At 36.8% G+C, this 72,089-nt stretch overlaps 3 protein-coding genes and 2 pseudogenes across 4 annotated transcripts; 1 reads left to right on the forward strand and 4 right to left on the reverse strand.

The window, feature by feature from the left end:
- Nucleotides 1-5,538: 5,538 nt before the first annotated feature.
- On the reverse strand, nucleotides 5,539-8,678 carry LOC118039192 (disease resistance protein RPM1). Its single transcript, XM_035045810.2, has one exon. It carries the CDS (start codon nucleotides 8,656-8,658, stop codon nucleotides 5,785-5,787), a length of 2,874 nt encoding a protein of 957 aa, XP_034901701.1. The 5' UTR covers nucleotides 8,659-8,678; the 3' UTR covers nucleotides 5,539-5,784.
- Nucleotides 8,679-17,544: 8,866 nt separating this feature from the next.
- Nucleotides 17,545-25,383, reverse strand: LOC118039175 (disease resistance protein RPM1-like; annotated as a pseudogene).
- Nucleotides 25,384-42,845: 17,462 nt separating this feature from the next.
- On the reverse strand, nucleotides 42,846-46,049 carry LOC118039196 (disease resistance protein RPM1-like; annotated as a pseudogene).
- Nucleotides 46,050-60,759: 14,710 nt separating this feature from the next.
- On the forward strand, nucleotides 60,760-62,175 carry LOC140956051 (uncharacterized). Its single transcript, XM_073412096.1, has one exon. The coding sequence runs from the start codon at nucleotides 60,760-60,762 to the stop codon at nucleotides 62,173-62,175; it is 1,416 nt and encodes a 471-aa protein (XP_073268197.1).
- Nucleotides 62,176-65,391: 3,216 nt separating this feature from the next.
- On the reverse strand, nucleotides 65,392-68,539 carry LOC118039195 (disease resistance protein RPM1). 2 transcript variants are annotated; one of them, XM_035045814.2, is made up of 2 exons: nucleotides 66,853-68,539; nucleotides 65,392-66,768 (listed from the first exon to the last, which is right to left on the reverse strand). In XM_035045814.2, the coding sequence occupies exons 1-2, from the start codon at nucleotides 68,481-68,483 to the stop codon at nucleotides 65,649-65,651; spliced, it is 2,751 nt and encodes a 916-aa protein (XP_034901705.1). In that variant the 5' UTR covers nucleotides 68,484-68,539; the 3' UTR covers nucleotides 65,392-65,648. The 2 variants fall into 2 exon arrangements, with proteins under 2 accessions (XP_034901705.1, XP_034901704.1); XM_035045813.2 differs by having other exon boundaries at nucleotides 65,392-68,539.
- Nucleotides 68,540-72,089: the final 3,550 nt, after the last annotated feature.

The raw sequence follows: 72,089 nt of genomic DNA on the forward strand, positions 1-72,089 counted from the left end.
TAGGTGGCGACTCCCATATTCACAATAAAACAAAAGACCCTAAAATTCAATCGAAAAAGTCGCCGTGATGTCGCGCTCCGCCGCTAGGGTGCAACAGGTATGATGGGTGCAGGTGGGGGTGCTAGCATAGGAGTGACAACATTAGCCATACCTTCCTTTACTGCTTTAACTATCTGGGCTAGGAGCATTGGATCAACATAAGAAATAGATGGCCCTGCAGGTGTAGTCTAAGGGGGCACCTCCATTTGTTCCCGTGGGGCTGACATGGTTGGTCGAACATCCCCAGTTTGCCTTGGTGCCTGTCTAATTTGAGGCCCTGTCAATTCTTCATGCCCTGATTGAGTCGATACTACTGGTGTATGTGAAGCAGTATCTTCCAAAGGGCTCTCTTCTTACCCCTTGGCAAAGTCTACATCTTTATTTCCCCTCCCCACAGAGGATAAATATGTTCTAATCTGTTGATAGGTATGTACCATCTTGCAATAAATTAATGAACATCAACAACCTCTTTTGATTTCTTTCCAGAATCGATACCAGGGCTCTGATACCAACTATAACAGTCCGACTGTACGACTCGATCAATGTTAAAAGATCCCAACATATCCTCTTTATTTGAAGGCAAATTTTTTTTATCCAAAAATTTGCCAGAGTTTCGTTTGCATTTAGGACATCCCAAGTTATCGACTACTATTCAATTTATTCAATCAACCCATTATCACAAGGTCCTATAATTCTGGACCTTATATCAAACCTCATAATTCCACACCTCATACAATCCACACAATATATATATATATATATATATATATATATATATATATATATATATATATATGCTCATGTAATGAATATGAATGAAGTATTAACTTTTTATCGGATCCATATGAATTCTAACAGAGAAAATATATTTTGCTTGTAAATCTTTTAAACCCAATTAACACTCATTAGAAAGCTATGACACGAGGCTACAAAATCTTTGAAGGGAGGAGAACCCAGTTTTGCCTCCAAAATAGTCAAAATTGCTCATTAACTAATTAGTCCTACTGCCCTACATAATCAGTCATGACTCAGTCTCAGCTAGTAACCCATAACTGGAGTTCTACATCTCCAAATTGAGCAAGACTAGTTTCCCTAGTTAGCTAACATTCAAATCTACAATTCCTATAAGGAACCCAATCCTAATTCCCTCATCCTCCTACTTGAAATCTCACTAAAAGTCAGGAAACAAGTCTGTCTATAGTTGTCTCCCCCCCTCCCTTTCACACAATACTTTCATAAACTATATACCACACACATGAATTAACTTAATCTTAACAATAAGTACTTTTTCCCCAATTTATGTCTAAAAACCCTAACCTATGATTCAATATCAAGGCATCAATTCTTTATCGAATTTAAAAATGAATTTTTTTACGATCATGTTTAGAATACCTTACCCAGTACAAATTAAGATTTTGATCTTCAACCAGTTAAAGACTTTCAACTCCCTCCTTTCTTTTCTTCTTGTTCAATTTCTTGGCAATCCTTTGCTTTCAAGTGTTTATCCCACCTATAAGCTCTTAATCTTGGATGGATTCTTGAAATCTTAGTGTTTCTCTCTTGATTTCTCAAGAATGGGTATAAAACTCCATATCTTCTCTCCTTATGGTTCCTAAAGATTTTTGGTGAGGAGAGAGTATTTATACTCCATATTTTCCCTTATTTGCATTTAGGCCCCTGTTTTCCTTTAAGTGTATTATTCTCTTCAATTAAATCCAACCCTCAACAGTACTGGGTTTATTATAATGTCTCGAATTATTTCACCCGGAAATTTATACTAAAACATTTCTGAATTTCTGTTTTTATTTAACCATATGCATGAATTTCTTCACTTTTATTTAATTATTTTATTTTATTTATTATTTTTTTTTCCTGAGGTTTACAATAAAGAGCCTTTTTGAGCTTGCACACATGTGATGGGTATTGTGGATTAGTTATTCCAGGGGGTTGTTCCATATATATGTCTTCTGAAACAAAACCATGCAGGAAAGCATTTTTAATGTCAAGTTGGCGTATGGACCATTTGTGGACTAGTGCTATGGAGAGGACCATACGAATAGTTCCTGCTTTGATAACAAGAGAGTAAGTCTCAATATAGTCCAATCCATCAACTTGTGATACCCCTTTGCTACTAACCGAGCTTTTAAGTGGTCTAGTGAACCATCAGGTTTGAGTTTTGTTTTTAGAACCCATTTAGAGCCAATAACATGCATGGCAGGTGTGCGAGGGACAAGTTCCCAAGTCTGATTTCTATGGAGAGCTTCAAGTTCCTCTTCCATTGCAGCTTCCAACCAAGGTGAGCTAAATAGACCGAAAGTTAGAAGGCTCACATGGAATGGTTGCTGAAGTCTTAGAGGATATCAAGGCATATTTTGGATTAGGCTTAAGGATGCCTCTTTGTGATCTAGTAACCATGGTATGTGAGGGAGGGTGTGCACACGGAGAATAAACAAGTTGCGAGTCTGATTCCAGAGAAGCAGGATTGGATTGTGAATGAGAGAGGTGCTACAGTTGCATTTCATCTTCATGGTCAGATTCTACCAGTTGTATTTCAGTTACGTTATCAGTTCTAAGGTGCTGCTCTGCCATTTCAATAGCATTGTTGTGTTCTTCCTGTTGTGTATTGTCCACTGCATCAGCAATTGTATTAGTAATAACATAATCATCATGCAAATTAAGAGAACATGGTACAATGACTTGTTTTGCCATTCCAACAACATTGTTGTGTTCTTCCTATTGTGTTTTGGCCACTGCATCAGCACTAACTTGCTGCTCTGCAACTGTATTAGTAATAACATCATCATGTAAATTCAAAGAAGATGGTATAGTGACTTGTTCTGTCATTCTATCGGCATTGTTGTGTTCTGCAATTCCAACGACATTATTGGTGTTGTGTTCTGCCATTCCAACGGCAGTAACATGCTATTCTGCATAAACATCAGGTAAATTAAGAGAAAATGGTAGAGTGTTTAGTGATGAGCTTAAGCATGGTGGAGTGGACATTGTGGGTTGTATGTCTGCAGTAGAGTTAGAGATAGTAGGTGGCAGCCATGAATAAAAAATGCTCATAACATGTGTAGGGGACAGAGTGATGTAGTTCTGAATTATTTGTTTATGAATTATCCTCCTCCATCAAAGTGAAAGACCTTGATATGTTTGTTAAATTGTCTAGTAACATGATGCTCAAAGGCAAAATAAGCATCAACAAAGTCAGACTTTTGTAGTAATGGGATTATCCAAGTGTATTTAGAAAAATCATCTACTAAACACGTATAATATCTTAACTTTCCTATTGATAAAACAGGAGTAGGTCCCTATAAATCACAATAAATTTTTTCAAAAATACCAGAACTAGAGTGTTTAGAACGGAAAAAAGGTAATTGACTAAGATTTCCAAATTGATAAATGTCACAAACATGTTCACATTTTATGGTTCCTTTAACATCTATCAAACTTTTATTGCAATAATTGTAAAGTAGAAAAATGCGGATATCCTAGGCGTTGATGCCAGATATCTACTGGTCCTGATCTGAAACGATTAGAAAAGTAGAGCTCAGGCATGGTTGATAGAGCATAGAGGTCACCCTTGCACCATCTTGTGATCATGGGTTGTCCTATCTGTCGTTCCATAATATAGAAATCAATGTCAGAGAATTCATAACTAATATGAAATTGGGATGTTAATTGACTTACAGAGAGTAAATTTTTTTTCAAGTCTGGAACTAACAGTAAATCATGAAGTGGTAGGATTTTATTTTTTTGTATGATGGAGGAATCTCCAATACCATGTATTGATATAAAAGAACCATCACCAATAGAACAGAGTCTGAACCATAATGATTACGAATATTTTTTAACATACCTGGATTACCAGTCATGTGGTTGGAAGCTCCTGTATCCGAGATCCATTCTGTTTCAGTGACAGTGTTGTCCAAGGTGAGAGCAACCAAAGCTTGTGGTAGGTCTCCATGTTGATTTGGTCGTTTAGGCACCCATAAGCATATCTTTGCAACATGACCTGCTACACCACAGTACTGGCAAGCTCTTCTCGGTATAGCTCATGTTCTGCAGGAGTTATGTGATGTTCTTTAGATGGAGGAGGTCATTTCTGTTTTGGATCTGAGGTAGGTCTAATAGTGTAAGTACGAGTTTTATCTTTAGGTTGTTGTGTATGGAATCCTATCCTAGTAGATATGAAGCTTTGTCTGCTGACATAGTTTCCTGAAAAATGATGTTGAGGGCCTTGGTGTTTTTGCCCATAGAATGCTAGCTGAGGAGTGAATGAATTATTTATCTGATTGGTGAGCCAATTTCTTCTTTGGTCTATGCTCTACAATTGAGAGACCAACTTAGGGTAAGAAGGCCTTGGTGGTTTTAGCATTGTGGTAGTGAAGGTTTCATATTGAGGGCCAAGACTTGTGAGGAGGCAAAATACTTTTTCTTTATCTGAAATTGGTTTCCTAATAGCTGCAAGTTTGTCGCATAATCCTTTGAAAATTTGAATGTGTTCTCCAATGGTTCTGTCATCTTCTTTGTGAATATAGGTCAATTGTTGTTTGAGGGTGAATTATCATTCTTGGGATTCTTCTGCATATTCATTTTTTAGAGCACTCTAGACAGCAAATGCTGTATGTAGGCCTACTGTAAGGCTTAATGTATGTTCTAAAAGAGTACCAATCAACCAGCCATGAAGAAGTCGATCTACCTTCATCCAGACAATGTATTCTTCTATTAGTTTTGGTGAAGAATCTGTGGTGGTAGTAAATTCTGGTACAATATATTTGTTTGGGATTGAGTCTTCATTGGTGAGATGATCAACCAAGTCTTTACTTTCTACAAGAGCTAAGGCTTGTTTTCTCCATAGTGGATAATTTGTGGGGCTGAGCTTGAGGGTAATGAAATTACCAACATTGAGTGACAGAGTTGACATGTTGTGTGGTTTTACTAAGATTGTTGTATATTCACACAAGCTCTAAATACCAAGTGGAAATTTAGAGAAAAAAAAAGGATGTTTCAGTGGAAGAAAGGTTTCTCTATTTCTTTTAACATTAACGTGAATATACAACATACTATTCTGTATGAGCTGCTGGTTTTTATAACATTACAAGTTGCTTAATTTGGATAAATTGAATCGCCTAATTCTTAGCTGATCTGTTTCCATAATCAACCAACATCTATTTCTATTTCTGGTTTCTGTCATAACCTTCCTTGCTGCTGCTGTTGATTTGTTTCCATAATAAGCCAATATCTCTTTCTTTTTGTGTTTTGTTACCATGAGAGTTGGCCTGCATTACTCCCATCTCCTTAGACGGTGGACTGGAGACCACCTAGTTCTAGCCATATCATGGTGAACAAGATGATTTCTTGGGCCGAAAGGTTTACAAAGCGAGCCAATCATGGGATTAAAGAAATTGCTCTCTCCAACGAATTGGATACTTGGAAACGAGTTTCAGAGAGGTTGGTGATGCATACTAGACAGAGCAGGCAACAGGGGATATATATTCAAATAAACAGTTTGATATTGATCAAGAAATTATGTACAGACAGAGACTGTATATCAGCGTCTTCCTTTTATGAATATTTCAAAGGCACAGGCTTTTTAATAACACCCAGCCCAAATACTATACACATCACTACCTGAACCAGTTCTTGATGTTCTACGCTGAAGCTATACAATTATCTACAGACAGCATATTTACAAATCCTTCAACTACAGGTCCTAAAAATCAACTTGTAGCAGAAATATCATTTCCAGCGAGTATGAAGCTCCTGGCTCCTTATGACGGGACTTGGCCGGGAAGAGTCGTTGAAACTCTCCAGAGAATAGACCTCCCATCCCCCATCTCTCCAGTAGGTTGAGTATACTTCTGGGATGTGCGCGACTCTCCAATAATCTCCCCCTTGTTCATCTGAAAGAAGTGTCTTGATTAGTTCTTGAGGCATGTCGAAAAACTCTAGCACTTTCAGCTTTGTTAGATGCTCAATGCCTAATGGTGCCTTCTCCAGCAATTTACAGCGCTGAATGCTCAACTTTTCCACGCGAGGCAGCGCACCCACCTCCACTTCCACGCATCTTAGCTCGTCAAATTTATCAATACCTAAAAGCTTGAGTTTCTTAAACCCTCCCACCTTGAAACACAAGGTATCTCCTTCATAAACTTGAAGTAATTCAAGATGCACAAGATTGGGAAGAACCTGAAGAGATTCCAGGGGATCACACTTTAAGCGGCTCCATTTCAAATGAACTCTGACAAGGCTTTCTAGATTAGGTATCCAGTGTGGCAGTGTCTCTAAGCGTCCTGTCAAGTACAACCGCTGAAGTAGCGGAGGAGGAGAGAAAAGGTGCTCAAGATCAAGAATCTCATCCTCTTCTACTGAAAGTAGAGACAAGGCGCGGAGGTTTCTAAGATTTTCGATAGATGAACATAAAGACTTGCCATCTTCCCTTCTCAACTTTACAACACCTAACCTTCTCAGTTTAGTTAGCTTCCCAAGTTCAATCATTATATTACCATTGCCGTGGTTTGCCTGAACGAAACATAGTTTTTGTAGGGATTGCAGTTGTCCTATTTTCTCAAGAGCCTTGAAGCCATTCTTCGAGTGGAAGTGTGCGTAAGACTCAAATTTATAGCGATAAACCAAGAGATGACGAAGTCGTTGTAGCTTCAAGATCTCATCGGGCAATTCAGTGACATACGTGTGTTTGAGATTCAAGGTCTCTAGATGTTGAAGTTTCCCTATATAGGATGGGACTCTACTTACCTTAGTTTCCTTCAAACTTAGATACCTAAGGTAATACAGGTTCATAACTTGAACCGGAAACATTTTTATTGGAGCACCTTGCAAATCCAGCACATGAAGCAGCCTAAAACCATTAGGAAACAAGGTTCGTAGGGGCGACTTCTCTACCACCCCAAACATGAACAAAGAACGCAACTGAGAGACGCACCTGTTCAGTTGTACGTTTCGCACTGTGTAGTGTATTGATAGACGCCGAATTTTGTCTGGCCACGTTGCATTTTGATCCTTGGCTATAACTGCAAAGTTCTGGTCTCTTGACTTTGAAATGATAATCTCTCGCAGGAGGTCATGGGGGCGACATGTTTTGACCCTTCCGTCACTAGCTGTCTCCGCCACTTGCAACAGGCTTCTGTTCAGGAGTTCATTGAAATAGTCCTCTGCAACATCTTCCAACTCCTTTCCATTTTTTGCTTCCACAAATCCTTCCGCAACCCATAGACGAATAAGTTTCATGTGTTCAATTAGATGATCCTCTGGAAAGATGCTAACATACAAGAAACAAGACTTTAGATAGTACGGCAGATCATTGAAACTGAGAGAAAGCACCTTTTTCAAATTGAGAAGCTTATTATTGTCCTCGATTTCAGCACCAAGACTACGTCGAACCATTTCCCATTCATCTATCCTTCGCTTGTCCTTTGTAGCAAGAACGCCACTGATTGCCACAATTGCAAGTGGAAGCCCCTCGCATTTTCTCAAGATATTCTTACAAATATCCTCCAAATGATGAGGACATGAATTCCCCCGGAATGTCTTCCTGCAGAAAAGAGTCCACGACTCTTCTGGAAGCAAGGGCTCCAAGTTGTAGACCTTGCCTTCTGATTCTATGCGAGAGGTGAAGGCTAGATCAGCATTGCGTGTAGTGAGCATGACCCGGCTGCCGCAGTTGTTGGTTGGCAAGGCATACTTGACAGCATCCCACTCATTTACGTGCCATACATCATCCAGGACTATTAGGTACCTTCTTTTCTGCAGGACCTCTTTGATTTTTGATTTTAGCTGACTGCTGTTCCGGCTCTCTAAATTTTTGGGGACTGGCTTCCTCTCTGCAGCAAAGAGTTGTTGAACAATGTCTTTAAGTAGTTCTTCCATCTTGTAAGATCGAGACACTGTAATCCAGGCATGGACACTAAAATGTTTCTTCACTTCTGCATCATCATAGACTTGCTTTGCCAAGGTGGTTTTACCCAGCCCTCCCATCCCAGCAAGCGAAACTACTTCACGTCCTGAACGACCATCGACAAGCCAGTCAACAAGCTTGCTTTTGCGCTCCTCGATTCCCACTAGATCAGTCATGTCTAGAAGAAGGGCATCTTCTCTTCGGTCCTGCCAGCCTGTGCTAGTCGAACTGGAACCTTGTTCAGCTACGCAGAACTTTTGACTGAGTCTGCGATGGCCATCCGAGATATTTCTGATTCTTGAGTTGATGGCTTTTATTTGCGAAGCAATTCGATACCGAGCCTTCATATTTTTTATGCAGCATGAAAACTTATGGATCAAACCATAGAGTCCACTCGCATGATCATGTGCCAGGAGAATTGTGAACTCATCCAGAATATCTTCAGTTTCATGAGCAACGTCTCTTATTTGCTTAACCCACACCTTGACTTCCTCATCTCTCTCTTCTAATGTGTCTGCAACGCGTAGGAAGGCTCTTATCCGCTCCAACTCTCCTCTCACATATACAATTTCTTCACCCCCACCTCTTAATGACTGCAGCTCATTTTCAAAAAGAGGTGCAAGCTTCTCAAGTAGAAAGGTCACTGCACTCTCCGCCATTTTTCTCTCAAACTTTCTTGGATCATTTTTTTTTTCCATCTGCAGGAGTTCCTCTATGTTGAGGACGACTTTTTATAACCAAATTCTTGGTCTTTGTCATATTGTTTATTAATGGTATGCAAATTACGTCATTACTGATGCTTATCTCAACGAATCTTATTCAAGTTGGGCAGTCAAATATCCTTTTCTGGGGTAAGGCTCTCCGCCAACGTCGTCCTTTACTCCTCTATCCTTCTCGAATCACATGACCATAAAACAAACTGTGCGATAAGGTATTTAAGATTATTAAAAATAAATATGAAACTGATTGATAAGATTATTTATTTATTTTGTAAATTCAATGAATTAATTTTGCTTGATTGAATTAGATTTATTGATTTTACAAATTTTATGAATTATCAATAATTAATTAACATGGATAGAGGGATTTCATTCTTCGTAAAAATACAAGTAGAAAAGTAGAAAACTCTTGAATGAAATTATCGTTAATTAATTAATTTAGTTTGCAAGCTTTGAATGAAAATGTATTTGTTGTTGAAATGCGCTATTGACAGGTATCTTTCGACAACTTTTTTTCTTGTCTTGTTTTTTATTTGAGAATATTCTACGATTATATATATTCTTTATATATTTGTAGCTGTCTTTTGTTTCATATTTACATATTATCTTACAAATATATAATTGATTTTTATTAGCCACAGATATTTGAAAGGATATGCAACACCCAGACTTTTGTCTATCCTTACCTTCATCGTATGTCTGTGTAATCAAGAAGGAAGAAAAACAAAAGGCTGAGTCAGCTAAGATAAAGAAAATGCTAGGAAATGTCCAAGCAACGTATAGTTAGATTCAACAGATTACAGTATCTTAACTCGGTGTACTTTCATGCTTTTCAATGGTGATTTTCTTCCTCCTTTTTCTTTTTGGAAACAGCCTTTCATGTGTTTGCCGAAACAATTTGCTGAGAGGATCATTAAGCCAATATTGTTACTTAATTATTTAATGAGTAGCACAAACATTTGACAACGTAGACAGGCAGATGCTGATGTTGTTGAAGTAAAGATTACGCGCCTGTTTGGAAAAGTAGTAGAGACTACTTTTTAAAACACTTATGGTTCAACTGCAATTTCAAACACCGTATGACGCGACAGACAGGGACACCATCTCTACATATATATTAGCAACTTGCATCAATTGAGTGTTTTACGGGGCACTGAAATAGCCAGGATAGTTCTTGCCTGTTTCCGTGCTTTTACACTGTTGTGCTTGTGATAGCTGAAGTCAACAGTTGTGACATAAACATCTGCAATCAAGTTTATCCAAACTTATCCCAGCATCATCTTTGATTCAACCGTCCAAACTACTCCTTGTAAACCTCTTTGCAAGCAACCGCCCCTCTTCCTTGAAAAAGACAGTGCCGCCTGCCTTCATCTTCAACGTTTCGGATGCTTTAATAGCTGCATAAGCTAGTATTGGTCGTTTTCATTGCATCTATGGCCTTGGAAATCTGCATGCTCTATATATCCGAATCTGATCGCTCTTGTAACTTCATCAATATATCTACTAATAATTCATACGTTGACATGTCTCTGTTGCACCAAGTAAATTGCAAAGAGATTTCTCATGAGTGCATTTCTTGCCTGAGACCCAAGTTAGGAAAGGTTTAATTTCGTTGCGTGAAAGATGGCTCATGAATACTTTGACCGGTAGAACCAAAATGAAGATTATAACAACCGAGAACTGTACTTCTTTATTCATTGCTGATATATTGACCGAAAGAAAGAAAAGTAGCATAATTTATATGCTGAAAATTATCTATCCCTTTGATTGATCAGCACTCCTGTACTGCTCTACGATCTTGTTTCTGGTGTTAAAAAGGAAACCAAATTAGGGTAAACCAAATTAGCTAGTATCTCTCGTATCATTTAAAAGAATAAAAAAAATCAGAATAAATTTCATTTCATTCCGAATATCAGTACATTCTGAATTTCTCAGCCAAGTTCCACTCGAGATGTTCCAATTACATTTTGCCCGTTTTGTTCAATGAATTTTTTTTTCTTTTTGTTTTTTTAATGTATTTTTTTTATTATCTAATTTCATCCTCATCAACACTTGTTTTATTGGAAATTAGATTTTATAATTTGTTGTGGTTTTTTTATTTTGTTATCTTAGTCTCATAACCCATGTCATGACTTTATAATTTCATCCTCATAACCCATGTCATTAGTTTGACGGGTTAACATAGTAGTCTCGAGTTTTTTTTGTTTGTTTTTTTTTTAATTAATATTTTTTTCAGTTTCATCATTTAATATTTTGGTTGATTATGAATTATATTTTGTCATTTGTTTTGATTTATTTTCTATGATATTATCTCAGTTTCATAACTAGAGTTACTGGTTTTGCAAGTTAATATGGGTAGACTTAAGTCATTTTATTATGTTTTTTTAGATCATTTTTTTTATTTCATCATTCAACAATGAAATTATTGAGAATTAAGTTTCATAATTTGTTTTGATTTGTTTTATTTAGAGTGATCATAGTCTCATAATTTGAGTAGCAGGTTTGAATGGTTAACCTGAATCGATTCAATATGTTATCATCTTAATATTTTTTTTTTTTAAAAAAATGTCTTGAATTTGTTTTAGTCAAATATGTTTTTATTAGTCTTCCAGGTTATCTTTGAACTTGTTGAGTTGATTGAGTCATTTTAGGTCAGCTCCAACATGGGTTAATTTTTTTTACTAAAAACAATTAGCTATGTCTGGATGTTTAAGGTTGTCAATTTTGTTTTATTTTGCCTGGGATGACAAGTATATCTCATACCATTTTAAAAAACAAAAAACCCAGAACAAATTTCATCTCACTTCGAATATCTATCCATTTTGGATTTCTCAACCAAGTTCCAGTCGAGATATTCCAATTTCATTATGCCTATTTTATTCTATGAATAGTGTTTTTTTTATATATATATAAAATGTATGTTTTTTTCTCTGATATCATCCTTATATCATCCTTAGACTCTGGTCTTCTTAGGACAACCTGCTTGCAATATCAATGGTCAAAATAGCCATATCTCTTCTAGCTGTTAATATTCACAAGACTATCGACGAGTAGCTGTTCATAATCACAACACAACTCGCCGAGTGTGTTTGATATTGTAGTAACTTTTATGGTTATGGTTTCAAAAAAATTGTTTTATAAAACTCACTTTTGGTTGAGGCTGGTTTGATATTTATATATGTTTGGTTAAAACTGTGGTTGAAATTGAGATTGAACAAAAAGTTGTTTAATATGTCTGGTTAAGAATGCTTTTCAAATTAAGGTTATAAAATAATTAAAAAAGATATATATTAATTTTGATGGTTTTTAATTTAAATATTATGGATTTAACTACTGCTATTACATCATGAAATACATAATACTTTATATAAATTTATCTGACAAAGACTATAGTTTTCATGGTTTTTAGAGTGTGCAACAAAATTAGGCAAATATCATCAGGAACAAAATTGGGATTACAATCAAATTCTGTAAATGTTACGCCATCATGCGATCTCTTTCTAATTTATATAGTGTCATTAAATGATGTTAAATGCTAGTTTTTCAAATAAAACACAATTAAAAAAAATTAGTTTTTTTTTACTAGGTCGAACCCGATCCAATATATTTAGGTTTGGGCTAGACCCAGTCTGGTCATGAACAGTGGATTCAGCCAAACTGTGCAAAGTGAATTAAATTCAATTTGCACTTGTAAAGTGAACAGTGCAGAGTTAATTAATTCACTCTGAACATACGAAAATGGGGACCAAGCGATGTGGAACACAGGCAATGAAAAGCAACAATTTTTTGCTTTAGCAAAATCGGTGGTATGACCTCACCCATCTCTAAATCAAAGTTCAAATTTTTAACTAAACGGTTATAAGGTTGCATTTGTTTTGCACCAGTTTTTGTGTTTGCGGTGAAACAAATGTAGCAAGGTGTTTGGTAACAAACCAAAGTGTATTGCAGGGCCCACTAAAAATTAAGTTTGAAGCGCAGTTTCTGTGAAGCAGTTTTTACATGTTTTTTTAACTGAGTTTCGTAAAACTTTGTTTGTTTTTGTGTTTTAAAAGCACTTTTGAAAAAAATTAAATTTTTATTTTTATTTTTTCTTTGCTTTAAATTGATATATTTTTGGTGTTTTCAGATTATTTTGATACATTGATATCAAATATAATTTTTTAAAAATAAATAAAAATATTATTTTTGATACATTTCCAAGTAAAAAGCACTTTGAAAAGCAACCGTAACCACACTTCAACCAAACATTTTAGTTTACATGTTTTTTGCTATACATAAACTTCAACCATAATTTTTACCAAACACGTATCTAAATACAACTAATCATAGCTAACTGAATTTTTTAAAACTTATTTTTTTTAAATCTTAACCACAAAAACTACCTTAAAAACAAACACACTCTAAATTGTGGTTGGGACAAAAAAGTATGTTTAGTATTGTGGTAGTTGTTGTGGTTGTGGTTTGAAAACATTTGTTTTATAAAAAGTACTTTTAGTTGAGATTGTTTTGGAAAAATATATGTTTGGTTAAAACTGTGGTTGAAATTAAGGTTGAACAAAAAGTAGTTTAATGTGTTTGGTTGAAAGAATACTTTTCAAATTAAGGTTATAAAATAATATATATATATATATATATATATATATATATATATGATGTTTTTAATTTAAATATTGTAGATTTAACTGTTGCTATTATATCATGAAATAAATAATATTGATATCAAATATTTTTTATTGTTCCATTAAACTATGTGCAATTTCATCACGTAAGAAATTTATTCAACAAGGATTATATTTTCCATGGTTTCTTAAGCGTGCAACAAAATCAGGTAAAATATCATCTGAAATAAAATTGAAATTACAATCAAATTCTATAAATGCTACGCCATCATGTGATATCCTTTGAATTTATGTAATGTCATTAAATAATATTAAACACTAATTTTTTTAAAATAAAATAAAATTAAAAATTAAAAAAATTAAATTTTGTAGCTGATCATTTTTTTTTTTGTGCACAATTCACTCTGCGCTATTCACTTTACAAAAGTGAACAGTGGAGAGTGAATTAATTCACTCTCCACACATACAAGGAGAGCACATAAATAAGACTAGGAGAAGAACAAAGGGAAAACATAAGAGAAGAAAATGGTTTCAATAGGCCAGCCCTCCTTCACTGTCATCATCATCTTTAAGTACAACAATAGTTAGGAAGACTAGGGGAAGAACAAAAGGAAAAGTGTTTATTAAGAACAGCCCTCGTGGTCGAACAAAAGGAAAATGGATTTGACACGACCAAAAGATTGATGTCTTCTCTCAAGTGTAAGAGTGTCAAAGTAATAGATAACTCAGTAAGATCGGGGTCGAACCACATGGAGGTTAATTGTATAAATTATAGATAACAATAATAAAAACAACAATAACAACAACAACAACAACAATAATAATAAAGAAGAAGAAGTTGATGAGAACTTTGAGATGGAAGATTAATATAAGGATTAAACAATTATAAAAAAAAATGTCAAGGTTAGAGGATCCACTAATGGTATTTCAAACAAGTATAGTATAAACTCTTATTATTCAACTGGAAACCACACACAAAAGAGGTTCCGATCGGATGATTTGTCATTAATAGCTTATTATAAATTGTTAACATGATCATATTAATTATCTTATTTAAGTAACACCAAACTTTTAAATATTGTTAGGAATTCGTGATGCTAACTTATGTTAACAACAAATCAAGTTCCTTTCATAGCACAGGTGTAGGTATACCATACGGTTGGGCTATGAGAGTGCCAAGCATTTGTTGTACCAAGTGTTATACAACACAAATCTAGATTAATCATTTAACAAGCAAGGTATTAAGAATTAGTAAGATAAAAAGATTAGACATGTTAATATTAAACACTAAGGTCCATGTTGAGTTTACACTATACTTATTCTTACACCATTAGTGTAACCTTTTCACCTTGACATAATGAAGAAGAGAAACATAAATAAACAAAATAAGAACATAAATAAGATACAAGTTAACTAAGTAAGGGAAAGGAAATGAAAAGCATAAACAAGATATTAATGAAAGCAAAACTTAAGAATTACAAAAAAAAAAATATAAAGAGAGAGAGCAAGAGCAAGTTCTTGATTTGAACAATTAAGCCCCTAAATGCATGGCAAATGCCTCCTTTTATAGGCCAAAATTTAGAACTATTGATTTGATGACCAATTGTTAAGTGGGTAGCCAACTCTTGACTTGGTGAAAATCCTCATCTTCTTGTCTAAATAAAACATCATTACTAGCATCAGAACTGGAACCACCTATACTCATGAAAGTTATAGGTCTATGTTGGCCTCCCACAAGCTTATCTTTCCTGCATAGGAGCTGATTAACCCAAAAGTAGTGAGAATGAGAGTTAGGATGCAAGTTTAATTCTTGGATGAGAGTTTGAACATCCTTATCAATCTGCTAAGATTGTTTGATCTCTTCCAAAAGTGTAGTCAAAAGAGAAGAGAATGCGAGGGTACTTAGAGCTCCACAGGACACCCTTAAGAGGGCATCAACAACCACATTATCTTTCCCTTTCTTGAACTCAATCTCATAATCTAACCCAAGGAGTTTGGTGAGCCACACATGTTGTGATGGGCAAGTCACCTTTTGTTCCAACAAATATTTGAGGCTAAGATGATCAGTACGTATAATGAAATGTCTGCCCTATAAAGTTAGTGTCGCCATTTTAGTAACTACAAGTAAAATAGCAAGTAGTTCCCTTTCATATGTGGAAAGTGCTTGTTGTTTAACCCTAAATGATTTGCTAATGAATCAAATCAAGTGGCCTTCTTGCATGAGGACTACCCATATTCCTCTACTACTAGCATTTGTCTTGATGATGAATTGTTTAGTCAAGTTTGGCAATGCAAGTACTGGAGGTTGAGTCATCACATGTGTCAATTGGTTAAAGGCTAAGGTGGCTTCTTCATTCCATTTGTAGGCATCCTTCTTCAGTAGCTCGGTTAAGGGTTTGCAAATAATACCATAACCCTTGACAAATCTTTTATAATATCCAGTAAGACCCAAAAAACCTCGTAGTTGTTTAATGTTGCATGGAAGAGGCCAATCAAGGATGGCCGATCTTATGGGATTAGTCGACACCCCTGCTACCGATATAACATGGCCTAGATACTCGATTTAGGTACTATAAAAAACACACTTGCTGGACTTGGCATACAACAGGTTAGTCTATAGGATCGTGAAGACAGTCCCGAGATGGCCTAGGTACTCTATCATGGAGTTACTATAAATAAGAATGTCATAAAAATAGACAAGAATAAACTTCCTTAGCTGGCCTCTAAATAACTCATTCATGAGACTTTGAAATGTGGTCAGGGCGTTAGTCAAGCCAAAAGGCATGACCAAGAATTCATAATGCCCATTGTGTGTCTTGAATGCAGTCTTGTAGATGTCTTCAGGACCCATTTTGATTTGGTGGTAATTAGATCAGAGATCAATCTTAGAAAAAAAATTAAGGCACCCACCAATTCTTCTAGGAGTTCATCTATTAAGGGAATAGGGAACTTATCTTTGATTGTGAATTTGTTTAAGGCCATGTAGTCAATGCATAATATCCATGATCCGTCTTTCTTCTTGACTAGGATGACTGGTGGAAGAAAAAAGGGCTTATAGCTATGTTGAATGTTCTTAAAGCCCAACATTTCTTTAACCATATGTTCTACCACATTCTTTTATAGACTGGAGTGTCGATAGGGTCTAAGATTGACTGGATTAGAGCCTTCCTTGAGAGGTATATTGTGATCATGGTTGCGAGGAGGAGGCAAGCCTTTTGGTTCCTCAAACAGCTACTGGTATTCTGCCTGTAGATTTGTGAAAGCTGTATTTTCAGTAAGGCAAGGTTGTAACCAAGTGGATGTTGGATTTTCCTTCTACTCCTGACTGTCAATATAGCGTAGGCTACACAAGTTAATTTCAGAAACCAGACTTGTGCTACATAACAAACCATTAAGTTGCTTCAATCTAACAGTTTCCATGGTCACTGGATCATTTCCCTTGATAAAAACCTCCTGGCCTTGCCACCTAAATGCCATCCACATTTCTTCATAGTTGCAAACGATGGTTTTTAATGTGGCCAACCACCGAATGCCTAAGATCATATCATAATTTTTTAGATCTAAGGTAAAAACACCAGTCACAAAATCAACTCCTTGGATAAACCATTGGAAGTTGCTACATACTGAGGTGCAAGTCATGGTTCCACCATCGGCTACCTACACTGTTGGAGCCTTTATATCTGTAAGATTACAATGCAATCTGTCTGCTACATAATTGTTGATGAAATTTTATGTACTGCCAGAATCTACCAAGATAAATAGAGGCTGTTTTTCGACCTTGCCTGTGACTCGCAGTGTGTTTAGGCCAGTTACTCCTTTTAAGGCATTGAGGGATATATAGGGGTTATAGGTGTTAGGGTAAAAGTTAATGGCTCCCTCTTTCTCACTACCCTCCCCATTTTCTTCCTCAACACATAGGGAATAAAGCTTCTTGTTCTGGCATTTGTGCCTAGGTATAAACTTCTCATCACACCAAAAATAAAGGCCATTAGCTCTCATCTCATCTAAGTCCCTGTTTCTGATAGGTCTAGTGGTTCTATAGGTAGTGTTTGGGTTGTAAGGTGGGGGGTTTGGTAAGATACCTGTGTTTGGTGGTTTAAAGCTGTTACTTGGGGGTTCGGTAGGATTTTTATTGTAGCTGGAAAGGGTGGCAGGTTTGTTTTGGTAAGCAAAAATGGTTGGATGATAAGTCTATTTGTTAGTATTAGAGCCATAATGTTTATGGGTGAGGGTGTTATCCTGCAATCTAGCTAAAGTATATGCTTGCTTCAAGGACTTTTGGTTCAAACATCTTGATCATATTCTTAACTTCTACATCTAGCCCTCCTATAAAGAATATCAAAGTATTTTTCTCAGAAATTTCGGATCGATTCCAGAGGATATCAAAATCCTTGATATAGGTTTCCAAGTCATTTTTCTGTTTAAGTTCAATAAGTTCCTCTAAACGGTTTTTCTCTCCCCCAAACCTGTAGCATAGATCCTCTACATATTCTGACCAGGATACTGCCTGCCCTCCCAAGCTTCTCATGTAATTTTGATGCCAGCATAGGGCCATGTCATCTAGATAATAGGAAGCTAGTTTGAGCTTGTCTTGCTCAACAATTTTTTCCACATCAAAGTACTGGTTACACTTATAAATCCATTTAAAGACATTCACTCCCTCAAAAATAGGAAACTCTTATTTTGGTCTACGTAAGTGATATTGAGGAGGTGTACCTTCATTAACCCAGTTGAATCGAGCAGGGGAATCGCTTGTGGTGGGAAACTGAGGAGCCTTGGGTAAGCTGCACTCCTCTGAAGAAAGCTAGGTCTTCTGCAATGTTGCGTCCACACAAGAAACAAGGGCATCCATAACTTCTTTAAGTTCTTTGAAGCGTATATTAGCATCGGCCTTGGTATCATTAAGCTGTTGTTGGAAGAGATCATATGCCTGGGGTTGCTCCGGATTGGTGGTTTCATCCACCCTTCTAGCATCTTAGGATCTCATTTCAGGAGGCATTGAAGTTTGAAGATGTAGCTCTGATACCACTTGGAGGAATGACTTGGTCAACAAGAGATAGAGTAGAAGATGAAGAAGAAGAAGAAGAAGAAGAAGAAGAAGAAGAGAAGAAGAAGATGGAAAGAAGGAGAAGAAGATGATGAAAACACAGAGAAGGTATAAGGGAAGAATCACCGAAAGAAAAGGAATTAGTTCAATGTTATTTCATGCATGGCTCTGTTGCAACAGAATGCCATATATATATATACAATCGTGCCTAACAACCAGCTTGTGCCTTCTTTCCTTTTCACGTGACTTATAATAGAATTATAAAAGAAATATAAACTCTATTAACACACCATTTCTGACTTAATGACTTACTCTAAAACGCACCGTTCAATCAACTACTTCCCTTAATTTGAATTTCCCCCCGTCTAAACCCAGTAGTTAGTTGTTGTCCTACAACAGACACACGACAAAATTTTTCTGGCCATATCGTGCCTTCTTCCTTGGCAATCACTACAAAGTCTTGATCCTTTGCTTTTGTAATCATAATCTTGCGCAGGAGGTCACGGACGCGGCACATTTTGACCCGTCCATCACTGGTTAGAGAAGAAAATGAACAGGGGATGCAGTAGATGAAGAATATGTGTTTTACTGCAATACACTTAAGCATACAAACGTAAGCACAACTATTTTACAATTTGTACAGGATACTCTTTATATATAGAGTAGTAATTAGCTATTGCCTTTTCATTACTTATTTCTTTCTATGAATACAATATTCCTTATTTATATATATTGATTTGTTTCCTTCAACGTGAGGTGTGCCATAGCTGTAGTTTCCTTCTTTGAGATGTAGCCGTTGGTTGAGGTAGCCACAACTATGATTTCCATGTATGGTTAATTTCCATTTTGAATAGTAGCCATTGGAGATGTTATTTCAGAATGGTTGGTGACGAGAGTGAGGATCTTGTGGTGCTGCTGCTGTTGTCTCTGGCTGCTGCTGCAGTTGCTGGCTAAGGTGAGGATCCTGTGCTGCTGCTGCTGCTGAGTTGTTTTGTTGCTGTTAATACCCTCCCTCAAACGTTGTTGAGGTTGGAGGCAAAGTTTGTGTTGAAAACGAAGAAGAGTAGCTTTGGACACCGGCTTAGTAAACAGATCAGCAAGCTGATGTGTAGTGGGAATATGATGTGTAATAAGTTTCCCAAGAGCTACGCGTTCGCGTACAAAATGATAATCAAATTCAATGTGCTTGCTACGAGCATGGAAAACAGGATTGACCGTCATATGGAGTGCACTGAGATTATCACAATAGAGTACCGGTGGAGATATCAAGGGAATGTGTAAGTCATATAGAATGTAGGTCAACCAGGTAAGTTCTGCAACTGTGTTTGCCATAGCACGATATTCAGCTTCAGTGCTAGAGCGTGAAATAGTATGTTGTTTCTTAGCACACCAGGAGATGAGATTACATCCAAGGAAGACATAATAGCCAGTGGTAAAACGTCGTGTTGTAAGACAGCCAGCCGAATCAGCATCTGAAAAAGCAGAGAAATTAAGATTAGTTTTAGAAGTGAAGTGTAGACCATTATGAATAGTACCTTTGATATATCGTAAGATACGGCGAACCATTTTTAAGTGAACAGTTGTAGGAGCATGCATGAATTGAGAGACATAATTAACACTAAAAGAGAGATCTGGTCGAGTAAGGGTGAGGTACTGGAGGGAGCCAACAAGCCCCTGGAAGAAACTGGCATCCACTAAAAAGGGAGCATTTGAGGAAGCTTTTGTGCGGGCTTCAAGTGGTGTAGTCATGGGTTTACAGTCAACCATATCAGCACGTTCTAGAATTGTAAGGGCATAATGTGATTGTGATAAGTGAAGTCCAGTTGGTGTAGGCAAAATTTCTATGCCAAGAAAATGATGAGCAGGGCCTAAGTCCTTCATGGAAAATTCTTGACTGAGTAGAGTAATGAAGTCTGCAACAAGTGTATCTATAGTTCCTGTAAGAAGTATATCATCAACATAAAGTAGGAGAATAAGAGAACCATGATCAGAATGAAAAATAAATAGAGAAGGGTCTGCTAAGCTGCAAAGAAAACCGTATTTGAGAAGAAAGGAACTAAAACAATCAAACCAAGCACGAGGTGCTTGTTTAAGGCCATAGAGGGCACGTTGGAGCTTGCAGACATGCTGTGGACGATGAGGATCTAACATTCCTGGTGGCTGATCCATGTAGAGATTTTCATAAATCAAACCATGCAAAAACGCGTTTTTGACATCAAGCTGCCGTAGGGACCAATTATGAACAAGAGCTATAGTGATAATTAGCTGAATGGTGCCGGGCTTCACAACTGGAGAGAATGTTTCAGTGTAGTCGAGGCCATCAATTTGGTGGTATCCTTTGGCAACAACACAAGCTTTGAGATGCTCCAAGCTGCCATCAGATTTGAGTTTGGTTTTAAACACCCATTTGGAACCTATGATATGCATGTCGGTGGTACGAGGTACCAACTTCCATGTCTGATTTTGGTGTAGGGATGTAAGTTCATCCTCCATTGCTGCTTTCCATCCTGGATGAGCAAGTGCAGCTCGCACAGATCTTGGTTCACGTGGTATCCCAGTAAAGATGACAAAGGTTAATGCATACTTGGGATTTGGCTTTATGATGCCATGTTGAGACCGAGTGGTCATGGTGCGAGGAGCTGAAGTAGAGGAATTTGGAACAAACTCATCTGCGGAGGCATCACTACAGGGAGGTTATGCTGCTTGGTGTAGAGCATGTTGTGAACGAGTAACCATAGGGTGAGGAGCTATATTTGAGTGGTCCTGCTGCTGCTGAGGAGTTAAGTTGAGTGGTTGCTGGTGATCGGAGGGAAGAGGAATAGAATGTTGTGATTCAGGATTGGAAATATCAGGGTAGAGATTATGGGCAATCGCCTGCTATGTGGAAGCTGCCATCTGTTGAATATCATTCTTCAGACTATGGTAGTGTTCAGCCGCAGAGTTAGAGATATCAGTGCAAGAAGTGTGCACTGTCTCCTGCTAGAGTGTCTCCAGCTGAGTAATTGAAGTGTCATACTGCTGCGGAAGCTGCTGGCGGGCTGGAGTACTGTCACCATGGAGTGGCAGATCAATAGAAGTTGGAGGAATATTTGTAAAGCATGCTGGCGTATCTGAGATCACGATAGGAAGCAAGGGTATGGGCAATGAGCTGAGGTATGGCGGGGCTGCTGGTGTGTCAGAGATATCTGCAGGAGAACATGAAGCAGGAATAGTTAGCCAAGAGTCAAATATGCTAATGACATGATTAGAGTGATCAATATTTGCGGTGGTATTAGTTTGTTTATATGGAAGGAGAGATTCACTAAAAACCACATGTCGTGAGACAAAAAAATTTTTGCTTGTTGGATGAAAGCATTTATATCTCTTATGTTGATCACTATATCCTACAAAAATACATGGAACACTTTTTGGATCAAATTTATTCCGTCTTGTGTCCCAAGTGTAAGGGAGACATCGGGAGCCAAAAATATAAAGAGATGAATAAATAGGATGTTTACCATGTAATCGAAAGTACGAAGTGTCAGAGTTAAGAGCAGAAGAGGGTAGTCTATTAATGAGATAAATAGCAGTTGAAAAAGCTTCAACCCATAAAAATAAAGGAGTACCACTATGAAATAACATTGTCATACCTAGTTCTCTTATAATTCTGTGTCGCCTTTCAACCATACCTGTTTGTTAGGAGTGTAAGGACAAGATACCTGGTGAACAATTTCTGTGGAGCGAAAATGACTTGATAATTTTGCGTTAATAAATTCTCCTCCTCCATCTGAGTGAAAGACTTTGATCTGTTTATTGAATTGCCTACTAACATACTTTTCGAATGATATAAACACTGTTAGAAAATCAGATTTGTTATGAAGAGGAATTATCCATGTATATTTAGAGAAATCATCTACTAAGCAAGCATAATATTTGAATTTTCCAATTGATAAAACAGGGGCAGGTCCCCATAAATCACAATGTATTTTTTCAAAAACATCAGTACTGGAGTGTTCAGAATGCGAAAAAGGTAATTTGCTAAGTTTTCCTAATTGACAACTATCACAAAGTTGCTCAGTCTTCATAGCTGTGGCGTCAATCAATCCTTTATTTTTTAATAGCTGCACTGCAGAAGCTTGAGGATGTCCTAGGCGTTGATGCCAAACTTCTGCTGATCCAGTTTTAAAACGATAAGAAAAATGTAATTCTGGCGAGTTGTGCAAGACATAAAGGTCACCCTTACGTCTACCTGTGATCAGAGGTTGTCCTGTTTTCCGTTCCTTAACACAAAAATCGACGTCAAAAAACTCACAGTTCATAGGAAATTGTTTGGTAAGCTGACTTATTGAAAGTAAATTTTTAGTTAATTCAGGAACAAGGAGAACATCATTAATAGGTAATTTAGTATTGTTTTGTTTAATAAATGAATCTCCAATACCAACAATCGGTAGAGAAGATCCATTTCCAATAACAACAGAGTCATTTCCAAAATACTTACGAACATCAGTTAACATACCTGGCTTACTTGTCATGTGATTTGATGCACCAGTATTTGATGTCCATTCTGTGTCAACTACAGTGTTGTCTAGCGTAAGAGCTGCTAGTGCTTGTGGGATTTCAGTGTCCTGAGTAGTATTTTGTTTAGGTATCCACCAGCATATTTTAGCAATATGACCCATTGTGCCACAATATTGGCATTTGTCTTCACGATACAAATCTCGTTCTGTTTGAGTCATGCGGCATTCTCCTGGTGGTGGAGGACGGCGTTGTTGAGTGGGATTAACATACCTTCTGTTTTGATCTCTAGATTGCTGGGCTTGAAATCCTTTTCCATTAGATGTGAACTGATATGTGTTGCGTGCTGAGGAAGGCTGCCGTGTTCTCTGCTGATTGCGGTGCTGTTGTTGTCCATAAAACGCAAATTGTTGTGGAACCTGTGTGTTTGTTATGTCTGTATGGGAGGAGAACCAATTTCGGTGTTGATCAAAATTTTGAAGCTGTGAAACCAGCTCTGAATAGGATGGTCTTGGAGGCTTCAGCATGGTTGTTGTGAAGTTTTCATATTGTGGACCAAGGCTAGTGAGAAGACAAAAAACCTTTTCATTGTCTGAAACTGGTTTTCCAATTGCTCCAAGGCTGTCACAAAATCTTTTGAAGGTGCGGATATGCTCTTCCATGGACTGATTTTCATGTTTACGGAAGTAAGTAACCTGCTGCCGAAGTGTGAATTCACGTTCTTGTGAATCCTTAGCATATGCATTCTTCAATTCTTCCCAAACAGCAGATGTTGTTTCTAGTCCAACAACAAGACTAAGTGCTTCTTCAGACAAGGTTCCAATAATCCAACCTCGAAGGAGTCGGTTAGATTTTCTCCAAGTGATGAAGGCTTCTGTTAGGACTGGTGCTGTATTTTCTGTGTGCAGGTTGTTGATTGAATCTTGTGTGTTGTATTTTGCTGGTGCAAGAACTTCATTGGTGAGATGCTCAACAAGCTCCTGACTTTCTGCAAGAGCCAAAGCTTGTTCTCCCCATAACGGGTAGTTTATTTGGTTAAGTTTGAGGGTAATGAAGTTACCAACATTGAGAGACAACGAAGTCATTGTGAAGGATGTGATTGTGTTTGATACGTGTGTGCTCACTCAAGCTCTGATACCAAGAGAAGAAACTGAACAGGGGATGCAGTAGATGAAGAATATGTGTTTTACTGCAATACACTTAAGCATACAAACGTGAGCACAACTATTTTACAATTTGTACAGGATACTCTTTATATATAGAGTAGTAATTAGCTATTGCCTTTTCATTACTTATTTCTTTCTATGAATACAATATTCCTTATTTATATATATTGATTTGTTTCCTTCAACGTGAGGTGTGCCATAGCTGTAGTTTCCTTCTTTGAGATGTAGCCGTTGGTTGAGGTAGCCACAGCTATGATTTCCATGTATGGTTAATTTCCATTCTGAATAGTAGCCGTTGGAGATGTTATTTCAGAATGGTTGGTGACGAGAGTGAGGATCTTGTGGTGCTGCTGCTGTTGTCTCCTGCTGCTGCTGCGGTTGCTGGCTAAGGTGAGGATCCTGTGCTGCTGCTGCTGAGTTGTTTTGTTGCTGTTAATATGGTTGCCTTAACCACTTGAACCAAGCTTCTCTTCATGAGCTCATTCAGGTAGTCCTGTGCAACTTCCTCTACTGTCATTCCTTCTTTGCCTTTCACAAATCCTTCAGCTATCCACAATCGATTACCCACAGGGAAGATGCTGAGATACAACAAACAAGATTTAAGATAGGAAGGCAAATCATTGTAACTGAGTGACAGTATTTTTCTTGCACTCATCAGCATGTCATTTTCTTCTAATCCAGCACCGAGGCTAAGATGTACCATTTCCCATTCCTCTGTTTTACTCTTGTCCTTTGTTGCCAGAACACCACTAATTGCTACAATTGCAAGCGGCAATCCCGCGCATCTACCCAAAATTGTTTCTGAAACATTCTTCAAATGTGGAGGGCAAGGGTTATCCTGAAATATATTTTTTGCAGAACAAAGTCCAAGATTGTTCTTGAGACAACGGATTTAAAGGGTAGACTTTGTCAGGGGAATCCATGCATGAAGTAGAGGCAACTTCAGTGTTACGTGTTGTGACCAATATCCGACTGCCACAGATGCTGTTCGGCAACGCATGCTGGAAAGCACGCCAATCACTTGTGTGCCACACATCGTCCAGGACAATCAGGTATTTCTTCTGTCGGAGGAATTCATGGATGACACTCCTTAGCTTATTGTAGTTCATGTTGTCCACACCTTTTGGATCTGGTTTCCTGTGAACACGGAAGAGCTGTTGAATCATGTCTTTTAAGAGGTCCTCTCTCTTAAAAGATTGAGATACAGTTATCCTAGCACGGAACTTGAAGTGTTTCTTTACGTCTGAGATACTGATCACTCGAGACTTGATGATTTGAATTTTTGAATCAATTCTGTTGAAATTATGTCACCAAAGCTGAAATTAATGTCTTAGCCATATGTTATCTTTCATTAATGTTTATCTATTACTAACATCATTATCTTAATGTTGTTTAGTCAGTTTTTACTTCTTTATATATGAAACTTATTTAGGATAAGTTACATAGCTTCATAAATCAAGGAGTTTATGTTAGTTATGTTTCTTAATTATGTTGTGATAGATTTCATCTATAAATAAAAGCTAAGGGATGGCGGTAACCTACATGAAAAACATTCTGCTCTTTGTTCTTTGTTCTTTGTTTTTCTGGTTATCATCAACATTCATTTCTTTATATACCTATTATCAACAATTGGTATCAGAGCATTCTTTGATCTTTTAAGGGATTGTGAGTGAAACACGAGAGATTAGTGAGGTTAAATCAAAGCATTTTTCTTTGAAAGGAATGTGAGTGAAACACGAGAGATTAAGTGAGTTTTTTTTTTTTTTAAGAAATGGATTCTGCAAATTTTCCAGCAAAAACACCAGTGTTCATAGAGCAGAATTTTGGTGTGTGGGCTGTGAAAATGGAAACTTATCTCAAAGCTTTTGACTTGTGGGAGATAGTGGAGAGCGATAAGCCACCAACTCCACTAGGAAACAATCATACGATCGCACGTATAAAGTTTTTTAATGAAGAAAAGACAAAGCGATTCAAAGCTCTTACTTGTCTTCATAATGCTGTGAGTGAAGAAATCTTCACCAGAATTATGGCTTGTAAATCTGTCAAAGAAACATGGGATAAATTAAAAGCAGAATTTCATGGTGATGAGAAGTAAGGAAGATGCATATTTTAAATCTTAGAAGACAATTTGAAGGTTTGAAGATGAAAGAAACTGAAACCATCAAAGACTTCTCTTCTCAAATTTTAAAACTTGTGAATCAAGTGAGACTTTTGGGAGAAGATTTTCTAGATTCAAGAATAGTAGAGAAAGTTCTAGTAAGTCTACCAGAAAAATTTGAACATAAAATTTGCTCTTTAGAAGATTCTAAAGATTTCTCTGAAATGAGCCTGCAAGAACTGGTAAATGCATTGCAAGCTGTGGAGAAAAGGCAAGCTTATAGACAAGAAGGATCAAGTGAAGGAGCTCTTGTTATAGTTTACAAGGATAAGAACCGGGCTAAGAATTTTTACAGAAACAATCAAGAAGGAAAAAGAGAAAAAGGGAAAGGCTGGTAATCCAATAATTGGCAACAAAACAACAACAACAACAACAACAACTTCACTAGAGGGAAAGAGAAGAAAGAACAGTTTCTTGCTTGCAAATTCTGTCAGAAAACAAATCATCTTGAAGCCTGGTGTTGGCTCAAGAATGCACAATGCCAAAACTGCAAGCAATTTGGTCACATTCAAAGATTCTGCAAAAATAAAGCAGAAACAATAAAACAAGCTCAAGTAGCTGATTATTCAGAAGTCAAGGAAGATATTTTATTCATGGCTACATTAGAACAGATATGCAACACAACAAAGGTAAACAATTCATCATGGCTTATTGATAATGGTTGCATTAATCATATGACTGCAAATTTGAGTTTATTCAAGGATTTGGATAAAAGCTACATGTCTAATGTAAGAATTGGCAATAGAGAGTATGTGAAGGTTGAAGGCAAAGGGGTTATTGAAGTTGCAACAATGTCAGGTACAAAAACTCTAAAAAATGTGCTTTATATACCTAATTAATCAAAATCTAGGACAATTACTGGAATTTGGTTACTCAATATTCTTTAATGATGGAGTATGTGATATTAATGATAAAAATGGAGTGCTACTGCTTTCTACAAAAATAATGAACATAAGTTTTGATGTTGATTGGAGAGAAGTATGTTTGAGTGCTAACACTTATGAGAACAATGAATCTGTTCTCTGGCACAAACGGTTGGGGCACTTCAATTATGAAACTTTAAAGAGAATGGTTGACCTGCAGATGACTCACGGTTTACCAGATATACAAGAACAAAAGAGTATTTGTGAAGCCTATCAGTTAGGAAACAAACTAGAGTTGTTTTTCCTAACAATGCATATAGAGCACTATCAAAACTCCAGCTTGTACACACAGATGTGTGTGGGCCGATGCATAATGAATCATTGAATGGTTCAAAGTATTTTCTTCTGTTTGTTGATGATTATAGTAGGTATTGCTGGGTTTACTTTCTGAAATCAAAATTTGATGTGTTTGCTGAGTTTGTCAAGTTCAAAGCAGCAGTTGAACTAGAAACAGGAAACAAATTGAAGATATTAAGATATGACAATGGAGGGGAGTATAGCTCTCGATAATTTGCGGCATACTTGGCAAAAGAAGGGATCAAACACCAACTGACAGTTCCCTACACTCCACAACAGAATGGAGTAAGTGAGAGGAAAAACCGAACATTGATAGAAATGGCAAGATGTTTGCTATATGAGAAGAAAATGCCATTAAAATTCTGGGAAGAGGCAGTAAACACAACATCTTACCTTCTAAATTGTATGACCACAAGAGTGTTAGGAGATAAGACTCCTTATGAAATCTGGTATGGCTTTAAACCCAATGTTGATCATTTAAAAGTTTTTGGCAGCCTTTGATATGTCTTGCAACCTAAAGTTAAGAGAAGAAAACTTGATCAAAAGGCTAATATGGGAATTCTTATAAGCTATAGCACAAAATCTAAGGCTTATAAAATCTATGATCTGAAATCTAATAAAGTTGTGATTGCTAGAGATGTAAAAGTTGCAGAGAATGGTATATGAAATTGGGAAGCTGCATCAACTGAAGGGACAAAATAGGAGTATCAAATTGAACTGGATGCTACAGAGGATGATGATATTGTCGATGACAAACCAGTAAGGGGGACAAGGTTCTTAGCTGACATTTACAGCAGGTGCAATGTTGCTGAAACAGAACCAATAGATTTTGAAGAAGCTATCAACTCACAAGTATGGATAGCTGCAATGAAGGAGGAGCTCACGATGATAGAAAAGAATGAAACATGGATATTGGTTGACAGACCCATTCACAAGAAGGTAATTGGTGTGAAATGGATTTTCAAAACCAAGTTGAATGCAGATGGGAGTATCAGCAAGCACAAAGCAAGACTTATAGTGAAGATTCACAAGAGCCAAGTATTGACTTCACTAAGACATTTTCTCCAGTATCTAGGCTTGATACAATAAAGCTTTTACTTGCTTTAGCAGCACAAAATGGTTGGCATATTTTTCAATTGGATGTTAAGTTTGCATTTCTAAATGGTGTTCTAAATGAAGAAATATATGTTGAACAACCTGATGGCTTTGAAAAGGAGATCACATCAAACAAAGTATATTTGCTAAAGAAGGCTTTGTATGGACTTAAACAGGCTCCTAGAGTCTGGAATAGCAAATTGGATGGGTATCTTTTGAGTTTAGGCTTTGAAAGAAGCATGAATGAAGTAACTTTGTATGTGAAAAATGTTGACAAACATACTCTGATCGTATCAGTGTATGTAGATGATTTATTGATTGCAGGAGACAAGGAGCAACTAGTAGAGGAGTTTAAAACCAACATGAAGGATAAGTTTGAGATGAATGAACTTGGTTTGCTGTCATACTTCTTAGGCATGGAAGTAATTCAATCAGAGCAAGGTTATTTCCTATGTCAAAAGAGGTTTACAATGAAGCTACTAAACAAATTTGCAATGGAAAATTGTAAACCAGTTAGTACACCTATGGTACTGGGACACAAGCTAATGAAGGAGGATGGAGCTCCCAAAACTGATGGAAAAGCCTACAGAAGTTTAGTTGGCAGCTTGTTGTATTTAACTGCTACACGTCCAGACATTGTTTTTGTTGTCAATTACCTCTCTAGGTTCATGCAAAGTCCAAGTCAAATCCATTTTGTTGCAGCCAAGAGAGTTATGAGATATCTGAAAGGGACCTTAGAGTTTGGCATGCATTTTATGAAATCAAGTTTGTTAAACTTGTTGGTTTTTCTGATAGTGATTGGGCTAGAAGTGATGAAGAAATGATGAGCACCTTAAGTTATTGCTTTGCTATTGGAGGAAGCATTTTCTGTTGGAACTTAAAGAAGCAATCAGTGGTTGCACATTCCACTACAGAGGCAGAATACATAGCAGCATATGTGGCAGCAAAGCAATTGATATGGCTAAGGAAAATGTTGAATGATCTAGACTTTGATCAACGAAGTCCCACGGAATTGTTCTGTGACAATACATCAGCAATAGCTATTTCAAAGAATTCTGTTTTTCATAACAGGACCAAGCATATGAAGATCAAGTTCCATGCTATTAGGCAATTCCAACAAGAAGGGGAACTAGAGATGATATACTGCACTTCAAAAGAGCAATTAGCAGACCTGTTCACCAAGCCTTTAGCTAAAGATAGATTTGAAGATCTAAGGGAGATGATAGGAATGTGTAGCTTTGAAACCAAGGAGTGTTGAAGTTATGGCACCAAAGCTGAAATTAATGTCTCAGCCATATGTTATCTTTCATTAATGTTTATCTATTAGTAACATCATTATCTTAATGTTGTTTAGTCAGTTTTTACTTCTTTAGATATGAAACTTATTTAGGATATATAAGTTACATAGCTCCATAAATAAAGGAGTTTATGTTAGTTATGTTTCTTAATTGTGTTGTGATTGATTTCATCTATAAATAAAAGCTAAGGGATGACAGTAACCTACATGAAAAACATTCTGCTCTTTGTTCTTTGTTTTTCTAGTTATCATCAACATTCAGTTCTTTATATACCTTTATCAACAAATTCGATGTCGAGCTCTTACAACCTTAATAGAGTGAGAGATTTTTCTGAAATAGGAAAAAAAACCCATGCCCAGTATCACTAGCAAGGTATAGCCTGAAATTATCGAGAGCATCCTTCGTGTCATAAGTTGCATCTCTCACTTTCTTGATCAAACATTTTAGAACAAGATCATCATCTTCCATCGCATTTGCAAGTCTTAGGAAGGCTGTCATGAACTAAAGTTCATCACTGATATACTCTGCTTCACCCTGGACTCCTGCCAGTTGTTTTCCCCTTTCTGCGAGGAAGTCTCCGAGCTTGGTGAGTAAAAAAGTAACCATGCCCTCAGACATAGATGGTGTCACGGGGTAATTTTTTGCTCTTGAATAAACCCGGGCGGTAGCCTAGTGCCTCACTAGACTTAGCATTCCCTCGCCAATCCCACTTGTGTTTGCCTAGTAACTAAGCAAGCAGAATACACAAGAAGAATAAGATAATCAAAGTGCACAATAAGCTTTACAGGAACTCTTTCCCAACCTTTATTAATCTCGTACACAAAGGAAACTATACACAAATCCGTATGTGTGCTATGCATAAAGATTGCATGCTACACCAAGCTATCTCTAACTCGTATTCTACATGTTCTTGCATGCCCCTACATGTTGAACATACCCCATGCATGCCTCTTTCAACCAAGAGCTGCAACTAGTATTTATAGACAAGTATTTACAAGGCACAACTCTCATTCCTACTTTTAAGGAAGTAGTGGAACACTATCTCACCCATGTTCACCTATGAACATAGTGGCCCCATTATTTACCAAGTCGGGGGTAATTTTCCCCCATGATCTTAGCGGGTTGAGAGCAACCTTGGTTAACCACCATGTTTTCAACCCCTGTGATTCCATGATTTTGGATATCCATAACTACCACTAACCAACATTCTGCATGTCAACCTGGCAACCTCAACTGCTAGTTTTTGTTGCGTCATCTGTTGAGTTTCTTGCATGCCTTGGACAGTCCGTCGTCTGATTAGTACTTAAAAGTGCATGTTTATCAAGGTTTTATATCATCATTTTGCACTTGAAGTATCAATAACTCCTTAACTAAAGCATGTTTTATAATAACAAGTTTGATATTATAAGATACCTTAATTTATGGTAAATGCTCATTTTAAATGCAGGACTATCACATAAATAAAAGGATTGATTGATGAGTTTAAGCATTGAAAGTTAAAGGACAAAGAGATGGCCAAACTTAGAAAAGAGATGTCGGTGCAGTCCAAACCGGAACATTGCTCGGTAATTGGATCATATCTGGAGCTCTAGATTTCGGATTTAGGTCCACTTCATATGGATGGAAAGGTAAGACAAAAGCCTACAACTTTCATGAGCAGCCCAAGATTTGAAAAGGTCGTTTTGAAGTCCAAATTGAAGGAACAATGAAGAAGTCCGAAGCTGTCCTGCAGCCCAAACACTATTTAGTGTTCAGCCCATATCTTGAGTTCTAGAAGTCCAAATGACCTCATCTTTTTTTTGTTGGAAAGCTGAGACAATTTCCTAGAACATTCTTGAGGATTCTGGGCAAATTATGATGTTAGCAATGACGTCTTGATCAGACAAGAAGATAAGGATTGTTATCTAGTCAAGATGTGGCCACCCACTCATCAATTAGTCAACAAATCAATAGTTCCAAATTTTGGCCTATAAAAGGAGGTACTTACCATGTATTGAGGCATCTTGGTTTCCAGATCAAGATCATGCTCTTGCTTTCTCTCTTTGTATTGCTTATGTCTTGCTTTCATTAATATCAAGTTTATGCACTTCATTTCCTTTCTTTTACTTAGTTAACTTCTTTCTCATTTATGTTCTTATCTTGTTTATTTATGTTTCTTTCTTTCATTATGTTTAGTTAAGTTAATTATGTCAAGGTGAAAAGGGTACACTAATGGTGTAAGAATAAGTATAATATAAACATAACATGGACCTTAACGTTGGATACTAACATGTTTTATATTTGTTATCTTATTCACTTTTAATACTTTGCTTGTTAAATGGTTAATCTAGATTTATGTTGTATAACACTTGGTACAACAAATACTTGGTACTTTCATAGCCCATATTGTATGGTATAACCGACACCTGAGCTATGAAAGGGACTTGATTTGTTGTTAACATAAGTTATAATCATGAATGCCTGCCAACATTTACAAGTATTAGCTTTATTCGAATAAGATAACTAATGTAATCATGTTAACAATTTATAATCTGATTGGAACCTCCTTTATGTGTGGTTTCCAATTGAGTAATAAGAGTTTATATTATACTTGTTTGAAGTACCATTAGTGGATCCTCTAACCTTGACATTTGTTTTTATCATTGTTTAATCCTTACGTTAATCTTTCATCTCAAAGTTCTCATTAATTTCTTCATCTTCTGCTTTTATTATTGTTATTATTGTTGTTATTATTATTATTATTATTTACATTCTGTAATATATCCTCTTGATCTTTTCATAAACTTAGTATATAGGCTGGAAACCTGTGACCCGATCTTTTGGATCATTCTCAGGTGTAACAACGCCACGTACTGAGTGTTATTGTTGTTATTGTTATTGTTTGTTGTTGTTTTGTTGTCTTGTTATTTATAATTTATACAATTAACCTCTCTGTGGTTCGACCCCGGTCTTGCCGGGTTATTTATTACTTCGACACTCCTGCACTTGGGAAAAGACATCAAGCTTTTGGTCGTGTCAAGTTTTTGGCGCCGTTGCCGGGGAGGTAAATTCTTGTATAAATTATAATATTTAATTTATTTTCTCTTTTCACTTTTCATTTTATCTATTTTTGTTTCCTTTGTTTTGTTTTGTTTCTTTTTCTTCTATTTTCTTTTCTTGCTTTTATTCTCTTCTTACACGTGCATGAGAGTTTTGGTCACGTACATTAAGTGGTAGACTTTGTACGGTATCCTCATCATTTTCAGAAAATATGGCCGAAGAAGATAATCAATCACTTCATAATGAGAATAATGAGAATAACCGTATGAGAACACTTAGAGACCACATGAATCCCACAAGAACAAGTGCACCCTCATGCATAGTTTTCCCTCCTGATGCATCTCATTTTAACTTTAAGCCAGGCATTATTCAACTTTTACCATCTTTTCATGGCTTAGACTTAGAAAATTCATACTTGCATTTAAGGGAATTTGAGGAGGTCTGTAATACCTATAATGACTCAAATTGTAGCATGAACACCATTCGATTAAAGCTTTTTCCTTTTTCATTAAAAGATAAAGCTAAAACATGGCTACAAAATTTGAGACCAGGATCCATTCGTGCTTGGGATGATATGCAACAACAATTTTTAAAGAAGTTTTTTCCATCTCACAGAACAAACTCTTTCAAAAGACAAATCATCACTTTCACTCAAAAGCCAGGAGAAACATTTTACCAATGTTGGGATAGGTATCAAGATTTGCTTAATACTTGCCCACATCATGGTTTTGAAACATGGAGATTGGTTTCATATTTTTATGAGGGTTTAACACCTAGAGATAGGCAAATGGTTGAATTGATGTGCAATGGAACTTTTGAAGATAAAGACCCTAATGAAGCAATGGAGTACCTAGACTTGCTAGCTGAAAATGCTCAAAATTGGGACACCACAGGTACTTATGAGGCACCAGGTAAAACTCAACCTCATACATCTAGTGGGGGTATGCACAACCTTAGGGAAGATCATGACCTCCAAGCCAAGTTTGCATCTTTAGCTAGAAAAGTCGAGGCACTAGAATTAAAAAAGAGTGGTCAATTAAAATCTGTTCAAGACATTGTGTGTCAAATCTGTGAAACAAATGAGCATGCAACCAATGATTGTCCAACTTTGCCTTCTTTTAAGGAATGCCTCCATGAACAAGCCCATGCTTTAAACAGTTTCCAAAGACCCAACCATAACCCATACTCACAAACATATAACCCTGGTTGGAGAAATCACCCAAATTTTAGTTGGAAGAGTGATAGCAACAATGCACAAACTTCACAGCCACCGTTTCAAGCACATCATAATTTTCAAAATTCTAATGGATATGCACCTCCTTATGCTCCACCTCCTAGAAGAAATTTTGAGGAAACATTGCATGCATTCATTGAAAAGCAGGAGACAATCAATACTCAACTTGCTCAAAGCATGACCGATTTTAAAGATGCTCTTGCAAAATTAACAACTGCTCTCAGTTTCCAAGAGAAAGGTAAGTTTCCTTCTCAACCACAGCAAAATCCAAAGGGGCAATACAATGCAAATGCAAGTGGTTCTGGAAGCCAACACATGGATCAAGTCAAATCAGTCATCACTTTTCGTAGTGGTAAGGTTATTGAAAAACCCATTCTTGAACCTTGTGAGAAAGATGATGAGTCTATCTCTGAGGGTAAGGAAGGGGTTGAACCTGAACATTGCAAAGAAAAGGCTGATTCCCCGCCAGCACTTCCATTTCCTCATGCCATGACCAAACAAAGGAAAGTCAATCACAACTCTGAAATCTTTGAAATTTTCAAACAGGTAAGGATCAATATACCTTTGTTGGATGCTATTAAACAGGTTCCTTCCTATGCTAAATTTTTGAAAGATCTGTGCACTGTGAAGAGAAAACTGAATGTGAAAAAGAAAGCCTTTTTAGCCGAACAAGTAAGTGTCATTCTTCAGAACAATAATGCTTTGAAATATAAAGACCCTGGTTGTCCTACAATTTCTTGCTTTATTGGAGAACATAAAATTGAAAGAGCATTACTTGATCTTGGAGCTAGTGTGAATTTACTTCCATATTCAGTTTTTCAAAGTCTCAATCTAGGTGAGTTAAAACCAACTTCTGTAACTCTTTTACTCGCCGATAGATCTGTAAAAGTGCCTAGAGGAATAATTGAAGATGTGTTAGTACAAGTCGATAAATTCATTTATCCTGTGGATTTTATTGTCTTGGACACGCAACCTGTTGAAGCATGTAATTCATTTCCTATTATTTTAGGACGTCCGTTTCTTGCAACTTCTAATGCATTGATTAATTGTAGGAATGGACTCATGAAGTTATCTTTTGGAAACATGACATTAGAGATGAATATTTTCAACGTTTGCAAGCAGCCTGGAGATGATAATGATTTACAAGAAGTAGATCATATTGAAGAATTAGTTCATGATCAACTTGAATCTACTTTGAGTAAAATTGAGTTGGATGAATATGAAGATTTGCAAATGATTTATTCTCAGGAAGAAATCACGGATGAAAAAGGCACAAAAAATATTGATGTTGATCTTGTGTCAAAAGTGACAACAGATTTGACATTCGACATCCCACCAATCGATGATTACTTTCCTGAAGAATCCTTACTTTCTCTTAGTTCAATGCCTTGGTTTGCTAAAAATATCAATTTTCTTGCAACAGGAGATTTGCCAGCTCACTGGAGTACCGAAGACAAAGGAAAGTTTTTGAACGAAGTGAAGAACTTTTACTTAGATGACCCTTACTTATTCAAAAATTATCCTGATCAAATATTTCAAAAATGCATTCCCAACAATGAGGTAAGTAATGTCATTAAACTTTGTCATTCTGAAGCATGTGGGAGTCAATTCTCATCAAGAGAGACGACTGCAAAAATCTTACAAAATGGATTTTATTGGCCCACCATGTTCAAGGACACACATGCATTCTGCAAAACTTGTGAAAATTGTCAAAAAGTTGATACTGGTCAAAAAGTTTTGCTTTATAATTCTCAACTCCATTTATTTCCTGAAAAACTAAGATCAAGATGGAGCGGTCCATTTATTTTGAAACATGTGTATCCTTATGGGGCCCTTGATATTGAGAATCCAAAGAATGACAATGTTTTGAAGGTAAATGAACATCGTTTAAAAGCTTACTTTGATGAGTTTCCTAGTGAAAATGAATCCATTGGTTTGAATAATCTTATTGATAAAGGTTGATTATTTTGTTTTTCTCACTTTTTTTTTTGTTGCTTTTTAGTGTGACTTTTGTTTTGCTAGTCTCTCACCCCGGTCAAATGGCGGATAACGGTACTCCGTGACATAAGTCGGTTCTTTCAGTTTCCCATGATAACTGATATCTATGTATATAATTGTGCAATTCTCTGCTCTTTCTCCCTTTCTTTGAATCTCCCATCCAATTCTCATTTAAAAATGGACACCACTCTTGAAAAATTGAAAAAGTATTTTCCCGCTCTGCCTCAGAATGCGATTACAAAAATTTACCGTGCTAGGTGTGAAAGATTGAGGTTGTTAATGAACCATGGAATTCCTGAAGATATTCGTTGGCTGATTGAAGCAAAGGTCCGATTATCAGGTGAGTCCTCCAATTCTTTCATTTCACACATGCCTGGAACAGGTAAAAGCACTTTTGCAAAGAAACGTCGTGCAAAACGATTGAAAGTCTGTCATCGATGTGCCAGATGGACTTGTAATATGACATGTCGTTCTTTAGGAATGGTATCTGTAAACCGTGAAGATAAGATACAATTCATTAAGGATGGCCTGAGTAAGGGGTCTTTAGATAATCTTTTGTTGACCCTTGAGACGCATCCTAGTGGAGATGTGCATCGTGTAATTCATGATTTATGGCCACAATTCCATAAAGAACATGATCGACTTAGTCTTGGGAATCTAACTAAAAAAGACCCTGTTTGCCAGTTTTTAAGAAAACTGGATGGGAAGCCTATCCCCGACCCATAGAGGGCGTTTAAGCCGTTCTTGGACGTAAAACCAAGGGAAGATGTGAGCCACAATCACAACTACCTGTACATACATGTTTTTTCAAAATAAATAATTAATAAAGAGAGAGAGAGTTTGTGAGACTACAGCTGGCCTACATATAGGTGGTATGATTGCATTTTCACTTTTTCATCTATAAATTCTTCTCTTCCTTCCCTTCATTTCTACTCATCCCATATATTCATCAAATATAGAAGTGTGTAGAAATGGCAGGTTCCTCAAGTCATCATATAAGAAATATTTGTGTTTTCGGTGGATCCAGTTCTGGGAAAGAAAAAGAGTTTTTAGAATCAGCAAATCATCTTGGTCGGGTACTAGCTGAGAGAAAGATTCATTTAGTGTATGGGGGAGGCAGCCTTGGGTTAATGGGAGGTGTGTCAATGGCTGCATTTTTAGGAGGCAGTCAAGTTTTGGGGGTTGTCCCCAAAGCTTTAGCAACTGGGGACATCATTGGAAAAACAATTGGAGAGGAACTACAAGTCCCAACAATGTCTGACCGACTGAATACCATGTTTAACCATGCTGATGCCTTCATTGCCTTACCAGGTGGTCTGGGCACATTGGAAGAGATCTTTCATATTTCATCTTGGGCCCAACTGCACATTCACCATAAACCTATAGGTTTGTTAAATGTTAATGGTTTTTATGATAAGTTGTTGTCTTTCCTTGATCAAGCTGTGGAACAGGAATTTCTAACATCTTCGGCACGACGAATCATAATCTCTGCTGCTACTGCTGAACAATTGATTGACCAACTACAATCTTTCATCCCTGTCATTGATCCCTGCATGAGTCGTCTAGATTGGTCAACTAAGGAAAGCCGTAAAAAGCTTAGATTAGATTTGAGCCTTCATCTGTGAAACCTTGTGTCTTTTGGTTTTATTAATAGCATATTATTTTGTTTTGTTACTTCTTATGTTTGTTTAAGTGTGTTTCAGGTTTGTCATTGTTCGCTGTTTCAGGTGATGTCTTCTATACTCTATCTTTCTACCTTCGAACATTGAGGACAATGTCTCGTTTTGGTTGGGGGGAGAGGGTAGTAGTTTAAAAAAAAAATACTAACTTGCTAACTGTTTTTGCTATTATTAAAACCATTTGACAAAATTGTTATTAGGATGGCAGAGTATGGAATCAATTTTATTGACTCTAGAGACGCATCTTAGTAAGTTTCATTACCAAGGTCTATCATAATACTTCTTGAAATATTCAGGTTTACAAACTCTCACATTGTTATTACTTGATTCTGCTCCTATACTCATTTAACAAGTATTATTAAACCTTCATTTTCACACACACACTTTAACATATGATTGTGGGTTGCACATTGGATTATTACATTAATTATGTTCTTTTGTTGAAGGTAACAACTAAGGGAAAAGGATAGTATATAATTTGCAAAGAAAAAAAAACAGAAAAAAAAAGAAAAAAAAAGAAAAAAAAAGAAAAAAAAAAGATAGTATTGATGATAATAAAACGTGGATAAGTTTGGTTTCGTAGCCTCCCTAACCTAAGCAATTAAGCCCGAAGGGGTGTTTTAACACCTAATACCCTAAAGTCAACTGACTTGGGAGCTATTGGCCCAAAGCTTGTTACATGGGTTAAGGAGAAAAGCTTAAGGGAATCAAACATTGCACTATCTACGTATCAGTATCTGCAACCCGAGTTGTTAAGCTCGTAGGGGTGTCTCAACACCTAATGCCCTAAGACCAACTAGTCTGGGAGTCATTAGCCTAAAACTCGTTACATGGGTTAAAGATACATTGTGTTTTAAGTTGTATGTGTATATAAATAAAAAGAAAAAAAAAAGAGAAAAAAAAAAAAGAAAAAAAAAAGAAGAAGAAAAAAAATCCCAACCCAAGGAAGTTCACCTTAAACATTTGAACATAATATTGTTTTCTTCCAACAAAAGCCCCATCATCTATGTTTTCATTGAGCACACAAAAAGAAGGTTTATTAATATCTTGTTTACGAAGTATGAAGCAGGAATATAAATTTAATGAGAGTTTGTTTATCTGGATAGATTAATGGAAGTTGAATGATGAATGCCTTGCTTTGTGGAACTTGCAAATTGTTTCTCTATTTTAACGCTTTAGATTACAGGGACTAGTAATAAGCTGGTTGGGGGGTGTGATTAGTACTTAAAAGTGCATGTTTATCAAGGTTTTATATCATCATTTTGCACTTGAAGTATCAATAACTCCTTAACTAAAGCATGTTTTATAATAACAAGTTTGATATTATAAGATACCTTAATTTATGGTAAATGCTCATTTTAAATGCAGGACTATCACATAAATAAAAGGATTGATTGATGAGTTTAAGCATTGAAAGTTAAAGGACAAAGAGATGGCCAAACTTAGAAAAGAGATGTCGGTGCAGTCCAAACCGGAACATTGCTCGGTAATTGGATCATATCTGGAGCTCTAGATTTCGGATTTAGGTCCACTTCATATGGATGGAAAGGTAAGACAAAAGCCTACAACTTTCATGAGCAGCCCAAGATTTGAAAAGGTCGTTTTGAAGTCCAAATTGAAGGAACAACGAAGAAGTCCGAAGCTGTCCTGCAGCCCAAACACTATTTAGTGTTCAGCCCATATCTTGAGTTCTAGAAGTCCAAATGACCTCATCTTTTTTTTGTTGGAAAGCTGAGACAATTTCCTAGAACATTCTTGAGGATTCTGGGCAAATTATGATGTTAGCAATGACGTCTTGATCAGACAAGAAGATAAGGATTGTTATCTAGTCAAGATGTGGCCACCCACTCATCAATTAGTCAACAAATCAATAGTTCCAAATTTTGGCCTATAAAAGGAGGCACTTACCATGTATTGAGGCATCTTGGTTTCCAGATCAAGATCATGCTCTTGCTTTCTCTCTTTGTATTGCTTATGTCTTGCTTTCATTAATATCAAGTTTATGCACTTCATTTCCTTTCTTTTACTTAGTTAACTTCTTTCTCATTTATGTTCTTATCTTGTTTATTTATGTTTCTTTCTTTCATTATGTTTAGTTAAGTTAATTATGTCAAGGTGAAAAGGGTACACTAATGGTGTAAGAATAAGTATAATATAAACTTAACATGGACCTTAACGTTGGATACTAACATGTTTTATATTTGTTATCTTGTTCACTTTTAATACTTTGCTTGTTAAATGGTTAATCTAGATTTATGTTGTATAACACTTGGTACAATAAATACTTGGTACTTTCATAGCCCATACTGTATGGTATAACCGACACCTGAGCTATGAAAGGGACTTGATTTGTTGTTAACATAAGTTATAATCATGAATGCCTGCCAACATTTACAAGTATTAGCTTTATTCGAATAAGATAACTAATGTAATCATGTTAACAATTTATAATCTGATTGGAACCTCCTTTATGTGTGGTTTCCAATTGAGTAATAAGAGTTTATATTATACTTGTTTGAAGTACCATTAGTGGATCCTCTAACCTTGACATTTGTTTTTATCATTGTTTAATCCTTACGTTAATCTTTCATCTCAAAGTTCTCATTAATTTCTTCATCTTCTGCTTTTATTATTGTTATTATTGTTATTATTATTATTATTATTATTTACATTCTGTAATATATCCTCTTGATCTTTTCATAAACTTAGTATATAGGCTGGAAACCTGTGACCCGATCTTTTGGATCATTCTCAGGTGTAACAACGCCACGTACTGAGTGTTATTGTTGTTATTGTTATTGTTGTTGTTGTTTTGTTGTCTTGTTATTTATAATTTATACAATTAACCTCTCTGTGGTTCGACCCCGGTCTTGCCAGGTTATTTATTACTTCGACACTCCTGCACTTGGGAAAAGACATCAAGCTTTTGGTCGTGTCATCGTCCAAGCTTCAAATTGTGCCAAGTCGAATCAACAACTTGCACAAGTTGTTGCGCGCTGCCGAATTTTTATTTGCATGCAAGCTGCCAATTCTTGCGCTGCTGAATTCATATCTGCGTGCAACATGCCACTGTTTGCACTGTCAAATTCCGCAACAGCCCCAGTTCTTGTTAGCCTATCCCCCTGATGATTTTTCCTGCTTGGCTTGCACAGTCCATCGTCCAGCCCATATTCGTCAACAATCTGCGTTGTTGATTTTTATTTGACAAACCTACAGCTACACAAATCTGCGTTACCGATTTATCCCACTATTGACATGGCTACCAGCACCCTCAGGCACTGTTTTGGACAACCTGTCGAAGTGTGCACTTTGTGCACATTTAACACTGTTACTTATGGTCTTTTTAGCTTTTCAATTAGGTTTTTTGAAACTTCAATGAGTGCAATAATGGTGTTTGGAGTTGGAGTTGGGGTTGGGGTTGGCTTGTAACTTTCGAAAGTTAACTCTGTCTACATAATGGCATTGCATAGATATATCTGGTAAATCTGAATGAGCACTTCCTTCATGAAAATGATTTTTAGTAGCCAATGAGATGTTTTCTTAAGAGTGTAGGCCACTTCCAATCACCATCAGCTAGGCTAATCTATAATTGCTGTCTACATAGTTTACTATTTCAATCTCCAAGCAACTTCTCTGCAGTCGCGTGTCCATCTGTCTAACCAGTGTCTTAATCCTTTTCTGAACAACGAAATTCCTTTTCTCTCTCTCACGGATAAAAGGCAAATTAATAATTGTTTTTTTTTTTTTACCATGTAGTTTCAGCAAAGAAACTTAAAAAATTTGTTATTTTCTTCTCATAAATTTAAGACCCTGCTGTTATCAGATACAAATGGATTCTTAAGCCCACCTTGCTGAATGTAAAGAGATGAGGTGGTTGAGTGTAAATCCTGCAATTTAATGTCTAACCAGCTAGATGGTTGCGACATTAGCTGTTTTAAATTAATGTAAAACCTGTCCAAGACAAACAATCTGACGCCAATATGAAGGTTTTACAATCAGCTCTAGCATATAAATATTAGAATTATGGGGTGGAAAACGACCGGCAATATGTGCATTGAGGAATAAATTAAAGATAAGATTAGAAAAATGAAAGGGTGATTCTAGCTGACTCACCATTGTTAGGTAATATCTAATAAAATAGCCAACCCCAAGTTGAGCTGACGCTGCTTGCTTTCAGCTAGTGACATGATGCTCTCTCACATGCATACGATACTATAATAGATTGCCAGGGTGTTTGACACAGTTTTCTGTTTCTGTTTCCGTTTCTATTTCTATTTTTTAGAAGTGTTTTTTGGCTTGAAAAAAATACATTAAATTGATGTTTTTTTTAGTGTTTTCTGCATCCATGCACAGATAACAAGGTAACATGTGCTTTCTCTGTATATATAATTGATAAATCTGTAATTCTGAAGTGCCAAGAGTTTGGTTTGGATACCAGTTGCAAGTTGCAAGTTGGCATTTGGCATGCTGTTTACAAACTGAAACTTGTTAAAGTGGTTTCCTTCGTTTTTCCTTGTGGGTTATTTCACTCCTCATCTAGGCACACGTAACTCCATAACCACATCAGAACCTAACACCATGGACTGACCTCCAGAGAGCAAGCGGCACATGGGACTAGACAAGATAACCCGAGAGTTGAATTTACTTGTGTCGGCATTTGGTGCGTGGGCTGCAGGTCATGGACTTTACTTTTCATCTTGTGTTCTGTTGTCTCTTCTTGTCCTACCCAGCCTTTATCCAGTTTCATTAGCACATCAAGCACACATGTCTATAGATGGAAGCCAAACAAAGTGCTTAGTTGGTCTCCCTAAACTAAGCTACTGAAATCCCTTAGATTTTGAAAAAGAATAGCTCTTCATCATAGAATTGAAAATCTGGATTGTTGCTTCCATTTAGGAGTGTTTTTTTTTTTTTTGGTATGTCTGTTAAAATGAAAATTTGTCACTATGCTGATTTCAGAGTTCTGCAAGTTTCGAATGATGTTTATCTCTTCGAAGCTGCAAACGCAGAATTTCCTGCCCTTGGAACTCTTTTTATTTTGGATTATGATTTTGCTTTCTTGGGTTGGTTGTGAGCTATCTTCTCTTTAGTGGTATCTTCATAAACATCATAGTTTTTGTAAGGAAAGTTTGATCACATTCATTAAAAAAAAAAATGCTTTCATTTATTTACAATCAACTTCGCAACATCATAGTTTCAAGGAAATTATGCAACCTCTAGCATCTATCACAAAATTACAGATGCAAATCATGGCTTCCAATCAGGTTGCCTTTTCAATAGAATGTTTGGTCTTGCATAATTGTAGTAGATTTCCCAATTGCCATTTTTCTGATAGGTGCAGTAAATCTCAGGCACATTTCGAACCTCATGATAATCTTCACCGTCTCCATCCGGATGGAGCCTCCTGATGAAATCGTTGGGCATATCAAATGGAAGAATCTGCAATATTTTAATGAATTGGACAACGGGCTTTTGGAGAAAAGTCCTTCCCGCTCTCTGTGCAGTTCCATCAGGCCGTAGCCTCTTGACAAAATCATACGGCATGTCAAAAAAATCAAGTGCTTTGAGCTTAGCGAGGTGTTTGATTCCAGAGGGCACCTTCTGCAGTAGTTTACAACCCTGGACAACTAGCTTCTGGAGAGAAGGCAATGCTCCCTTCTGCACCGTTATAGATTTGAGCCGTTCTAATTTGTTTAGACCCAAAACCTTAAGCTTTTTGAATCCTTCATGACTGAAATGCAATGCTTCGCCACTATAAACTTGTATAAATTCAAGGTGCACCAGATTGGGCAAATTCTGAAGAAATAGCAGCGGATCTTCACGTAAGCGACTCCATTTTAAAACCAACTTGACCAAACTATCAAGTGACAGTATCCAGTCTGGTAACCTCTCTAAACGTCCTGTCAAGTATAGTCGCTGAAGAAATTGAGGAGGAGAAGATAAGTACTCCAGATCAATGACCTCGCTCTCTGTTATTGAAGTAACAGACAATGCACGAAGGTTCGTCAGCTTATCAATGGAGGAACATAAATCCCTCCCATCTTCCTTCCGGAACTTTATAATGCCTAACCTTCTCAAATGAATCAATCTTCCCAGTTCTGACATCAGTTTCTGGCCTTGATCTGCTTCTAGGAAGCAAAGCTTTTGTACTGAAAGTAGATTTCCTATCTGAGCTGGTGCCTTGAAACCGTGTTTGTTGCGAATTTGATCATCAGACTCATGAGTTTCATAGCGATACACTAGCAGGTGGCGAAGCTTTTGGAGCTTCAGAATGTCAGCAGGCAACTCAGTGACCTGGGCATGCTTCAAATCCAAACTTTCCAGGTTCTGAAGCTTGCTAATTGAGCTCGGAACGGAATTCACCATGGTATTCCTCAAACTTAGATACTTTAAAAAGATGAGGCTGACCACTTCATTTGGAAATTCCTTTAAAGGCGTGCCTTCCATATCTAACACGGTAAGCAGCCTTGAACGACTAGAAAGCGAAATAAATTTAGGAGGCCTGGGAAAAGAATCTATTCCCCAGAACACCAACAATGAACGGAGGCGAGATGCAACATGTATTTGTCGCACGCTTGGCATGGCGTTATGTATCGATACACGGCGGACCTTTTCAGACCAACTCATGTTCTGTTCCTTGGCTATCGCAACGAAATCTTGCTCTTTTGCCTTTGTAATCAGTATCTCACGGAGAAGGTCGTGGATGCGGCATGTTTTAACTTGTCCGTAACTGGTTGCCTCTACCACTTGGACCAAACTTCTTTTTATGAGCTCATTCAAAAAATCTTCTGCAACCTCCTCTAATGTCATTCCCTCCCTTCCTTTCACAAACCCTTCTGCTATCCACAATCGAATAAGTCTCATACGCTGAATCGGTATGCCCTCAGGGAACATGCTGAAGTACAACAAACAGGATTTGAGATAATAAGGTAAATCATAGTAACTGAGTGATAGTATCTTCAACGCATTCCTCATTCTGTTGTTGTCTTCGAATCCAGCACCAAGACTAAGGTACACCATTTCCCATTCGTCTATTTTACTCCTGTCCCTCGTCGCAAGAACACCACTCATAGCCTCAATAGCAAGCGGCAGTCCTTCACATCTTCCCAGAATTCTTTCTGAAACGTTCTTCAAATGTGCTGGGCAGTGGCTGTTTTGAAATACCTTCTTGCAAAACAAAGTCCAAGACTCTTCTGGAGATAATGGATCCAAATTGTACACTTTATCTGGGAATTCTATGCAGGCAGTAAGGGCTACTTCTGTTTTTCGCGTTGTCAGCAATATATGGCTACCACGACTGTTGTTTGGGAACACAGGTTCAAAAGCATCCCAGGCATCAGTATGCCACACATCATCTAACACAATGAGATACCTTTTTTGCTGAAGGAATCTATTGATTACCGTCTTTAGCCTATCGTTGTCCATGTTGTCCGCTCCTTGAGGAACATTTTTCTGGAGCACACGGAAGAGCTGTTGAATTATATCTTTTAGAAGGTCCTCTTCCTTGAAAGATGGAGAGAGGGTGATCCAAACCCTGAATTGAAAGTGTTTCTTTACATCTGCATCATGATATACTTTTCTCACCAATGTGGTTTTACCCAAACCACCCATTCCAACCACTGATATCACCTCACGTTCGGCTCTGCCTCTGACAAGCCACTCAATAAGATGCTTTTTGGGCTTTTCAATGCCAACTATATTTGCTTCTTCAACTATATTCCCTGGCCTGGCCACCCTTGGTGTGTGGGTGGAGCTCGAGCTTGGCTCCATTATGTTGTTCCTGATTAAATATCTCCGATGTGCCTCCGAGATATTTATAACTCGGCTTTTGAGTGCTTGGATTTTTGAAGCAATTTGATGCCTAGCTTTTAAAGTGATGATGGAGTTGGAAATTGTTTGAACAGAAGAACAGAACTTAAGCCCATGATCATGTGTGAGACGCAGCCTGAAATGATCAAGAGTATCTTCCATGTCATACGCAACATCTCTCACTTTCTGCACTAACACTTTAAGTCCATCATCTTTCTCTTCCATCGCATCTGCAGCTCTTAGAAAGACCAGCATGAACTCTAGTTCATCCCTGATGTACTCAGCTTCTGCCTTAGCACCTGTCAACAGTCGCTCCTCTTCTTGGATAAAATTTGCAAGCTTACTGAGTAAGAAGGTCACCAAACCTTCTGTCATTGTCAACCGGCTCTTTTCTTTCTGTTGTAATTTGATGTTTGTTTAACCACCGGATTTAGTTCAATGGTAACTGTCTCTTATAAAGGAGAAGATCGCGGGTTCAAAAGCGGAATCAGGTGGGATAGTAAAACGGCTTAACAATGAGCCAAAGGACTCTAAAGTATAAATGAAAAAACTAAATTTGAGTTAAGATTTGCTTTGGATACAAAATAAAGAGAATTTATTTTTTCTGGTTGAATGAGAAAATATTTTACATGCCTCTTTATCAAAGTTAAGAGACGATTGGGAGTTTTTCAGGGTTCATTGTCTGCGGGAAGAGAGACACAATGTGATGGTAAGAAGGTTTGCTTTCATGGTTTCAGGATAAATCTCAGGTTAGGATATTGCTGCTCTTGAGTGTAAAGCATTCAAGAATGGTGCTCGGAGAGGAGTTGATTTGTGATTCTAAATATTGCAGCTTGTATTATATATACAGTTTGATCCAGCAGTGCTTTGTCAACTAGCCATGCTTGGTAAATAATTGCTTTAAAGATGTATCCAATGATTTGTTTGCTTGAGAGCATAGGTTACTCCCAACCTCCATCAGCTAGAATATTCTGCTATTCTCGTTGACATCATTTACCACTTGCAGATACCTTGTCTCTAATCCTGTAACACAACGATGCAAGTAGCAAGATGCCCATGTTCTGACCTTTCTTTCTTTCTTTTGCGTGTATGCTTGTTATGATTTTTTTTATTTCAACAAATCACAAAGAAATTCTATAAATTCCTCTCTTTACTAAAGAAAATTGGGACTCAAACAAGTAGCGGGAATCTTTCAAATCCAAACCTTGCATTCTCAGCAGAGCAATTAATTTACAAGGTGTTGTCTTTTGGAGTTTAAATAAATCATCGAGGAAAGTTCAGACAGCTTTCCATCACTTGCAGCTGCAGATTGACGATTTCAAGCTTCAGCACTGCTATGGCCTGTCATTGCCACTGCTACCAGATTCAACCTTCAGCATTGCATGACAGCTAGAAAAAGATTCTTCTCCCATCATCACCAATTCTGCTGAATATGAAATATCAACTACAAGCTCATTACTTCTGACATTACTGATTCAACTGATTATGAAATATCAACCAGGAAAAAATAAATAGATTGTATTCTATTAGAGGGTACAAAAAGACTGCTGGTTGACTTGTGAACAAATAATTAATGTTGTTCTTTACTCCTGAAATAGCTGGCATGATTATTACAATCACACGCGTTGTCATTTTCAATCTATACATGACAATCATTGATCTTTTCAAGTTGATCTTCCTTAACATAATATGATCCTTCTAATCTTGTTATTTTTCTTATCGTTTTTAACATCTCCCCTCAAGATGGAGAGTGGATATCAACAGCTCCCAACTTGCTTGTATTTTGTCACAGATAAAATGACATTTCACTTCTATATATGCCTGGTTCTTTCATGAAAAACACAATTGGTTGCTATATACAAGGCTGCTTTATTACTGCAATATAACAATGTTGGTTTTGAATGCAATATTCACAAATCTTTGAAGCCAAGATAATTCACAAGAAGTACCTATCATGGCTCCATATTTGGCTTCTACTAAGGATAAAGATATGGTTTTTTGCCCCTTAATTTGTCCATGAAATAAGATACAATCCAAAAAAAGAATATCATCAGCATATATTATTGAAGGCTGTAAAGGATTTGCTTTTTCGACATGTGAAAAATAAGTAATCTACTTTGGATTGAACAAATCTAGCAACTTTTATAGCTTTACAGAACTCGAAAAAATATTGACGGAAGCTTGTTTAAAACTATATAACGACTTGTTGAGGTGATACACTAGATTCTTCCCATGTTATTGAAGACCAAGAGGTGGAGATATATAAATTTCTTCATGTATATCACCGTGAAGAAGAGCATTGTTTGTAACGATAACATAATTGAATGAAAGTTTTAAGAAGAGAAATGAAGAACGCAGAGAGAGCAGAGCAGTTGACGAAAGAAGATGAATTTTATTCACTGTATTTTCCTTGCAGTTGTTATATTATTGGAGTTGTATTTATAGCTGATCTATAGACGTAAACTAGCTTCTTTCTTCAATGATTAACAGCTTTTCTAACCTTTTTTTCTAACTGCCTAACAGTATTAACATCTTTAACTGTCTAACATAATATTAACCACTTCATCACGTAATCTCTTGACATGTGGCATCATCTTGATCGTTGATATCTTTACATTCCCTAGCAATTGTATGCATGGAGGAACCAAGCATAAGATTGGAGCAATGGTGATGAAACAATATAGAAGAAAGACCCTTAGTAAGGATGTTAGCAAACTGATCTGCAGAAGAAACATGTTGAACAATCAAGTCACCGTTGATGACACGTTCTCTAACAAAGTGATAATCAATCTGGAGATGCTTCATCCTGGAATGAAACATTGGAAGCGAGAGAAATAGTAGAGATATTATCACAATGAATTAAAGGCGGAATAAGCAATGGAACATGCATATCACAGAAGAGTTGACGAATCCATGTTAGCTCAGCAGCAGCAATAGCAAGAGCTCGATATTCAGCCTCAGCAGACGAGCGTGAGATAATATATTGCTTCTTAGAAGCCCATGAAATAGGACTAGATCCCAAGTAAACAACAAAACCACAAACAGAACGACGATCATTGGGATCACCAGCCCAATCAGCATCACTGTATGCTTGCAAATTAAGGGTGCCAGGCTGAAAATGAATGCCATAATCAAGAGTACCCCTAAGATATCTCAAGATTCATTTGACTGCAACAACATGAGATTCCATGAGATGATGCATGAATTGGCAAGCTTGACTTACAGAGAAGGCAATGTCAGGACGTGTGAAGGTTAGATACTGTAAAGCTCCAACAATACTCTTATACTGTTGTGGATGAGAATAAGGCTTCCCATCATCCTTAAGCAGGTGATGATAGGGAAGACAAGGAGTGGCACATGGCTTTGAATTTTGTAAATCAACCTGATCAAGCAATTCCTTGATATGGTTAGATTGAGAGACAAACAAGCTAGAGGAAGAATAAGAAACCTGCAGTCCCAAGAAATATGTCAACAACCCTAAATCCTTCATATCAAATTCTTGAGTTAAGGCATCAATGATTGTAAGAAGAGATGAATGACTGCATGTGAGAAGAATATCGTCGACATAAAGCAATAATATCGCAGTACCATGAGAGGAATATTGAACAAATAGAGAAGGATCAACAAGAGAAGCCTGGAATCCCAAGCTAGGTAGGAAACTTGTAAACTGTCATTCCAGGCACGAGGAGCCTATGTCAACCCATATAAGGCCTTGCAGAGTCTACAAACAAAGTCAGGATAAAGCTTGCTTGTAAAACCTTGTGGCTGAGCCAAATACACATCCTAAATAATTCCATGCAGAAATTCATTTTTAACATCAAGTTGCCTTTAGCCAATGAAACTGAGCTACAAGGGCCAGCACCAGCCGAATAGTAGTTGGTTTCACTACAGGACTAAATGTTTTATTATAATCAACGCCCTCTTCCTGACTGAAACCCTTGGCAACAAGGCGTGCCTTATGCCTAGCAATAGAGCCATCTGCATTTTTTCTTGATACTATAAATCCATTTATAGCCTACAAGATTCTTGGCATATGGCAGGGGAACCAAATCCTAGGTACCCTAGGCATGGAGAGCATTAATTTCTTCTTGCATAGCAGAATGCCAGGTAGCATTTTTATAGGCAATCTTGAATGTGCTCGGTTCAACTGGAGAAAAATCATAAGATTGAACAGTAGTGGAATAAGCTTTCCTTTTGGAGATACCATTCTTGGACCTAGTTTTCATGGGATGAATATTCATAGGGGACAGAGGTAAGACAACACAAAGATTCTCAGGATGAAAATCAGGATCCTCAGGAGGAGAAAATTGTGTAGCAGAATCCAATCTTGACAAAGGTGAAAAGATGATGGGAGAAGACAATGTGTCTAAAGAGACAGCAGGGCTCATGGTGGATGATGAAGTAGAGCACTCAGGCAAGACCGCATTGTGTAATGAAATAGAAGGTGGAACAAGAGGAGACAAATGAGAAGGAGAAGAAGAAGTTGTAGGCTAAGAGATGTATGGAAATACAGACTCATAAAAAATCACATGACGAGTCACAAAACATTTATGATTTCGAAGAGAAAAACAGACATATCCCTTGTATTGACCTACATATCCCAAAAAAATACAGGTGGAAGTTTTAGGTTGAAGTTTGTGAGTGTTGTAAGGCTTGAGGAGAGAGAAACATGCACAGCTAAAGATCTTTAAATGAGTGAGGACAGGTATGGAACCATATAGTAAAAGATAAGGAGACTTGAGCTGAAGAATTGGACAAAGCATCTGGTTAATCAAATAGTTGGAAGTAGCACAAGCATGAAACCAAAATTTAGAAGGGAGATGAGCAGTTTGTAATAAAGTGATTGCTGTTTCTAGAATGTGGCGATGCTTCCTCTTAGTAAGACCATTATGTTCAGGGGTGTATGGACAAGATATGTGATGGACAATGCCTTTAGTAAGGAGATACTGCTTGAAGGAATGATTGAGGTACTCACCACCACCATCACTCTGAAAAATGCGGAGATTAGCAGAGAATGAGTGACCAAGAAAGCATGAAATGAAATGAAGATGGAATAAACTTCTTCTTTATTTCTCATTGGAAAAATCCAAGTGAACTGAGTACATGCATCAATGAAGCTAACATAGTAACGAAAACCATCAATGGAAATAGTAGGAGAAGGACCCCATACATCACTATGAATGACTTCTAAAGGTGTTGTAGACTTGATTGTTGGATAAGGGAAAAGAAGTTTTGCAAATTTTCCTTCTAAACAGGCAATACATATGGATTTAGAATGGTCTGCAGTAAAAGGAATCTTGGATTGATGTAAAAGGGCTGAAGTGATTTTGTTAGAAGGATGGCCAAACCGCTTGTGCCAGAGACTTGTGTTTACTTGATGACCAAGATAATAGAATTGATTCTTGAAAGACTGTGATTGTCGAGAGTGTGGGATGGATAAAGGGATAGGATATAAATCATCTTTACACAGTCCCTGGAGAAGAACCCTCCCTGTAAGCTTATCCTGAATGCAAAAACCAAAGGCATCACAAATAATACAGCAATTTTTGTCTTTACATAACCTACGAACTAATAGCAAGTGTTGTGATAGCTTAGGCACATGCAGAACTTGTGGTAATTGGAATGAGCACTGTGGAACATTCAGAATAGAAGAGCCAACATTAGAAATACTCAAATTTGAACCATATGCAGTAGCAATAGTGTCTGATCCTGAGAAAGGAGTGGCTGAATTGAGTTGAGCTAGATCAGAAGTCATATGAGTAGTTGCTCTAGTTTCAGCAGCCCAAAATTGCTTAGTAGAATCAGAAGAAGGAAAATTTGCATGCATTGCACTGAGATTAGTGGAAGGTGGTTTGCCTTGATAAGAAAAATAGTCTCTGTGATAGCACTGGATAGTCGAATGGCTAAATTTCCAGCAAATCTGACATTGGACTGAAGAGGTAGAAGAAGGTGATTGATTATGCCGTTAATAGCAATCAGCAGCTACATGTCCTATCTTATTACAGATTTGGTATATGGGAATGGCAATACCTGGACCAAGAATATCAGGACTAAAAGAAGGCATTTGATGAGGTCATGGACCAATTTGATAATGGCCACGACTTTGGCCACATCCTTTAAAATAAGAGCCTCTATTGTTAGAGTGGCCATTGTTGGTGAACATGGTATTTAGACCATTAAAACCACCTGTGGAGCTATGAAAACTTCCATGATGACCATTAAAACCCCCACTCAATCCAGAAGACAGGTGAGATGATAGGAAGGTCTTTGAGTTTGAAGAGTATCCCTGAGGTTGAAGGTAAGAATGAGAAGGAGAAGATTTTGCATCAAGAACAAAAGCCTTGCCTTGAAATGTTTGATTTTGAGCCAACATTGTAGAAACAAAAGGAGATGCAGACTGAGTATGCTCAAGAGTGGCTTCTTCAGCAAGTAATTGAGATCGAAAATCTTTAAGAGACAAAGTAGTATCTCTGCCTCTAATCATACATCTGAAAGTGTTTTAATCAGATGGTAGGCCATTGAGAGCCAAGATCACAATGTCATCATCCTAAAAAAAGCTCCTGCTGCAGAAAGATGATCTCTCGCATCTTTAATTTTTTACAGATAATGAGAAACTGGTTCTGATCCCTTCTTAATATTTTGAAGCTCACTTTTCATTTGGAAAATGCATGCTTTGGTGACTGTAGAGAATCAATCCTTCAGTTGAATCCACGTATCATTAGCACTTACACATCCAATAACATAATAAATTGCAGTAGAGGAAAGAGTGGCAATGAGCAACTGCATTAATGCTTGATCATGTATTTTTCATACCTGATATTCATCAGATTTGACTCCCTCAAGGTCAGAGTCTACATTAAATCGGCTAAGACACTGCTTTGAACCATCAACAAAACCTAAAATACCATGGCTTTCAAGAAGGATTTGCATATGAAAATTCCATGTGAGATAATTGGTATCATCAAGCTTAACTTCTACAGCAGTAGCAACTGTAGAAAGTAAGGAAGTTATAGGAGATTGGATGATCTGGAGTTAAAAAGATGTCACCATTTTGTTTTTTTTTTTTTTTTTTTGGAATGCAGAAACAGAGAAGCAGCTGAAAGGAGTTGTTCTTTGATGAGAGAAGAGAAGAAATGAAGTCAGTGTAAGATGTGCGGAAGCAAAGGATTAGAAACTATGCTCTAATACCATGTAAAGATAACAGAATTGAATGAAAGTTTTAAGAAGAGAAATGAAGAATGCAGAGAGAGCAGAGCAGTTGACGAAAGAAGATGAATTTTATTCATTGTATTTTCCTTGCAGTTGTTATATTATTGGAGTTGTATTTATAGCTGATCTATAGACGTAAACTAGCTTCTTTCTTCAATGATTGACAGTTTTTCTAACTATTTTTTTAACTATTTCTAACTGCCTAACAGTATTAACATCTTTAACTATCTAACAGAATATTAACCACTTCATCACGTAATCTCTTGACATGTGGCATCATCTTGATCGTTGATATCTTTACACTGTTGACATCAAGTTGGCGAAGGGACTAATTATGTGCAACTTCCAAAGCTAGTAGACACCAAATTGGAGTGCTTCATGAAATCAAACTGGAATCTTTATCCCTCTGATGTTCTAAGAGTATCAACGAACTGTATGGTATGTCGACATGTATGTGATTAATTTGATTAGCTAATTGAGTGGTTCCTGAAATCTAAATGACTCTAAATCTATCTCTTATTGCATCATTTTGTTGTCTTCCATCCAAACTACAAGTGAAGGGGCGTAGAAGAAGACTTTGAAATGGTCAATGAAAATGAAGTTCAACTAAGCAGGTGAACACCCAAGTCTTTCCACAACCCCCCTTCTTTCAATGAAATTACAACACCCAAGTCTTTTTACAAGCAAAGGGCCTGTACAAATCTCGATTTAATGGTAGTTTCTTGGAAATGAGCTCCTTCCTTTTTCTTTTTTTCTTGGCTTTTAAGAAATCATCATTTGGTTGTAATGATAGTAGCAATGTTGTAGTGAGTAACGATGATAAGGGATAGAATTGCAAATAGAATACCATGCACGTACCTTTTTATGAACTAGATGATGAAGGTGACAAATGATCGGGAAACGTCACTCGGTTGCAGACATAGTCACACAAATATATATATATATATATATATATATATATATATATATATATATATATATATATGAGAGGAATATGTGGTCGTTGAGGATGATGTTGGAGGAGTATGTGGCTAGGTTCAACATGGCTCAAAGCAGAAAGCGGATCTGAATATGAAACATATTGGCCTAAGTACTATAGTACTGCTAATGGAGGCACCAGTTCAGATGGTTGTGTTTGTTGGATGTTTGAAAATGGGCATTAAAGGCATAGTTTTGAATCCCAATCTGGCCCGACCGGTCGCCCCGAGACCCCGCTGACCCCGGGCTAGAACCGGGCCAGGTTTAAGCAAAAATAGAGGAAGTCAAAACCTAGGATGACCTGACAACCCAGCTAACCCGACAAGACCCGGTCAAAAACCCAATTGCAACTCGTTGACTTTTGTTTTTTTTTTTACTAAAATGATATCGTTTTGATTTTTTAAAAAAAATCAGGATTGATCCTAGTGACCCGGTCAAAACCCATAAGCCGCGCCTTGAGCCAAGTCGACCACCGGGCCGAGTTTAAAAACTCTGATTAAAGGAATAGACTTCATAAGGAATATTATCTTCATGAAAAATAACAATATTATTATTATTATTATTATTATTATTATTATTATTATTATTATGAGATCAACCTTTTTCTTTACCGTTCACTCTCTCACAAAAACATTGTGCATTGAAGCAGTGTTTTTTTTTTAATTTTTAATTTGGTCCTTAAATTTTTATTTTGCATGATTTAGCTATTTGAGCCCAAATTACCCCTAATTGCATATTTTTTAAAGAAGAAGGTTGAATTCAAAGACACGGAGCTGTAGTGGAAATTAAGGGTATTTGTTGTGGAAATTTATTTTCGTCCCTCGTCTTTTTAAAATATTAGGTTACAATCTTTGTAATTTTCAAACATTCCATTTTGGTAAAAAAAAAAAATTATTTTCATTATTTTCCAGACCTTTTTATATTAGAGGAGAGACATGGAATCGCCGAATTCCTACGTGGAGAGAGAAAGTTATCATTGGTTACTATTTTGGCCACTAAAATAGTCATTCTTTGTATCCTATGGTTCAATATGAAGAGGGGATTACGATTAAGTGTTCTTTTTTTCCTTTTTTACCTTGAAATTACCTAAAAAAAGATCTGGGCTAGGGAAGACTTTTGGGTTTTAGGTTGATTGAGGGTTTTGGACTGGGTTTTTGTGTTTTTAGAGGCTATGGATTAGTTTAACATGGTTCTTGGGGTATTTTCTAGGTGCTTTGAGTAAAAAATAGGTTAAAAATAAGTTTTTGGGTAAAAAACAAAAGCCTTTTTTTTTCCTGGGCTTCATGGACGATACATCATTTTTTTTGGAAAATGTTTGGGGTGGATGACGCGTCCTCGGCCCCAATAAACTTAAAAAATATAAAAGGCCCATGTGTGCAGGCCATAGCTTTATGGGCCCAGCGCTAGACTTGACCTAATTCTTTTCTTTAAAAAAAAAAAGATGATTTTTTTTAATTGATGCCTTATTTTACATGAATTTTTAAAAATAAGTTTTTAGTATATAATTTAATTAATATCCATTCTTTGTGATTTTTTCCGCTTATTTAGCCTTTTTTTGGATTGCGATTTTTTTTTTAATGATAGTGGACGTGTTTAATTTTTAAAGAGGATGGTATGATTCATATGTGAGTTTTTAAAAATATATATATATATAGATTGAATTTTTTAAAAAAATAATAATTGATTTTCTTATAAGATTTTTAATACGTGCAACCTTATATAATATATTTTTTTTCTTTTATTTTATTCATGCAATCTGAAAAGTTAACAAGGATTGAAATCTTTTTTTATCTTTTTTTTTTTTTCTAATTTCATTGTTCGACATTCTATTTTAGTTTTTTTTTTTTTGTTACCTCATATTTTTATTATATTATTAAATTAATCAATATTTAACCCAATTATCAAATTTCTTTTACATGTATAAGTATAAATCTTTATATATAAAGAAGTAAAAAATAAAGTAAAACTATATCTAGGGTCCTTTACAAAATAATTTTAACCTAATACTTTGTTGAATTTTATGTAATTTTATCATTTTTAGATTATAATTATACTTGTGGTGAGTAGAAATAAAAAAATATATGGACATGAATACAAATTTTATGAATTTTTGTTTAAAGAAATGTTTTTAATATTACACTACCCAAAAACTAGCGCAAACTAACGGAATTACCGACAGACTTTTTTCATCGATAATTTTTACCGACATAAATAATTCCATCTCTCATTCTGTCGGTATATACCGATACACAATATCTGCTAGTGATACGGTCAGTATATACCGATAGAAATATTTTGTTGGTATATACTAACCGTATCACCAACGGATTATATACTGTTATATGGAATGAAGAGTCATGACTGTCATGTGTTTATGCAAACACTCATCCCATTAGCTTTTTGTGATTTGTTGCCAAAAGGGATATGGGATGCATTAACAGAGATCAGTCATTTCTTCAAAGATATATGCTCCAGCAAGTTGAATGTTGATCACATTAAGAGGCTTAGAACGAATATCTTTGAGACAATATGCAAACTTGAGATGATTTTCCCTCCATCATTTTTTGACTCAATAGAGCATTTACCCGTGCATTTACCATTTGAGGTAAAAGTTGGAGGACCGGTCTTGTACAAATGGATGTATCCATTCAAGAGGTTAGATATTACAGTTGCTATGTAATTCATAATTAAATGTTTTTTTTAATTGATAATGTTTGATTAATTATATATATATATATGTATGTGTGTGTGTGTGTGTGTGTGTGTGTGTGTGTGTGTGCAAGTACTTGTTCAATCTAAAAAAAAAAAAGGTTAAGAACAAGGCGCATTTTGAGGTGTCAATATGTGAGGCCTATATTGTTGAGGAGATATCAACATTTATCTCATACTATTTCAAATCTCATTTGATAATGAGGATCAACCGTGTTCCATGACATGATGGTGGTGGTGAAGTGCCTTCAAGTGAGAACTTGTCAATATTCTCCAATCTTGGACGACCCACACCTAAAAATGCCGTGAGGGGGAGATATTTGTCTAAAATAAAGTTCAGACAAGCACTCAATTATGTCCTATTTAACTGTGATGAGCTGAGACCTTTTATGAAGTAAGTAGATGTTTGACTTAAACTTTGTCAAGAGTGTACTATTTATGTTTTGTGATACCATAAACTCATATAATTTGGAATAACCTTGCAGGCAACATCGATGATACTTACTGTCCAATAACTCACAGTTGACTGAATCCTAGATCTTTCAATTACAAGATGAACAATTTGTCACATGGTTTAGAACACATGTAAGTCCTATCACAAACTCATTATCTCTTGCAATGTAATTAATTATACATCAATATTATATAATATTTGTTTATTGATTATTGTTGTATTTAATATACAAGTTTTATCAAATGGGAGGTAGTGTTGCTATTTCACTGTCTTTACTAAGCCCGGGCCCTGAAAGAAAAGTCAAGTGCTATAACAAGTATTTTGTCAATGGATATATCTTTCATACTAAAGAATATGGGCATGGAAGAAAGATATACAACAGCGGTCTTTATATTAAAGGATCGACTTCTAGTGACTTTGAAGATGACTACTACGGTAGATTGGAAGAGGTTATCGAATTGCAATATCATAGCGAGCAGAATATAGTGTTTTTATTCAAATGCTATTGGTATGAAACAACTAACAGAGTAATCAGAGTAGATCCTCACTATGGTCTTGTTGAAATCAACTCAAAAGCTAGACACCGCAACGTAAACATCTTTATTTTTGCAAAGCAATGCCAACAAGTTTATTACACATACACTCGTTCCTTTTGAAAGGACCGATCAAGAGTTGATTGGTTATCTATTTTAAAAACAAAACCCAGGGTTGTTGTCGAGGTTATTCAGGATGAGAATGAAGATACAAGTATGATAGATGAAGTCTTTCAAGCTAGTGAGTTGGTTGAACCATACCGAGTTGCTCCTTTGATTGACTTAGAAGAAAATTCAAATTTTCATGCTTTCAACTATAGTCTTGTTGATGTTGACGCAAAGGAGTTGAATGTTGTTTTGAGCTCTACTAGTAGACTAGAGAATGTTGATGAAGAAGATGATAATCACATTGAAGAGCGCGATGAAGCTGATGATAAGAATTCAATTAAGGACAAAGATGAAAATTCTGACTAAACATGTTGTAAAGCCTTATTTTTATAATGTAATATTTTGGAACATGAAATATTTATTCTTCTTTAATAGTCAGCTCCTGTTATTGTGATGTGTGTGCTGTATGTTTGCAATTCAAGATTTTGTGTAGGAGGATAGACAAAAATACATGGAGAAGCTGCAGAAATATTGACAATTTCATCGACGGGTACATCGATGGAATGGTACTTGTCGGTATTTCATCGAGAGATGGAAAAAATTTATAGAATTGTGTCACAATCACCGACAGAATTACACCCGTCGATATTATACCAAGAGTTCAAAAACAATTACAAACTTGTGCTATAATCACCGACGGAGTGGTACCCGTCGGTATTTTATCGAGAGTTGAAAAAAATTTACGATCCATACCACAATCACCGACGGTTAGCACACATCTCGAAACACAGCCTGTTCGTACGCTGACGACACGTTTACTGAAGGATTGGTCGATTAATTGAAAAGTCAGGCGGGATTTTCAAAAATTTTCGTGCGAACATCAATAAATTACCGACGGAATTTAATGCTTAATGATCCGTCAGTAATACCGTCAAAAAAAAATTGCTATATAAAACCCCTCCTCTCCCCATTTAGTTCATTTTTTCTCTTAGCTCTCATCTCTATTTCTCTTCTCCTCTCTTTTTGAGTTTAGTTTTTGGAAGAGATTTTGTTGTTTTGGTGGTAGTTTTAAACATATTAAAAGGTATGTATTCTTTTTTCTTTATCTTTGTATTTTTTTATTTTATTTATAATTATTTTTTTGGTGCTCTTTGTTTTGTGTATTGTTTGTAGATAAAATCTTAAAATCAACACACTATTAAGGTAAGCATTTTTTATTCCTAAATTTATTTTGAATTGATGTAGTATTTTTTTAGTTTTGTGTATTGTTTGTTTTGTATTTAGGATGTTTTGTGTAGTGTTCTTTAGTTTTTTCATTTTATTTATTAATTTTAGGATATTATTGTTTGTTTTGCCATAATTGTTATTGTTTAATTTATGTTTTAAATGTTAATTGAAATATAGAATTAAATTTAATTAGTTTATCTTAATTTTAGGATATTATTGTTTGTCATGTTGTTTCTTATTTTGATTAATTTTAATTGTTATTTATGAATTTGTATTGATGGTAGTTGAAAATATATAGATGTTGAATTTCTATAGATGTTAGGTTGTATAGAGTTGATTTTGCAATATTTGTGTAATTATCAATATTTGTAGCTATGAAAACTGTGGATAGTTTATAATATAGGGGCGGTACCGTAGAATTTTTATTTTTTTTTAATGATTGAATTTCTATAGATATTAGGTTGTATATATGATGTTGCTGGAGTCAATTGGATTGTGGTTATTGTAAAGATTGCAAGTTTGAAAACTGTAGGTAGTTTCCAGTATAGGGGAGGTGGTGCCAAATGTTTTTTAATGATTGAGTTTCTATAGATATTAGGTTGTATATTGTTGTTGGAGTCAATTGGATTGTGGTTATTGTAAATATTACAGGTTTGAAAACTGTGGATAGTCTCTAGTGTAGGGGAGGTGCTGCCGAATTTTTTTTGTTTACGGGTAGTTTTTCTTTGTTGCATCAACATGGTGATCAGCAACGCTTGATCACTGACCAGAAAGTCGACGTATTCCAATCCTTTTGATCTCCAGTTACAAGTTTTTCAAATTGAAGGTAAGTCGCATGATGTTGGCATGCATTACTCCCATCTTCTTTGACGGTGGACTGGAGACTGTTGAAAGCTAAGCTGGTTACTTGTTTTTGAAGTCTTAGAAGAAGACTACACAGGCTGTAGCAAGAAGAATGAAGAAATTGAAGGAATTCTGTTAAATTAGTTAAAGAAGCAGTTAAAACAGTTATGGCAGTTATAGTTGGTTTTACTGTTACAAATCCATTACAAACCGATTCTTACATGTGTAAGAATCGTAGCCCTCCATTAATGGATGAGATGATTTGTAGGTAGTTTCCAGTATAGGGGAGGTGCTACCAAATGTTTTTTAATGATTGAGTTTCTATAGATATTAGGTTGTATATTATTGCTGGAGTCAATTGGATTGTGGTTATTGTAAAGATTGCAGGTTTGAAAACTGTGGATAGTCTCCAATGTAGGGGAGGTGATGCCGAATTTTTTTTATTTACGAGTAGTTTTTTCTTTGTTGCTTCAACATGGTGATCAACAACGCTTGATCACTGATCGGAAAGTCGATGTATTCCAATCCTCTTGATCTCCAGTTATGAGTTTTTCAAATTAAAGGTAAGTCACATGATATTGGCATGCGTTACTCCCATCTCCTTTGACGGTGGACTGGAGACTGTTGAAAGCTAAGCTGGTTACTTGTTTTTGAAGTCTTAGAAGAAGACTACGTAGGCTGTAGCAAGAAGAATGAAGAAACGAAAGGAATTCTGTTAAATCAGTTAAAGAAGTAGTTAAAACAGTTATGGCAGTTATAGTCGGTTTTACTGTTACAAATTTGTTACAAACTGATTTTACATGTGTAAGAATCGTAGCCCTCCATTAATGAATGGATGAGATGATCTTGGTTCCTAAAATCTAGGAATCAGTTACTTTCAACGTGTATAAAAGCAGAGTTTTCTGCATTAATGAAACAGTAGAAAAATACAAGAGTTTACTCCTCGATCTTCTCTGCAAACTTGTTTACAATTTCTTCTCAATAACTCTAGAAAACAAACATGGTATCAGAGCTCAAAAACTAATTCCTAAGAGGGGCGTAAATTGTGAAAATAGATTGATTAAATTGTTGATTACTAAAAAATGGTAGGATCAAGCTTTGCTGGAGGAGATCTAAGAACTCCACAGTTCAATGGCACAAATTACGACTTTTAGGCTGTAAAAATGGAGACAATCCTCATAGCATTCAATCTATGGGACGTAATAGAAGTTGGAATACAGTCTCATCAATCACCTGAGGTTGCAAATGGATGCGGCGATGAAGAGAGTGAAGCTGAGCAAACTACATTGCAAACATCCACTACCTCCAGAGAAAACAAAATCAAGAATGCAAAGGCATTAAGCTTCATACAAGGAGCATTAACAAATGACCTTTTCCCACGCATAAGAAACGAGAAGACTGCAAAAGGAGCTTGGGACATTTTGAGCAGAGAATTCAGAGGAGATAAAAAGGTTAGAGCTGTAAAACTTCAAGCAGTTAGAGCAGACTTTGAATACCTTAGAATGTCAGAAGGTGAAAGCTTTGATGGATATCTAGCTAAATTCTTTGCAACTGTGAATAACCTGAAATCATTAGGAGAAGATGTATCAGAAAACAAAATTGTGCAGAAACTGCTAATGAGTCTAAGAAGAAGATATAAGTCCATTGTGTCAATCATTAAAGAGACACGAGATCTTGATGTTCTAAGAGCAGAAGAAGTCATTGCTTCTATCAAAGTCTATGATAAGAGGAAGGATCTGCATGATGAAAGGGATAAGCTAACAAGAACAGAGAAATCTTTTAGCAATTTAAAGGTTGGAAACAATCAAGCGTACAGTTCACATAAGGGTTTCCAAGGCAGATCTACTCAAAAATGGCAATCACAAGACAGGAGGGGATCAAATTGGACTCTAAACAAAAACTTAAATAACTACAACAATTCAAGCTGGAACAACACTGCTTGGGGAAGTAGTCAAGCAAGTGTAAAGCCACAGTGTCAAGTCTACCAAAAGCAACACTTTAGATTATGTAGACACAAAGGAAAACCAAGATGTGGAAGATGCAATCGGTTTGGCCATATTGCAAAAGACTGTGAAAGTCACAGTCACAAACAACTAGCAAATTATGCAAAAGAAGATAGAGTAACCACTAAAACCATGTTATATGCTTGCCATTCTACAAGCTTGCAAGATAGAAAGGTATGGTTTGTGGATAGTGCCTGTAACAACCACATGACATCTCAAGAATCTGAATTAATCAATATCAATAGAATAGTGACCTATAAAGTAAAGATGGGCTCAAGAGACCTTGTGCAAGCAACTGGAAAAGGCACATTGGTTGTGGAAACTCAGCATGGAAAGAGATATATAAAAGAAGTACTGCTTGTTCCCGGATTGGATGAAAATCTATTGAGTGTAGACCAGATGATAGAGCATGGTTATTATATCATTTTTAGAGGTAACAAAGCAGTGATATTTGATGATGAAAGTCTCAACAATGTTGTAGCAATAGTGATCATGGGAGGAAATCGATGCTTTCCACTTTCACTTGAGTCCATCACACCTGCAACAAGGAAAGCTTCAGTGATTAAGGACTCCTAGATATGGCATAGAAGACTGGGACACTTGAACTTTGCTAGCATGAAGAAGATGCAGTAGAAAGAGATGGTATGTGGACTTCCTGTTCTAACAGAAGTGGAAGATGTATGTGCAGGCTCTGCTTTAGGCAAACATCACAGGGAGAAATTTGACAAAAAACAAACATGGAGAGCAAGCTATCCACTGGAATTAATCCACATAGATCTGTGTGGACCAATGCAGAATGAATCAGTGGGAGGGAACAGATACTTCATCACATTCATTGATGATTACTCAAGAATATGCTGGGTATACTTCCTCATAAACAAATCTAATCCACTCAATGTGTTCAAGAAATTTAAAGCATTCATTGAGCTATAATGTGGATATAAATTGAAAAAGCTGAGGAGTGATAGAGGTGGTGAATATACCTCAAATGAGTTTGAAGAATTCTGTGTAAAACAAGGAATGGAGAGGCAGTTGACAGGTGCATACTCTCCTCAACAAAATAGAGTTGCAGAGAGGAGAAATAGAACAATCTGTGAAATGGCAAGTTCCATGCTGATAAAGAAAGAAATGCCAGTAATCTTCTAGGTAGAAGCTGTGAATACAACTGTGTATATTCAGAACAGATGTTATACAACTTCAGTTATTGAAAAAAACTCCATTTAAAGCCTTCACGGGAAGAAAGCCAGGAGTCAAGCATCTGAAGGTGTTTTATTGCTTGTGCTACACACATATCCCATCATCACTAAGGCAAAAATGGGATAGCAAAGCTAGAAAGGGAGTCTTTGTTGGATATGGTAGCTGTGAGAAGGGGTATAGAGTGTATGATCTAAAATCTAAGAAGATTGTTCTCTCAAAAAGTGTGATTTTCAGTGAAGATAGGTCATGGAATTGGGAAAGAAATCTGATGAACCAAAAACACTTATCTCTCAATCTTAAAGGAGATGAAGTTGAAGGTGAAAATTCTGAAGAACATTCTGCTGCAGCCCAACCCGATAATGTTGAACATTACCATCCAAATTCTACAGTTGGAGAGTTAGTTAAGAATATTAGCAGTGATAACAGTCAACAATCTACACCTTGCTCTACTCCAGTAAAATTAAAAACCTTGGAAGATATACATGCAAGGTGTCACATGTGCATCATAGAACGTGAGAATTATCAAGAAGCTTTTGGAGATAAAGCCTGGTAGGAGGCTATGAAGGAAGAATTGGAAATGATAGAGAAGAACAATACTTGGGAATTGGTGGAGAGACCGATTGACAAACCAGTTATAGGAGTGAAATGGGTGTACAAAACCAAGCTTCATCTTGATGGAACAGTACAAAAACACAAGGCTCGCCTTGTAGCAAAAGAATATACACAGAAATCCGGAATTGATTACAATGAAACCTTTGCACTAGTAGCAAGGCTGGACAAAATTCGGACTCTCATTGCACTTGTAGCATAGAAGGGGTGGAAGTTGTTTCAGTTGGATGTTAAGTCAGCATTCCTAAATGGTGTTCTTAAGGAAAAAGTGTATGTTGAGCAGCCTGAAGGGTTTGAAGTAAGGAATGCAGGACACAAAGTTTACAAACTAAGGAATGCCTTATATGGACTAAAGCAGGCACCAAAAGCCTGGTATAGTGAAATTGATGCATACCTCTTTATGTGCAAATTCAAAAGGAGCACAAGTGAAGCTACTTTGTATACAAGGTCAGATCTTGAAGGTAACTTGATCATTGTCTCAATCTATGTTGATGACATTGTGTACACTAGCAGCAGTGAAAGGTTGTTTAGTGAATTTAAAAGAGAAATGATGCCGAGATATGAGATGTCTGACCTTGGACTTCTTCACCATTTTCTTGGCATGGGAATACTGCAAATCGATCAAAGGGTATTTATTCATCAAGGCAAGTATGCTAAATCCTTACTTAGTAAGTTTGGACTTGATGACTGCAAACCAGTCTCCATTCCTTTGGCCACTAGTGATAAACTAAAGAAGGTGGATGGGAGTGAGTTGGCTGATGAAGGGCTTTATAGAAAAATAGTAAGAAGTTTACTATATTTGACAGCAATTAGACCAGATCTAATGTATGCTGCCAGTTTGTTGTCACGATTCATGACTGGACCTATCAAAATCCACATGGGAGCTGCAAAAAGGGTCCTAAGATATGTGCAAGGAACTCTCAGCTATGGCATTGAATACGTAAGGGATCAATCAGCAACTCTTATTGGATTTTGTGATGCAGATTGGGTAGGAAGAGAAGATGATAGCAGGAGCACTTCTGGCTATGCATTCAACTTTGGAAGTGGAGCATTCTCCTGGGACTCTGTGAAACAAAACATAGTGACATTATCAACTGCAGAAGCTGAGTATGTCTCAGCATCTGAAGAAACTGCTCAGGCCATTTGGTTAAGGTTTGTTTTTGATGATTTTAGTGAAATGCAAGCTGAGGCAACACCCTTGTTCTGTGATAACATGTCAGCAATTTCAATGGCCAAGAATCCTATTTTTCATCAAAGAACAAGACACATAAACAAGAAGTATCATTTCATAAGGGAGGCTTTGCAAGAAGGAGTAATAAATGTGAAGTTCTGCAAAAGTGAAGAACAACTTGCAGACATCTTCACGAAAGCATTGCCTAAAGATAGATTCAAGCAACTAAGGTTGAAGCTTGGAGTGAAACCAGTAAACAGCTTAAGAGAGGCTGTTGAAAGCTAAGCTGGTTACTTGTTTTTGAAGTCTTAGAAAAGAAGAATGAAGAAATGGAAGGAATTCTGTTAAATTAGTTAAAGAAACAGTTAAAACAGTTATGGCAATTATAGTCGGTTTTACTGTTACAAATCTGTTACAAATCAATTCTTACATGTGTAAGAATCGTAGCCCTCTATTAATAAATGGATGAGATGATCTTGGTTCCTAAAATCTAGGAATCAGTTACTTTCAACGTGTATAAAAGCAAAGTTTTCTGCATTAATGAAACAGTAGAAAAATACAAGAATTTACTCCTCAATCTTCTCTGCAAACTTGTTTAGAATTTCTTCTCAATAACTCCAGAAAACAAACAGAGACCGCCTCGTTCTAGCCATATCATAGTGAACTTGATGACTCCTTGGGCCGAGAGGTTTACAAAGTGAGCCGATCATGGGATTAAAGAAATTGCTCTCTTCGACGAATTGGATACTTTGAAACGAGTTTCAGAGAGGTTGGTGATGCATACAAGACAGAGCGGGCAACAGGCAAACAGGGGATATATATTCAAATAAACAGTTTGATATTGAAGAAATTATGTACAGACCAGAGACTGTATATCAGCGTCTTCCTTTTATGAATATTTCAAAGGCACAGGCTTTTTAATAACACCCTGCCCAAATACTATACACATCACTACCTGAACCACTCGGTAGTTCTTGATGTTTTACGCTGAAGCTATACAATTATATCTACAGACAGAATATTTACAAATCCTTCAACTACAGGTCCTAAAAATCAACTTGTAGCAGAAATATCATTTCCAGCGAGGATGAAGCTCCTGGCTCCTTATGACGGGACTTGGCCGGGAAGAGTCGTTGAAACTCTCCAGAGAATAGACCTCCCATCCCCCATCTCGCCAGTAGGTTGAGTATACTTCTGGGATGTGCGCGACTCTCCAATAATCTCCCCCTTGTTCATCTGAACGAAGTGTCTGGATTAGTTCTCGAGGCATGTCGAAAAACTCTAGCACTTTCAGCTTTGTTAGATGCTCAATGCCTAATGGTGCCTTCTCCAGCAATTTACAGCGCTGAATGCTCAACTTTTCCACGCGAGGCAGCGCACCCACCTCCACTTCCACGCATCTTAGCTCGTCAAATTTATCAATACCTAAAAGCTTGAGTTTCTTAAACCCTCCCACCTTGAAACACAAGGTATCTCCTTCATAAACTTGAAGTAATTCAAGATGCACAAGATTGGGAAGAACCTGAAGAGATTCCAGGGGATCACACTTTAAGCGGCTCCATTTCAAATGAACTCTGACAAGGCTTTCTAGATTAGGTATCCAGTGTGGCAGTGTCTCTAAGCGTCCTGTCAAGAACAATCGCTGAAGTAGCGGAGGAGGAGAGAAAAGGTGCTCAAGATCAAGAATCTCATCCTCTTCTACTGAAAGTAGAGACAAGGCGCGGAGGTTTCTAAGATTCTCGATAGATGAACATAAAGACTTGCCATCTTCCCTTCTCAACTTTACAACACCTAACCTTCTCAGTTTAGTTAGCTTCCCAAGTTCAATCATTATACTACCATTGCCGTGGTTTGCCTCAACAAAACATAGTTTCTGTAGGGATTGCAGTTGTCCTATTTTCTCAAGAGCCTTGAAACCATTCTTCGAGTGGAAGTGTGCGTAAGACTCGTATTCATAGCGATAAACCAGGAGATGACGAAGTCGTTGTAGCTTCAAGATCTCATCGGGCAACTCAGTGACGTACGTGTGTTTGAGATCCAAGGTCTCTAGGTGTTGAAGTTGCCCTATATAGGATGGGACTCTACTTACCTTAGTTTCCTTCAAACTGAGATACCTAAGGTAATACAAGTTGATAACTTGAACTGGAAACTTTTTTATTGGAGCACCTTGCAAATCCAGCACATGAAGCAGCCTAAAACCATTAGGAAACAAGGTTCGTAGGGGCGACTTCTCTACGACCCCAAACATGAACAAAGAACGCAACTGAGAGACGCACCTGTTCAGTTGTACGTTTCGCACTGTGTAGTGTATTGATAGACGCCGAATTTTGTCTGGCCACGTTGCATTTTGATCCTTGGCTATAACTGCAAAGTTCTGGTCTCTTGACTTTGAAATGATAATCTCTCGCACGAGGTCATGGGGGCGACATGTTTTGACCCTTCCGTCACTAGCTGTCTCCGCCACTTGCAACAGGCTTCTGTTCAGGAGTTCATTGAAATAGTCCTCTGCAACATCTTCTAACTCCTTTCCATTTTTTGCTTCCACAAATCCTTCCGCAACCCATAGACGAATAAGTTTCATGTGCTCAATCAGATGATCCTCTGGAAAGATGCTCACATACAAGAAACAAGACTTTAGATAGTACGGAAGATCATTGAAACTGAGAGAAAGCACCTTTTTCAAATTGAGAAGCTTATTATTGTCCTCGATTTCAGCACCAAGACTACGTCGAACCATTTCCCATTCATCTATCCTTCGCTTGTCCTTTGCAGCAAGAACGCCACTGATTGCCACAATTGCAAGTGGAAGCCCCTCGCATTTTCTCAAGATATTCTTACAAATATCCTCCAAATGATGAGGACATGAATTCCCCCGGAATGTCTTCCTGCAGAAAAGAGTCCACGACTCTTCTGGAAGCAAGGGCTCCAAGTTATAGACCTTGCCTTCTGATTCTATGCGAGAGGTGAAGGCTAGACCAGCATTGCGTGTAGTGAGCATGACCCGGCTGCCGCAGTTGTTGGTTGGCAAGGCATACTTGACAGCATCCCACTCATTTACGTGCCATACATCATCCAGTACTATTAGGTACCTTCTTTTCTGCAGGAGCTCTTTGATTATTGATTTTAGCTGACTGCTGTTCTGGCTCTCTAAATTTTTGGGGACTGGCTTCCTCTCTGCAGCAAAGAGTTGTTGAACAATGTCTTTAAGAAGTTCTTCCATCTTGTAAGATCGAGACACTGTAATCCAGGCATGGACACTAAAATGTTTCTTCACTTCTGCATCATCATAGACTTGCTTAGCCAAGGTGGTTTTTCCCAGCCCTCCCATCCCAGCTAGCGAAACTACTTCACGTCCTGAACGACCATGGACAAGCCAGTCAACAAGCTTGCTTTTGCGCTTCTCGATTCCCACTACATCAGTCATGTCTAGAAGAAGGGCATCTTCTCTTCGGTCCTGCCAGCCTGTGCTAGTGGAACTTGAACCTTGTTCAGCTACGCAGAACTTTTGACGGAGTCTGCGATGGCCATCCGAGATATTTCTGATTCTTGAGTTGATGGCTTTTATTTGCGAAGCAATTCGATAGCGAGCCTTCATATTTCTTATGCAGCATGACAACTTATGGATCAAACCATAGAGTCCACTTGCATGATCATGTGCCAGGAGAATTGTGAACTCATCCAGAATATCTTCAGTTTCATGAGCAACGTCCCTTATTTGCTTAACCCACACCTTGACTTCCTCATCGCTCTCTTCTAATGTGTCTGCAACGCGTAGGAAGGCTCTTATCCGCTCCAACTCTCCTCTCACATATACAATTTCTTCCCCCCCACCTCTTAATGACTGCAGCTCATTTTCAAAAAGAGGTGCAAGCTTCTCAAGTAGAAAGGTCACTGCACTCTCCGCCATTTTTCTCTCAACTTTCTTGGATCATTATTTTTTCCATCTGCAGGAGTTCCTCTATGTTGAGGACGACTTTTTATAACCAAATTCTTGGTCTTTGTCATACTGTTTATTAATGGTATGCAAATTACGTCATTGCTGATGCTTATCTCAACGAAACTTTAATCAAGTTGGGCAGTCAAATATCCATTTCTGGGGTAGGCTCTCCCCGCCAACCGCGTCCTTTACTCCTCTATCCTTCTCGAATCACATGACCATAAAACAAACTGTGCGATATGGTATTTAAGATTATTAAAAATAAATATGAAACTGATTGATAAGATTATTTATTTATTTTGTACATTCAATGAATTATGGGAATTAATTCTACTTAATCTTGGATAAATTTTGCTTGATTGAATTAGATTTATTGATTTTACAAATTTTATGAATTATCAATAATTAATTAACACGGATAGAGGGATTTCATTCCTAGTAAAAATACAAGTAGAAAAGTAGAAAACTCTTGAATGAAATTATCAATAATTAATTAATTTAGTTTGTAAGCTTTGAATGAGTATCACAACCATTTGCTGAGAGGATCATTAAGCCAATATTGTTACTTAATTATTTAATGAGTAGCACAACCATTTGACAACGTAGACAGGCAGATGCTGATGTTGTTGAAGTAAAGATTACGCGCCTGTTTGGAAAAGTAGTAGAGACTACTTTTTAAAACACTTGTGGTTCAACTGCAATTTCAAACACCGTCTGACGCGACAGACAGGGACACCATCTCTACATATTAGCAACTTGCATCAATTGAGTGTTTTACGGGGCACTGAAATTGCCAGGATAGTTCTTGCCTGTTTCCGTGCTTTTACACTGTTGTGCTTGTGATAGCTGAAGTCAACCGTCCAAACTACTCCTTGTAAACCTCTTTGCAAGCAACCGCCCCTCTTCCTTGAAAAAGACAGTGCCGCCTGCCTTCATCTTCAACGTTTCGGATGCTTTAATAGCTGCATAAGCTAGTATTGGTCGTTTTCATTGCATCTATGGCCTTGGAAATCTGCCTGCTCTATATATCCGAATCTGATCGCTCTTGTAACTTCATCAATATATCTACTAATAATTCATACGTTGACATGTCTCTGTTGCGCCAAGTAAATTGCAAAGAGATTTCTCATGAGTGGATTTCTTGCCTGAGACCCAAGTTAGGAAAGGTTTAATTTCGTTGCGTGAAAGATGGCTCATGAATACTTTGACCGGTAGAACCAAAATGAAGATTATAACATTGTGTAGAATATCAAGTAACCGGGAACTTTACTTCTTTATTCATTGCTGTTGCTGATATATTGACCGAAAGAAAGAAAAGTAGCATAATTTATATGCTGAAAATTATCTATCCCTCTGATTGATCAGCACTCCTGTACTGCTCTACGATCTTGTTTCAAGGAAACCAAATTAGGGTAAGCCAAGAAAAACAGTATTTTTCAAGGCTTTCAATTTTGTTTTGTTTTGATTTGGATGACAAATATATCTCTTCATTTAAAAAATATAAAATAATCTACAACAAATTTCATCTTACTTTGAGTTTTGATTATCAAGGAATCTGATGAGATTAACTCCTTGCCAATTCAACCGCAGCTGCTACCATGATAAGTGCTAGATTTTGTGCTCTCCGTAATCATAGGATTAGTTTCAAATATTTCTATTAATTTTGATTGTAATTATCTTTCTGTTACACATATTTGAACTCCTGCAATTAAGGTTCCTAGACTATATAAATGTTACAACAAATAAATAAGAAATTGTGAGTTGCATTACATAATATTGCAGTGTAAAGTTCCTATATGGTATCAGAGCTGAAAAATCTCTAACGAGTATTCATCCCTCCTACTGTCCTTTTACTGCTTCCTACAAATGGCAACTACCACTGCACCTTCCATCGATTCAACAAAATCACCCATTATCACAATCAATGTTGCCACAACCATCAATGAAAAACTCATTCCTCTACCTTTTCTCAGTGGCATGCTCAATTTGAAGCCTTGCTCATTGACTATGATCTTATTGATTTTGTAACAAGCACACACAAATGCCCTACTATTGATGCACAAAACTTCACTACAACTAAAGTTGTGAATTCCCACTGGATTCACCAAGATAAGCTTATTCTACATGCTATTCTCGCCTCCACCTCCACCACTATTACCCCCCTTCTCTCTGCCTACAAAACATCAAATGAGGCCTGGACAGCACTTACTCGTTTGTATGCAGGCAAATCCAGAACGCGTGTGATGCGGCTTAAGGAAGACTTGACCTTGAGCACTCGTGGGTCTCGTCCAGTTACTGAATTTCTTCAAGGAATTAAAGTAATTGCTGATGAACTAGTTGTCATCGATCATCCTGTTTCAAACGATGACCTAAATCTATACATACTCAATGGATTGGGTATTGAATTCAGAGAAATTACGGCACCCATTCGTGCTTGTGAAACGTCTCTGAAATTTAAAGAAATTCATGACCTTCTTGTTAGTCATGAGAATGCTGGAGCAACAATATGCAAATTCATTTGTTCCCACTGTTAATTATTCTAATCGTTGGAGCCCTTAGTTTTCTTCCAATTCTAGACAATCCAAATAGCATCCTCTGGTTACTTCTTCTACTCCACGTGGACATAATGGGGCTCACCGGAATGGGTCTTTCAATTCGGGTCATAGGAGGTTTAAACCAAAATGTCAATGGTGTGATCAACTGGGTCATACAGCAAAACAATGCCTAAAAATGTCTGCTTTTGATTTCTCTACAAATTGTGCAGCTTCTTCTCAAACCAAAAATCACAAGTGGCTAGTTGACTCAACAGCATCTCACAATATGACCACTTATCTCTCCAATTTGACGATTAATTCTAAATATGATGGTACTGATGAAGTGGTAATTGGGGATGGATCAGGTTTGCCTGTATCTCATATTGGGTCGTTATCTCTAAAATCATCCAATCATGTCTTTCATTTACATGACACTCTTTCCGTTCCAACCATTCATAAAAATCTTATATATGTTCATCATTTTACCAAGCATAACAATGTTTACATTGAATTTCATCCTACTTATTTTTTGATGAAGGATCGGATCACGGGGGCGCTCCTACTCAAGGGCGAATGTGAAGATGAAGTGTACCCATTTCCAGAGCATCTATCATCCATCTAGACAAATATTATTGCCTATGTTCATGAACGTACAACATCTGATGGATGGCACAAACGTCTTGGTCATCCATCACCCAAATTGGTTAATCATCTCATTCATGTTTTTTCTTTAGCCACCAATAAAACTAGCAGTTCTTCTTTGTGTACTTCTTGCTCTCAAAACAAAGCTCATCGTCAATCATTTAGTACTCATGGTCTTACCAGCACTACTCCAATTGAACTGATTTACACAGATGTTTGGGGCCCATCTCATGATCTTGGAATTAATGGATTTAAATATTATGTTATTTTTGTTGACCATTATACCAAATATATTTGGCTTTATCCCATGACTCATAAATCAAATGTTCAAACTATTTTTCCCTAATTTCACAATCTTGTGGAAAATCATTTCAACATAAAAATAAAAAGTCTCTATTCT

This window comes from Populus alba, chromosome 1, assembly GCF_005239225.2.
Source record: "Populus alba chromosome 1, ASM523922v2, whole genome shotgun sequence".
NCBI classification, from domain to species: domain Eukaryota; kingdom Viridiplantae; phylum Streptophyta; class Magnoliopsida; order Malpighiales; family Salicaceae; genus Populus; species Populus alba.

Coding starts and splice junctions, on each gene's coding strand:
- LOC118039195 (XM_035045813.2), bottom strand. CDS start 68,483: ATGGCGGAGAGTGCAGTGACCTTTCTACTTGAGAAGCTTGCACCTCTT.
- LOC140956051 (XM_073412096.1), top strand. CDS start 60,760: ATGGAGACAATCCTCATAGCATTCAATCTATGGGACGTAATAGAAGTT.
- LOC118039192 (XM_035045810.2), bottom strand. CDS start 8,658: ATGGAAAAAAAAAATGATCCAAGAAAGTTTGAGAGAAAAATGGCGGAG.